The sequence below is a fragment of the Uloborus diversus genome, unplaced genomic scaffold (assembly GCF_026930045.1).
Source record: "Uloborus diversus isolate 005 unplaced genomic scaffold, Udiv.v.3.1 scaffold_675, whole genome shotgun sequence".
Classification (NCBI taxonomy): Eukaryota; Metazoa; Arthropoda; class Arachnida; order Araneae; family Uloboridae; genus Uloborus; species Uloborus diversus.
The window spans coordinates 46,013-109,016 of record NW_026558874.1 but is presented as its reverse complement, the minus strand read 5'-3'; the positions used below and the strand labels follow the sequence as shown (position 1 = coordinate 109,016).

Genomic DNA, 63,004 nt, shown 5'->3' with positions numbered 1-63,004 from the left:
GATTATCGCAAAGTACAGGACTGTCCGTGCATAATGTCCCGCTTTAATGTGGGGTTCATGAAATTGTAACAATTTTTGATGAGGAGGAGGAAAGAAGTGACGAGGGATATACAATATGGGGAAAATTATGACATATGGCTTTTTATAGTACGAATGTTTATGGAAAAACAGCGTGAGGGTAAAGGCGGATGGTTAAGTATAAAACTTGGTGACAAAGAGAGGAGGGGATCAAAAATGCTTTTGAAAAGTGACATAATTTATGCGCAGACCTTGACCGTAAACAAAGACAATTTTTTTAAAAATTGTCTTATTATTGCAATGTTCAGTATTTTCAAGTGGGCAAATTTTTATTGCAGCAAGTAGAGTTCATTCATTTAACTGTTTTAAACTTTATATTTCAGGGTTGCCACGCCACATGGAAACCTGAAGAAACAGGAAAAACAAACACAGGAAATTCAAAAATCCACAAAAAAACAGGAAAAATCCATGGAATTTTGAAATTTTCCTAAAAAACTTTTTTTAGGGATTTTTTTTCCTTCTTAAATTGAAGTTATAAAAATCAATTCCCAAATACATAAACTACCAAAAAATAAATAAATAGTAATAATGATAATATTAAAAAGTAAAATAAAAAATGGTAATTTTGTTTAAAAGTTTTTTTTAAAGTAAATATTAAAATATTTATCATAAAAATAGAAGCTTAAATTTCATGATAATTTCGAGTGTATGAAATTATTCATCAATAATCATTGTTCTGGGTCACTTATACACTTTTAGGTCCATGGTTATGAGAAGTTTTTTTTTTTTAATAAAAAGTTGAATATATTCAACCACTATGCTATTATTTCAGTTATTATGAATTCTTATTTATTTTCCCTTATTTATTTAGAAATTTGTGTTTTTTTTTTTTACCCTGTGGTGAAATTATCAAGATATTAATGTTCTTTTCCAAATAATCAGTGCTCGCTCGTTTGTAATGTTTCATTTTCATACAGGGAAAACACAGGGAATTTTTTTTCCAAAATTTAGTGGCAACCCTGTATTTCTAATGGCAAAGTTCAAGGTAACTTACTCAAAAATAGAAGTTTTACGTATGAACTGAGTTTTGATGCATTATTTCATGCAAGAAAATTTTGATAATTGGGAAACTGGCAATCTTATTCCATTGCTGCAAATTTTTGGCACCAATGCCAGTGCAAGAAATGTTTTTCCTTTGCATACATGAATAAAGAGTGGGGGAATACCCATTTGCATAGTTATCACAAAGCAACCTGGTAACCAAAAGCCAAAACATTCCTCCGAATAATTTGTCGATCATGCCTATTTCTCAATTAATGAAATATCCTTATTCGTTTATTTATTTTGAGAATAATATACAAAAAGCAAATTTGGAATTGTTTTGTTTTGTTTTGTTAGTGCATATAAAAATTGTTTGTTCCCAGATGTTCTAAGTTTTCAAAAATTTTCAGTTATGAGTATGGTTAAATTTCGACCATGTGGCGAACATTAGTTTACTAGTGAAAAAAAAAACAGTCCTGATTTGATTCCCATTGCATTGCATGAAATCCATTACAACAAAAATCTCATTACAGTGAGCAAAATTTTCAGTCCCTTGAAATTCGTTGCAACGGGATTTCACTCTATGTACATAGGGAAAAAAGAACTTCAACAGTCTCTTGACAGCCCCTTTTTAGCAGGGTTGGCTTTCTGCCGGCAGAAACTAGTTTTTGCCGTGCCAGTGGCAGAAACTGGTTATAACCGGTAAAAACCGGCAGAAACTGGCAAGAACTTAAAAGTGTCTTTAATAACTCAAGTAATAAGTAAATGATATTTGTTTAAGCAAACTAAAAAATTAAACATCATTTCATCATTTTGAAAAACAAAATCCAATGCTAGTGCCCTTGATTTAGTTTAGAAAGAGAACTTTTCAATTGCAGAAGCTCGTAGTATGGATTGATTTAACAAAGGATAAAAAATCATATGGGGATGCTTAGGAAAGTGGAGTGACATACAGAATTAAACGGGCATTACTGATTGTAATTTGCTCACTTCTATGCTTCCCCTAAATTAATTGTGATTGAAATTATCGTGTTACGTGCTTAAAGAAGAAAGGCCCAGAATTTTACTTGCCTAGAATTTTGTACCTAATGTCACAGCTTTGCAAAACAAATTGGCCCCATTTCTCAAAACTTATTTTTCTTGTCAAATTTTTACCACAACCCCAGTTACTACATGGGGGACCAGTTATATAATAGATGAAAATTTCACGATTATTGCTTGCTCCTTGATGCATTGTCTGCTAGCTCTTCTATTTCAAGAATATTCTAAAGTTTCTCATTTGTGCATATTAAATTGAGAACCTGTTTAGATTTTTGAAACCACCTTTTCGAAGAGGCAGTTGCAGAGTCCCAACAATATAATATTTGATTTTGAATTGTGATAATTTTGTAATAAAATTACAGTGCTTTGATTAACAATTAATTATTTTTTCCATGTATTTTCTGTTGTGTATTAGGAATCAATTTTTCATTTTCTGAGTTTTTGCCAGTTTCTGCCGCAAATGTGGCAGAAAGTGGTTTTTGCCATGCCGGTTTTAACCGGTTTCTACCAGTGGTTTTAACCACCGTGGCAGAAACTTGCCAACCCTGCTTTTTAGTAACCCACCTTTATCTGAATATTTTTATTTACCCAAACTGGTCTGGTCCCAGTCACTGTAGTTTATCAAGGTTCTACTGTACTTTAATTTGTTCTTTCCAATGATTTGACATTTCTTTATCTTGTTATTAGTTTTAACAAAATTATTATAATTATGTTAATATATTATTATAATTTATGTTATTTTTTCAGGTTTTGAACAGATGATGGAAATAAGGTTAGTTTTCTTTTGCTTCTATTTCATACAGTCCTTAAGTAGATTCCATTGAAATGGGCGTTACATTCAGACAAATCAATAGGGAAGTTTACGATTTTTCAATTTTATTTTTATATGATAGAGTAACATGTATGAACATCATAGGTGAAAAAAATTTTGCGATACGATAAGTAGTTTCTTTTTGTTAGGCATAAATGCCTGTTAATAACATCAGTAAATAATCCTATCTCATCACCTCACAACACCAATAGTAAAAGAATGTTTTTCCTTACTTATAATGTATTACCAATCATTCTGCATGACTGGGGTAAAAGATTTTTATCAGCACTCATTCACATTGGTCGAATCGACCGAATGTTTGTTTCACCTTCGTTCACCCTTGGCGGGAACTCCGTTGTGGATGACGTCATAGAAAGCTTCTAGAAGGAATCTGAAGGCACGTGTACTTAACGATAGCAGTGATGTGTCCGTTCACGTGACTCAGATATGCTAATGACCCGGGGGGATATTTAAACTGCTCGCGGCTTTAGTTCGCTGGCTCTTTGATCATCTCTTGTCGTGGTAGGCGGTCGCTCGTTCGGCATTCGAACTTGCTTGTTCGTGCCGTTTGCACTTTATTAGAAATGATTAGCTGGACTTAGCTTATTTTCCAATGGGTCTATTTCATCGAAGTTTTTAGTCAATAGTCATGCAGTTTGCGTTGCACTGTTAGTTATCTCATGCAGAAGTAGCATGTAGAGAGATTATGTTGTTAGTATTTATTTTTATCATTTACAGCGTGTTTTTATCTATTTACATTATCGTTTAAATAAACTTCATGAAAGTTAGAAATAGTTTGTCAAGTTCTTATTTCCGAACTCACTCTGTTAGTATCAAAGAAACATTGGGGAGATGTTATTAGATTAGAAATTCTCCCCAACACGGGTTATGGGCCCAGTCCCTTTCCTGTGCAGACCTAGTGAAAATATTTTTGGATAAGACTAGGAAATGATAAAGAGTGTACATACATCTGTAAAAAGGCGGGGTTGTACTGCTGCCAAAAGTACATGTACCGTTGGATGGTGTACATTTCGATATTTTTCAGAAATTTTGAAATTTTTTTTTGGAAGCTGCAAATTCGATGACCCATCTGAAGATGAAGTTATTGGAATGTTGAGATGGGGGGGCGACCAAGATAGAAGAGACTTAAAAGATTTTACCAAAATTCAAGAATACTAAAGTTTGAAAAAAAAAAGAAAAATGGCAAATTTCGCGATTCAGATTGAAAAGCTGAACAACAAGAATTACCTCGAATGGTCGACGAATATGAAGTTCCTTCTCATGGAACGGAATGTATGGGACATTACTAACGGAAAAGAGAAAGAACCAGTCATTAATGAGAAGACGAATGTAACAGAAAAAGACGTGAAAGAATTTATTGTGAGGAAGCGAACTGCAGTCTCTCTAATCTTCTTGAATATTGAACAAAATCTAAGAAAAATAGTTGAAACTATAGAAGATCCATGCGAATCTTGGAAGAAATTAAAATTACATTTTTTTCCGGAGAATAGATGTATAAGTATGCAACTCTTCATTGAGCTGAATCAATGCAAGAAAGAGAATGGAGAAAAGCTGAATTTATTTGCGGCGCGTCTGCAGAGAATTTTCGACAAAATCAAAGTTGCTTATCCAAATTTCCCGGAGGACTGTATTTCTTTTAAATTACTGCAAAGTTTACCAGAAACGTATGATCATCTAATTCAACAGATTTTGATGAGGAAAGATGAAGATTTTACATTCGAGAAAATCCTGGTTGATCTAATTATTGAAGAAAACCGTCAAGAAATGAAAGAAGAGAAGACAAATGAGATGCAGGTTTTCCAAGTTAAATCTAAAATTCGATGTTACAAGTGTCATGAAGATGGGCATATAAGGAGCAGATGCCCTTATGTCAAAAATGAAGACCGTCAAAGATTGACTTCACGAGAAAGAAATAAAAGGGGAAACCAACACCAATCCCGGAAAGAATGGAGGGATGAAGGTACGAGCCCAAGGAGTAGAAATCGCCGATGGAGTTCTAGAAGGAAGTTCCAGGAGCGTCGCCGATCACCTTCAAATAACAGATGTGAGTATCCTTTGTATTTCTTGTCAGAGGCAAATCTTAGTCAGACCCAAGATAAAGGGAATACATTTATTTTTGACACTGCCGCATCAAATCACTGTTGCTCAAATAAGAACTGGTTTAGGACATTTGAACCCCTAAATGATGTAAACATGGCTGTTGCCGTGAAAAAGCAAACTTTCCCGATTGAGGGAAAAGGGGAAATCAAAGTTAAGTTCGGTAAAAGAACTGTAATTCTCAAAGATGTAATGTATTCTCCCCGTTTGAGACGAAATATTTTGTCTGGCACCAAGTTTGACAAGGGTGGTGCAAAATTTAAAGGTGGGGGAGGTTTCGTGGAGGTATCCGACAAACAGGGATTAATTTTTAAAGCTGAACTCAATAATGGAGTTTATAATGTTAATTGTAAAAAGTTTAAAAATTCTCCTAGTTCTAGTCATGTAAATAAAGAACCTTCTATAGAATGCTGTCAAAGTGACATTGAAACTTGGCATAAACGCTGTGGACACGTCAACACTGAAAGTATTCGTAAAACTGGTAATCTTTCAGCTGTTCGTGGCCTACCTAAGTTTAAACATGTTAAATTAAACTGTGATGTTTGTAAATTAGGAAAATTTAAGCGTGTTAGTTTCAAGTCAATTGATAGAGTAAGAAGTACCCAGTCATTGCAATTATTGCATATGGATGTTTGGGGAAAATGTGAAGTAAAGGGTAGAAACGGAGAAAATTATTTTCTTTCTATTATTGATGACTATTCTAAAAGGTGTTCATTGTATCCTATTAAGTCAAAAAGTCAGGTTCCAGGAATTGTAAAACAACATATTCTGAGAGCCGAAAGATTTATCGGCAAAAAGGTTGTTAGTATCAGATCTGATAACGGGACGGAATTTGTAAATCAGGAACTAGACGGGTTTTGTCAGAATATGGGTATACATCATGAACTCACAAATGTGTACACACCAGAGCAAAATGGATTAATTGAAAATTTTAACCGTACAGTAACAAATAGTGCACGCGTTTTGTTAAAAGAAAGTGGTTTGCCAAACAGTTTTTGGCCCGACGCGATGTTATATTTTGTATACACATGGAATAGGATTTGTCATTCAAGTCAAGAAAAGACTCCTTTTGAACTTTACGGGGGAAGGAAACCGTCTGTAAGACATTTAAAAGCATTCGGAACTACTTGTTTTGCCGGTATCCCACGACAATTAAGAAAGAAACTAGACCTAAAAGCCGAAAAAGGCGTTTTAATCGGATACGCGTTCAATCGTAAAGGATTTCGCGTTTATCTTCCAGACAAAGATAAAGTCATTGAAACAATCAACGTATCTTTCAAAGAGAATTCCTTTTTCAAGGACGAATTTACTTCCGAGCAGGAATCACGCGGAAAAGAAAATACCCTTTTCTGGCCTCTTTCGCCTCAGGCAGAAGATAAGAATTCTTCGGAAGAAAGCGAAGATTCGAATCGCTTCAGAGAATTAGATGTTGAAAGTAGCTCTGAAGGGGGGGGGGGGCGGAAAGTTCAGACAGTGAGGGGGATGATTCTAGTCGCAAACCAATGCGGGAAGCTAGGTGGATTCGGAAATTTGTCCCTAGACCTGATGGTTCAAGAAACGACGTATATTATTTTGAAAAGGGGAATAGCAAAAGATTAAGATCGTTGAATGATGTTCAAAAATATTGTCTTCGTGAAAACATAGCGTATGATCCGGAATTATTTAATTTTAAAGGCAATGATGATTTTCAGGGTGAAGTTTCAAATCAATCTAAAATTTTAACTCATGTTTCCTGACTAGACACAGAAATTCCAATCCCTAGAACATATAAACAGTCATTAAAATCTAATGAAAGGGGGGAATGGCAAAAATCGATGGAAATTGAAATAGGCACTATGCATAAAAGAAATGTTTGGAATTTAGTCAAATTACCGGAAAATGTTAATCCTATCGGATGCAGATGGGTTTATAATTTAAAGAAAGGGGAAAATGGTGAAGTTTATAAAAGTAGACTAGTCGCTCAGGGGACTAATCAAGTGAGGGGACTAGATTTTGATCTAACCTTCTGCCCAGTAGTCTGCTTTAGTACCATTCGCTTTTTCTTTTCTTTGTTGGTATCAAGAGAAAATTGGCTACATATCCAATGTGACGTTAAAAGTGCGTACCTATATGCTCCTATTGATGAAATAATATATATGAAGCAACCCCCAGGTTTTATTGAGAAGGGAAAAGAAAATTATGTGTGCAAATTGAATAAAGCTATATACGGCTTGCACCAAAGCGGTCGTCTGTGGTTTTATGAAATTGAAAATATATTGCTTAAAATTGGTTTTCATAAATTTTTATCATGTAATTGTGTTTATTATACTGATAATGTGATTTTACTCTTATATGTGGATGATATTGTGTTATTCAGCAAGAACGACAGGGATATTAGAGATGCTTTGAATTTACTTCAAAAACATGTTGAAATTAAAATTTTAGGTAAAACTAAAAAGCTACTAGGTGTAGAATTTGAAAATGAAGGAAATGACTTAAATTTACATCAAACTGAATACATTCGTGTAGTTTATGAAAGATTTAGTAAATTTAAAATTCCTATTTCTTCTTTACCTATTAGTAAAGGATGTGTTTATTCAAAGTTAAATTGTCCTACTTCTCAAGCTGAGATTGACGAAATGTCAAAATATCCATACAAGAGTTTATTAGGGTGTTTATCATTTATTTCTAGTAGAACGCGTCCTGATATATCATATGCTGTTAACATTTTCAGCCAATTTCAAAGCAACCCAGGAATGGTACACTGGGATGGATTGTTGAAATTACTAGGATATGTTTACCATACTAAAGATTTAAAATTAAACTTAAAATGTGAAAATGTTCAACTTATAACTTTTTCGGATGCTGATTTCGCCACAAATAAAGATGATAGAACCTCATTAGGCGGTCAACTTGTATTACTTGATAAAGCTCCAATTGAATGGCGCACGTTCAAAGAACGAAGCGTTAGCCTTTCAACGATGGAAGCTGAATTTATTGCCATGACCGAATGTGCAAAAGAGCTCATGTGGTTTGATCGTATAATTGACGAATGCATCAAAATAAAAATTGTTAAAAGTTGTAAAATTAAATCTATTTTGTATGTGGATAATCAGGCTACGTTAGATTTTGTTAAATCGCCTATCGAAAATCATCGTAGTAAACACATTGATATCAAATTGTTTTTCATTCGGGATTTAGTTCATAAAAATATTTTTAACGTAAGATATGTCAAAAGCAAAGATAACATGTCGGACATATGCACGAAACCTCTCACCCGATTAGAAATTCAAAGATTTATTGAAAATTTTTTTTGTACAAATATAATATAATTTAGAAACATTTTTTAGAAATTTTTGAAAATTGTTTAATGTACTTTAAATTTTTCTTCTTTGCATCATGTTTTGTGAAATGTTTTTGCAAGTTCTAACAATTTAATTGCCCACCTGAATGTTTCGGTGGCTTTTTCTTCCTATCAACCGGGTTGCGAACAGCTTTTTGTTACGTCTCGTTAAAAGTGAAAATGTAATTGTCAGAGTCTTCCCGGGTGTTAGGATAGAGAGAGTTTATTGTTGCATGAAGGTCTATCGCGGGTGTATTTGTTTTTCATTTTGTGAGACCCTATTTTTGAATATTGGAAACACCACTAGTTCCCGTTAGAATTTGTAATTTTCCTTCATTGAACATATTATGGTGCAAAAATGTTATTAAAAAAAAAAAAAAAAATTCGAATTGGTAAAAAAATGAAATTTTAATCAGTTAAAATTATCAGACAGTCTTTAAGTATAGAAGGGGGCATTTTTTTGATGAAGATTTTTAGTGATCTTTTTGTAAATGAAATGATTTAGTGAGAAATGGATAGTTAGTAAAAGAGCTTATTTACATTTCGTTATAAACATTTCTCAATATATGCTTATACTATATTTTCTAGACTGTGATATTTTATATGCTGATTCGAACAGTTACTGTGGGTTTTTATTTTATATTTCAGATTAACCTACTGTCATTGTTATAAATAAAACCGGAAAAATGATTGAAAAAAATTATAAAGGATTGAGATTCTTTGATCAAGAATTTGTTTTTGAACTTTTGATGAAATTTCGTGGAAAACGTACTATGAGTTACGACGTACGAGAGAGTACGAAAGAAAAAAAAAAAGGACATTTCAAGATGATTGTTCTTTGAACTTTTGAATTTTTTTTTTCAGCAATAGTGTTGCATGTTGTGTTTTTCTCAATTTTTCATATCTAGATCTATATTGGAAGTTCGTAATATAGAGTCAAGTTTATATTTTAAAAATTGTTCATTGTTTTTTCTCATATAGTTGTTAATATGTGGAAATCGTGTTAAATGTCTAAAGGAAGTTAAATTTTTTTGAATGTTTTCATTGTGAGATGATGAGAGGGGGGGCCTTGTTAGGCATAAATGCCTGTTAATAACAACAGTAAATAATCCTATCTCATCACCTCACAACACCAATAGTAAAAGAATGTTTTTCCTTACTTATAATGTATTACCAATCATTCTGCATGACTGGGGTAAAAGATTTTTATCAGCACTCATTCACATTGGTCGAATCGACCGAATGTTTGTTTCACCTTCGTTCACCCTTGGCGGGAACTCCGTTGTGGATGACGTCATAGAAAGCTTCTAGAAGGAATCTGAAGGCACGTGTACTTAACGATAGCAGTGATGTGTCCGTTCACGTGACTCAGATATGCTAATGACCCGGGGGGATATTTAAACTGCTCGCGGCTTTAGTTCGCTGGCTCTTTGATCATCTCTTGTCGTGGTAGGCGGTCGCTCGTTCGGCATTCGAACTTGCTTGTTCATGCCGTTTGCACTTTATTAGAAATGATTAGCTGGACTTAGCTTATTTTCCAATGGGTCTATTTCATCGAAGTTTTTAGTCAATAGTCATGCAGTTTGCGTTGCACTGTTAGTTATCTCATGCAGAAGTAGCATGTAGAGAGATTATGTTGTTAGTATTTATTTTTATCATTTACAGCGTGTTTTTATCTATTTACATTATCGTTTAAATAAACTTTATGAAAGTTAGAAATAGTTTGTCAAGTTCTTATTTCCGAACTCACTCTGTTAGTATCAAAGAAACATTGGGGAGATGTTATTAGATTAGAAATTCTCCCCAACACTTTTTTAAATTAATTTTTAAAGTTCAAGCGCTTGTGACGTCAAATGGCATAGGAAGTGACGTCATGCGCTCTTCCAATAGGGGAGAAACCGAAGGACGTGCATTCGACTTCGAAGACGAAACGTAAAAGGCTTATGTCCTCGCATTTAACTCCTCGCGTTTCTGGAACATTAAGCCTCTCATCCTCTCGGAAATATTCGAATACCATCATTGATGTTACTTGAGGAAGATTATTTAGATTGTGCTTTAACGAATCCGGCCTCCATATAGTGTGTTCGAAAGGATTATTGAATTTCTGAAAAATAAAAATATCAGCGCGCTCAAAATGTCCGTAGCGAAAACAAGGGATCTTCGGCGGAAGGCTGCCCATTAGTGCCCAGTGACGTGAGCTCATGACGTTTCAGAAGAGCGCACTTTTGCGCGTGGATTTTTAAAAATTCATTAAAAATCAATCACGGTGTTTTAAAATTCGGCGATGGTGAGTTTTTTAGTTTTGAGGGTCAATTAGCAATATCCAATAGCCAAAATATGAACATTTAATGCATAAATGCTTCAAAATAGAAGCAAGGTATTTTTGTATTGAAACTGCAAAAAATAAATTATCTTCAACTGTAACGGATGTTATATAAAGTGGAACTCATTTTAAATTAGCACAAATAAAACCATTCATAAAGTTGCCATTTTTTTCGACTGTGACTAAACAAAATTTTGTTTTTGTTTTGAGGTAAAAATTTCCCCTTTTATTATTTGGGGGGGGGGGGGGGGCTGGGCGATTTATCTTCTTTCTTTTTTTTTCTTTCTGCACTACTAACAGAAGAAAACCTGTTAGGATGCATTTCATTTATTCGGGAATTTTTGATTGGCCGTTTGCTTTCTTGAATGATTATTTTGTAGAGTTTTACAGTATTTAAAATCTCTAAAGTTGAAGTTATAAAAGAAAAAAAAATTATAGAGAGACACTGGTAGTTATTAAAAATAATCATATCCGACAAATGATCATTAATCGGCCTAGTATTAGCAGCTGATTTATTGGTAATCAACCAAATTTGCTTATCGGTGCATCCCTAGTTTAAAATTTTATTTTTCTGGGAAACATGCTTGAAAACTGAAGCATGTTTATATATTCTATAAAACTTGTGTACTTGATAGATTAGTTAATATTTTAGAGTTCCTTAATTTTAGAAAGTTCCTTAAATGTCATTTTCTTTTGTTTAGAGAAATTAATGCCTCATCAAATCAAGATATTAGCGACATAATCACGGAGAAATGTTGTGCATTAACTTCCATGAGTCGCATTGGTAAGTAACATTCATGTGAACATTTTTTTTTAAATATTTCTAATCTCAGGCCTACCATTTTACTTTAAAACAATCAACAATACATATTGAGTATAAACTTGAAGACCAGATTTTTTTTTTTTTTTTGAGAACACATGAAAATGAAAATAAAGGGATTTTAATATTATTGTATTTTTTATTATTAATGTTCAATTGCTTATAGGTAAGAAACAGTGCAACAGACAGGATTTATAAAGTACATAATTATCAGAAAAAAAGGTATATTCAAAGTTAATAATTCGGTATGAGTAAAAACTTTAAAACCGGAATCAAGCCCGGATTACCCAATAGGCCAACCTAGGCCCTGGCCTAGTCGCGCAAGCCGAAAAGGGCGCACATCATAGTGAAAAAAAAGTTAATGAATAGCTTGTTGAAAAAAAAAAGTGGCGTGTTAGTATGTATAAGGCAGTGAGAAGCAAAGGGATGTAAGTGTCAAAATTAAAAATTTGGAAGATAACCTGTACAAATAGTAGGGGTTCCTCTCCTCTGTCTTAGGGCAAGAGATAGTACTAGTAGCCCTGGTGGGTGCTGCTGTACCGCATGATTTAGAAAACAAATTCAATTAAAGCCTACCTACGATGTTATCTTTAAACGCATTTTATTCAGAACTTGAAACTGGGCACTTACATCCCTTTGCCATAAATTGTGAACGGATCAGAATTGAGTTTTCACACCGAAAGTTTTGCATTTCTGACAAAAAACAAAATTTGAAGGTCATATATGTCTATAATTTTTTATGGGGAAATGTCGTAAAACACATGCACCAATTCAAACATGCATAGCATTTTTTAAAACTGAAAAATAACAGCTATTGACTTAATATGTGAGGGAAAATATTTTTTAAAAAACTTTCCAAAAAATTGAAAAAATATTTAGTTTACTTGCTTATGTGTTCACAGCTGCATATTATATAGAACTCAGAAATTTCAGTTTTTGGTGTCAAAACAAATGTTAGACATTTTTTATTGCTTATTTTAGGTTATGCATCGAAACAAAATTACTTCTAGAGCCTACAGTTTTTTTCAGAACTGAAAAAAAATTTCATATTTGGCCGAGTAATAAGGAAAACAAAAAGTACTAGGCGACCATCTTTGATCCGCCATTTTGGATAGAAGCTCACCTGGGGACTTTTTAGGATTTGTTCCACGCATGTTCAGGAACTAATCCTGAAAAATTCAGCTAATTATAAATTTGTGGTGCATCGACCCTATTTTCGGCCTAAATTTACTGGGCCAACAGCCTGAATCGTGTAGAAAATTCAAGCTATGTAAAATAAACAACTTAAAAGACTACGGAACGGTCTCTGTTGGTGAATCCTGCTGTAAATTGAATTTCAATGCATTGACGTTGAGAGAGAAGAAAAGAAAAACAGGTAATTTGCAGGCGCGTATAATTCACATTAATTTGAAACTTTTTGACAGATAATATGCAGGAAAATACGGTATTTATTTTTGCAGAAATACACTTAATTTTAAACGAATAAGTAATTTTTGTTGATTTGTTTACAAAATCAAACATCTTCATAAAATTTTCAAGTAAAAAGAAGGTAGCTCATGTTTTATCAGATCTACATGAACTTTTTCACAATAAAATGAAAATAATAATAATGATCCTGTGATTGATATTGGGCAAAAAATAATGGTTAAGGCAGTTTTCTTCAGTTGGTGAAAAGTAAGTGTAAACTAGATGTTATTGCAAAAAGAAAAATTAAATGAATTTAAAGCTTTTTTTTTTTTTGCCTTTTATATAAATTAAGGGTAAATTAGAATAAATAATTACAGTCGAACCTCCATATATCGAACTTCCACATATCGAAATTTTCTATGTATCGAAATCCCAACAAATTTCTATGTTCATTACGTAGAAAAATTGTTTCTATGTATCGAAAAAATCTCTACATATCGAATTTTTTTTCGAGACATTCGTAGATTTTTTTTCCCCTTTAGACTGTTTGTCGCATGAAAAATAAAGGTTAGGGGAGAAAATTATGTTCACTAAAGTTTGCTACGAAACTCATGAGGAATCTGGGGTTGAGGGGTGTGTGGATAGGTCGTTGTTTCGTTCTGGAGTTCTTAAATTCCCTCAAGTTTATTTCAAATATCTTAGTTGTAACCCCAAACATTGTAAAATCAGTTTCAAGTTAGCCCTTTTGTTTGTTGATTATCATTCCTAGTCTTTAGCTGCAGTAAAAATCATTCGAGTTAAGCAGATTGATTTTTTACTTTTCTCGCGATTACATCGTCAAAACGAAAATCCCCTATTGTTGCGGATCAAGTTGAATTGCCGAAGAATGAAGATGTATGAAAACGCAAAAATGTAATTTCTGTTATTTTTTTATTATTAACTTTCATTTAATCCGATGCTCGTATAAATTAGAAATTAGGTTTCATACACGAAAATTGTGATATGGATGAGCTTTAATTTTTATGTTTCAGGAGATTTTTAGGATAAAATAAGATTGTTTCTATGCATCGAAGTTTCTATATATTGAATTTTTTTCCAGCAATTTTCTACTTCGATACATGGAGATCCGACTGTATTTGCAGAATATTTTCCAGTTAGGATTTGTGCTCGCAGAAAGCTTTTCATTTTATCTAGGTCTGCACGGTTGTTACAAATAACTCCTAATACTAACAAGTTAGTGGATTTTTGACATATCGTATTAACCAGGTTCAACTGTATAATATTTACATCATGCCCAATTTTTATGAACACTTGATATATCTAGTCAATTGTTAACACTACAAAATACATTAATTTTATCACATAGAGATAATTAGAGGAATGAGGTTGACAACAGAAATTACTGCACCAGGCGTTACCTATGCTAGGTGCCCAACTGATATACATATCAATATGCCTTAAATTTTAAATGTTCACTTGATTAAATACCGTATTTTCCTGCATGTTATTTGCGGCGGGGTATAATCTACTTATTAAGATGTAATTTTTAGTTCCTTGTTAAAAATATGTGAAATATTTCTTAGCCGGCATGTCAATGGCTTAATTTTACCTTTTACACTCTCAAACCTGTCATTAAGTTTTTTAATAATCAAAAGGGTTCTATAGTGGATCCTGTGCATAGTTATGTGTAACACGTGAAAAATTGTTTTAAGTAATTGGTGCTATAAGATTCAGTATTTTAATGCATTCAGAACTTTTACTGCTATTTATGTTATGTAGCTAAGCAAATTGATGAAGTATCATATTCAATAGCTTTAATATTATTTTAGCTCTAGGGCGTGTGGACGATAGCAGAAGATTCTGGATTGTCAAACAACCTATATACGAAGGGCAATCAGTTATGCATCCCGTTACATTTACATTAGTAGGTGACAGAGAAGTTGTACAGTAAGTTGTTTTTTAAGCACTTTTATTATATTTGGCATGTTTGTCACAGAAATTCTGAGGCCTGGGTTTGCTAGTATCTCAGCAACTAGAACACTGAGAGACTTCGGGGTTTCCCTAAATGATTGGTTTAATCCTGAGGTACAACTTAACGCCAGAAAATTAAATTTTAAACTAAAATAATTATTTCAGTTAGGATGGAAAACTAAATTTGGGTATCACCAAGACGATGGTAGACCAAATCGGTCACCAAGACCAATTCGAGATATCAAGTTTTAGGGATAATAATATTCTAAAAATTAGTCATGATAGTTAATAAGTGGAAACATGTAATGAAAGTTGAAAAAAAAAAAAAGCCTTAATACAATAACTAAAATTTTAATTTTTAACATTAGTCAAAAAGAGAAAAAAGAATGCTCTAGTTAAGTAGCAAAATGTAGTCGTTTACCTCGACTAAACTTATCAAAGGTTTTGGATTACCGAGTTGCAGAATGGTTTCAAACGAGTTTCGGGAGCCCCGGTACAAAAAAATGTTGGGCAAAGGATTACACCATTCCTTGTCTTAAATACTCAGTTTTAAGTCAAAATGGTATAAATATTTTTTTATTTAAGAAGTTTTAAGTATTTGTAAAAATGTTTTTCTCATGGGTGTTACTTCGCACCCCCCCCCCTCCCATTTCACATAAATTTGGAGTTTTTAAATTGAAGTTCACAAAACGCAATGATAGGCCATTTTGGTAAAGTTCACGGAGAGGAGGGGTTTAGAGATTCTCTTACAACAATCTTTTCAAACTGATAGTCCCAAAATCACAATATTGGGCGATTTTAAAAAATAATATAGAAAATAGGTAGGGGGCGATGGCTCTCCCCGAAATTGAAACTTTGAAGATTTTGAAATTGATGCTTTAAAAACCAAAATATACTCCATCTGCCATAACATTTGCACACTTTTTGAATGCATTATCGAAGGGATGAAGTTCAAGAACTCGCCTTCAGCAATATTTCGAAATTGAAGTTCCAAAAACGCAATTTTAGACTATGTTGGATGATGTTAGGGGTAAAAGCGTTCAGGGCTCCAAACCATTAGTTTTTTGCCGATCGTAAACTTTTTTTATTGCAGCAATAAAATCGCTTTTGACCTAAGATTTTTACTTTTGCAACATATATTAGTTCTGATCGGAAAGTCTACCCAAGATAGAGCGAACAAACCAGGAAAGAAAGAAAAGTGGGGGAAGGATATGGGTGATTACTAAACTGGCATCATTCACCCCCTCCCCCCCAGTCTTAATTTGTAAAAGAATTCTTTTATAAGAGAGCACTTGGTAAAATTAGGAATAAAAACAAACAGCTTCAGTGAAGTAGATATATTTTTTAAACAAGGAGGGCTATCCAATATTTATTAATTAAAAAAAGCAATAGGGGAACTGAATCCTCACCCAAAGGAGGGCCCCCGAATCATGTCTCTCAAAAGGCACTCAAATGCAGCCTAAAGTAGCTCTTTATATATTTCAGCATCGAAAAATTTTTGCAAGAGAACTCCCGAACCCACTCCTTTGAGTTCACCACAAATGTCCGTAATTTGAGTTTTTAAGGCTTCAATTTCTAATTTTTTTTTTTCAATTACCGGTATCCCCTTTACCCATAAACATGAATTATGACCACCTAGAAGTTTTAATACTTTATGAAAATTTTTGACAGAAGCTTCCGACTCCCTTCCCACTTTAGTCATCCAAAGATAGTCCAAAACTGAGTTCTTAAAACTTCAGAAACTAAAATTTTTCGGGCTCGGCGGTGGAATACCTCCCTCTCTTGTGTGAAACAGGCACACTAAAGGCAGTGTAAGTTTGTGTTTAAGATTTGGTTTTCTATTGAAAGAGCAACTCCCCCCCCCCCTCCCCGCCCAACATCGCCAAACACAACCCTAAGTTTTAAGACTTTAATTTTGAAAATGTTTCGAGAAAGCCCCCCAAATTCTCTAACTTTTATCTCACTCAAAAATAGCCAAAATAGCATTTCAATACTTTAGCATAGAGAAATTTTCGGGGAGAGAGACTTCCCCCCCCCCCCTCCCCCATGAACTCCTTCCCCTAAAGTTCATTAAATTTGACTTAAATTTGTGGTTCCCCCTTTCCATCACCGAAGTTTTTAGAATTTAATTTCTAAAATCTATCGAGAGGAAGTCTTCGAATTCCTTCTTCTTAAGTCGCCCAAGGATTACCTAAAGCACAGTTCTGAATACTTCAGCTTTGAAGGGGGAGGAGGATCCCGAACCCCACCCTCTATGTTCATTAAAGATGGTCAAAAGTTGCGCTTTTAAGACTCCAGTTTCGAAATTTCGCCTAAAGAGAGCCTCCCCCCCCCTCTTGACATTGCCAAAAACAGCCTAAAAGTTAAAACTTCAATTCATAAGCGCACATATGCAAAATGCTAAGGGGGGGGGGAGCTCAGAAATTTCCCCAATGGTTTTGCTGAACATTTTCCCCCATAGAAAACGATTTCAGTTCAAATTAGAGATATTAAAATTTGACATTTTTAGTAACTTATTCATTGATGGATGGAAAAGATTTTTTTTAAACATTTTTGCAAAGAAAAAAGCACTAAATTTTGCCCGATCATGATAAAATTTTGTTTGAATTTCTTTTTCATAAGAAGGTTCCAAATTAGGGGGTGAGAGGATGATATTTTCATACTTGGAAAATAAGAGACACTCAACCTGCAGTCAGAGTTGGTTTTGCCGTGGACTACGTAGTCCTGGTTTATTCTCTTTTTGTGTTTCATTTGATTTGTCATGATTTTTGTTTTGTCATATTAGGTCAGTAAAGCAGCATATGATATCATTGATTGGGAGGGCACAAGGCCAGATGATTATTATTCCTACACCGTTTCCTGGCGATGAAAGATGTTTCCAACTCATGATTCCTGTACAAAAGGTCCACCTTTTGTTTGGGGAAGGAGGACTAAAAATAAGAAAAATACAGGTTTATTTCTCTCTTTTACTTGTTTCATTGTGTTTTCATGTAGTCACATTGAAAAGTGTATGTCGTTTTTATTGAACAATTTTTTTTAAAAAAAAACATAAAAGTTTCTATGAAAACCTTTAATTTCATTAAATAATTATAGAACTCAGGGTTACTACTGGCTACTAAAAAAGCGACTATTTTGAAGAGTTGTCACTATGACGGCTATTTAAGCTTAAATTAAGACAAAAATTATTGTTTTGTAAAAAAAAGAAAACTGCTAATATGTCCACCTAAAAACAACTAAAATGGAAAAAATACAAGGGCTGTAAAAAGAAAAATCATCATCATTTGAAATTTCTAATTTTAAATTCACTCGGGTCTGCCACATTACAGAAAAGTTATAAAATGGGTTAGGCCCTATTTATAGCAGGGATCGAGCCAAACTGTGCCAATCACCAATCATGCGCAAAAGGCTGCTAAATGGACTTTTCTGCGCCAAAAATCGGACGAACTAGCGCCATAGGTGCGATTTTGCATGTAATGTTGCAGTTTCTTTAATATATTTGGCAGTTTTTGCAGATTATCATCAAGTTTGTGCATTTGAAGCTTGTTTTTTACGATTTTTTTGACTTAGTCCCGATTTTTTGCGCATTTCAAAATCCGATTGCATCCGCTTTTGAAAAACTCGATGGTTTTAATTTGTTATGTGATTCTGTTCCTTTGACTTGAATATTTTTTGTATCGATCATTATTTTCAACCATTCTCATCTTTTCTTTTTAGTAGAAGAGGACTTGTAAGTTCATCTTCTTGCCACACCCACTCGAAAATATCAATGCAGTTGCATTCAAATTGATGCAAGCGAATGCCTTCTGTAAGAAATAATATTGTTCACCAGTTTTTAATCTTAGGTTTCTTAAGATTTTAGGACTGAAAATGGATCGCTAATTTTGGTCGGAGACACTTAAGATAGCAAAAATCGGGGAATTCTAATGCTCTGGTAATGAATACGCAGATATTTCAAGTTTCTCAAATTCAGGCATTTTTTTTCCATATGCTTAGCCTGTCTTAAAACTTTTAGTTTTATTTATTCATTAATTTTTTCATATTTTTTTCACCACGTATTTTAAAATTACTTTTGTTATGACATTTTTTTTTTCATTGTAATTTCGTTATTAATTTTGTGATTGAATATCACACAGTTAAAAGGTTTTAATGCTGCCTTTGCTTGATCTTCAGATTTGTTGATCAAGTATTTCAGTATATAACATTCATATATGTCTATATATAAACAGTGAGACCTCTCTGAGCGGCCACCCCTCCGTTCTGCAAAATTTCGGCTGCTGTAAAGGGTTTTCTTTTCAGTTAGTTGCAATGTAACTCTACAATACACAAGATAAGCAAGTTTAATGCGCAGAATGAAGTTTGAGACCGTTCTAGAAGGAAAATAGTATATTATTTAACTATTGTTAATAGTCTTCGAAGAAAGGATACTATTTATGACTTAAGTTTTTTATGTCCTCCTACAATAGGGAAGTTTTCGATTTTTCAATTTTCTTTTTATATGATAGAGTAACATGTATGAACATCATAAGTGAAAAAAATTTTGCAATACGATAAGTAGTTTTTTTTAATTAATTTTTAAAGTTCATGCGCTTGTGACGTCAAATGGCACAGGAAGTGACGTCATGCGTTCTTCCGATAGGGGAGAAACCGGAGGACGTGCATTCGACTTCGAAGACGAAACGTAAAAGGCTTATCTCCTCGCATTTAACTCCTCGCTTTTCTGGAACATTAAACCTCTCATCCTTCTCGGAAATATTCGAATACCATCATTGAGGTTACTTGAGGAAAATTATTTAGATTGTGCTTTGACGAATCCGGCCTCCATAGTGTGTTCAAAAGGATTATTGAATTTCTAAAAAATAAAAATATCAGCACGCTCAAAATGTTCCTAGCGAAAACAAGGGATCTTCGGCGGAATTCTGCCCATTAGTGCCCAGTGACGTGAGCTCGTGACGTTTCAGAAGAGCGCACTTTTGCGCGTGGATTTTTAAAAATTCATTAAAAATCAACCACGGTGTCTTAAAATGCGGCGATGGTGAATTTTTTAGTTTTAAGGGTCAATTAACAATATCTAATAGCCAAAATATGAACATTTAATGGGTTGCAACTTCTCTATTGTTTTCAAAATCCAATTCAAGATGTTGCTTGTTGCAATTCAAAACGTTTTTCAATTCCAAATGATTAATAAATTGCTCCAAGCAATTTATTTATCATTGCATCTGAATTTCGGATGACTTTATTTATTATCCCCAAAATCACTTCAGTTGAAAGTTTAGTTTGCTGATGATCACAAAACGCAAATCGATTGTCAGAGGGCAAATTAGTGCCCGAGAGGCATAAAAATGTATCTGCTCAAAAGACGTTAATTACACAAAACGAACTGATTAGTTAATTTAAACCGATCCCAAACATATTAGATTCGATTGGAAAACGCTTAGTTTCGCAGACTCCTTACGGGAAGACATTTCTCCCAGTCGGCAGTGTAATTATCGAAGCTCTCCATTGCAGTTTCGGGCTGGAAAGAATTCTAAATCGTACTCTATTAATTCTCTCGCCAATTTTCCATATTCATATTTCTCAGAATTTCAATACGTTGTTCGAGATTCATAAAATGATCTCCGACAGTGTTGTTTGCAACCAGATTACACGTACACACTGACCAGTGGCGCACACAAGGGATTCGGTTCAAGGGGTTCGGACCCCTCCCATAGCTTTTGCTTTTTTTTTTTTCAATTAATTCTGATTCTATGTATTTTCTCCGTAAAATATTTCCAAACAAAAATAACAATAATTTCAGTTCTAGTAAGTGAAAAAAGAAACTTCTATTGTTAAAACAGTTTTGTTTAAATGTGCACTTATCCTATTAAACGAATTGCACAATCGAGAGATCTTTCTTGACTTAGAGAAGGCTAAAAACACACTTAAGGAGTACTGTGTATTATGAACGTTTAATGTGTTATTGCACTGAGATGAGTTCAAGCATTGTCACCATAACACACAGAGAAAGTCACAAGTAAAGTCGAAAAACGAACTGGAAAACTAGCTTTTATTCTACGATATTTTGTAAGCCTACAGAGACAGACTGGTGACTGTAAGTGAATACAGTGAAATAATCATAATTTTAGTTTTGTAATTACTTATTAAAATGAGATTTTTCTTGGTCTTCAGACTTGGTGCTTCTTTACTTGAATTTGCTTCGCTGTTTTCATTTTAAAATAATGAGAAAAATAGATGCATCAACTGTTTTGCTTTCTGGTAATTTAATTAAGTATTTTTTATTAATATTTCATTATTAACTAGCATTCCCGTACCCGGCATTGCTCAGGTAATGGAATTAGCAGGGGTTAACAGTGCTTGGTGCACCTAGTTTCGAAAATCTTCTATAATAATTACTTATTACCTATAACTTTTTCTAATTTGGGCCCCTGGACTCCTTACATATATGCCCTTGTCCATAACAAATCTTTAACTGTTATTAACTATCCTTTTCAAATATTGATTATCTTTGCAAACACAGGCCATCCACATTTTATTGATATACCTATGTTTAAGCAAAAACTTCTTTGTATACAACATTTTTAGTTTTTTTTTTCTGGTGCTAAAATTATTAAGCTGCTTGATGAACTGACTTTGGAGCAAGCTACATAACATTGGCCGCGTGAAAAAAAAGTCTTCTCTTAAATCGATCCCTGCTACTTTTGATGTCTGTCCTTGTGACTTATTAATGGTTATTGCAAAGCAAACTTTAACAGGAAACTGTACTCTTCTAAATTCAAAAGGATAGTCCGCCTGTGATGATGTTGTTAAAAACTTCGTTTCTAGTTTTGAAAAAATGAAAGCCTCTAAGAATCACGTGAGAGACAAAAACAATATCAAATTTATAGTTCGCTATCGACCAAAAGTTGAGATGAAGTATTGAATAATGATTTGAATGGAGGAAAGCCTTCGAAAATAAGGGATTTGAATTTCAATTGACAGGTTTTAATTTCGTAGAAATTAATGGGTTTTAATTAATTTCTCCCGAACTAATTGAGATTTCGAAAAATCCTTTCTTAGTGGATACCTTCTTAATCATGTGGACATGCCTGCCAAATTTCAAGTCTGAAGCTTCAGTGGTTTTGGCTGTGCGTTGATATATATATATATATATATATATATATATATATATATATATATATATATATATATATATATATATGTTATCTCAGGACATTGATTTTTATATATTAAGATTAGTACTAATTATTTATTTAATAATTTTTTTTACTGTCTTTTGTTCTCGAGAATCGATAAAAATCAAGTGAATATGTTTGACGGTTTATTCGGGTATTATATGTAAATGGGAGTTTTAACTCTGGACCCTCCCCTTCAAAAACTCATGTGTGTGCCACTGACACTGACCTTCTAATAAAGTAAACATGAGTGACATTTTTACTCGAAAATTACCGGAATTCGTTAAAGGCCAATAAGAATTCTCCTTTTTGAACCGAAAAGCTGCAGATTAGACACGGAAAGTGAATAGATTTTCGGGAAAAATGGAATGGACGCATCCACTCGCCGGTCGTTCGGAAGCGTTGGGTAGCCGTTGCTAGGGGTGTTTTTAACGTGGGCTAAAATATCCTTGCCACAAAAATTTGGCCGTTAAGAGGGGTGGCCGCTTAAGACAGGTGGCCGCTTGGATAGGTTTTACTGTGTGTATATATATGTATACAGTCAGTTCTCTGTTTAACCACTCTCCACTGTAACACTCCACTTAACACTGTAGTGCACCATCTGGGACAATGAAAAGCTGTCATTAAATAGAGAAAGTCGTTAAATACAGCATCGTTAATTAGAGAGCCAACTGTATATATATGTAAGGTAAAATGCAAGCAAATAACTTTCACATACCAAAAATAATAAAGAAAAAAAAGTTTTTAATTCAACTATTATTTTTGGCTTTCTTTTTTTTTAGCCTTTTTGAATATGTTTTTGAGTTTTATGAAGCAAACAAGTTTTGAAAATAGGTATCGAAGCACTACAGCTTAAATGTGCACTAAAGCAGTGATGTAGATTCAGAGAAAGGAACTGTGTGAACTAAATTTAAATCAGAAGAAGTGTAAGAAAAAAGTAGATCAGGACAAGACTATTCTTTTGAGAAAAATATTAGACAAAGGAAAGAAAAAAAAATAATAGCAATAATAAATGTAATCATGAGAGCTTCAATTGGTAGTTTTGTATCCTTAGTCTCCTTTTTTGTTATTTTATCATGTCACACACGTTTCTATGTGTAAAATATACATATTGATGTGAAATTTAATTTTAATGCTGCAAGTTGCTCCAAATTCACCATTTTACTGCTCCAAATTCACCATTTTACTGCTCCAAATTCACCATTTTACTGCTCCAAACTCACTATTTTACTGCTCCAATCTCACCATTTTCCTGCTCCCAAGATTGCTCCAAAAATGAGTTTTGGTCGGCACATCCCTAGAGCAGTATTTTAATTCATTGTGTGTGTATATATATATAACGTGTGTGTGTGTAGTAGTTCCTTCCTTCAAAACATACTTTTTTGCCCCTCCAATTAAACTATTTTCGTGTTCCAAGTTTCTACGAAACAAACTTTTTGGTCAACCAAACTGCTCCTAGTTCACTATTTTCCTCAGCCAAGCTGCCCCATAACCATTATTTTCAGAGCCAAGCTGCTCCAAAGTCACTATTTTCCTGTGCCTGAGATTCCTCCAAAAGTGGGTTTCAGCTGGCACGCCCTTGCTATAGCTATGGCATAAGTAAAACAGCCTTTTTTTTCCTCCTGGCACCATCGGGCACAAGCCCAGTAGCAGAAACTTTCTAGCCAGTCTGCGACACTATTTTGGGCAGTTGAAAATAATGTGCAACATTATTATTAGTTTTATTTTTAGTTTTCATAAAATACGCAAGTCCCGTGGAAGGTCAAGATTCAGAAGTTTTCCTACTGGCTACTAGACCCAAAAAACTTAGTGGCCACCATTGTCACCGAGTTTTAGAGTATAAAAAGGGTGTGTATGTGGGGTTTCACTACTTTTATAAAAATAAATAGAAAACTCTGCAGCTCTGGGTACCAGGGTACCCTGTTATTGAGAGTAAGGGAAAATTTTGGTCATTGACGCTAGGGTTAAGAGGATGATCCGAGTTTTCCCACTTCTGCTTATCAAAGAACTCAACATAGTCTGTCTCTCTGCATCGAAATTGATCTGGAATTGTAAATTTTCGTTATCCAATCGAATTCTTCAAACTTGCCGTCGTACTATGTTTTGATCATCAGCACTTGTTCTGCAAACTGGTTAAAACATTACACTGGGTATTGCGGATGACCATCATCAAAGAACTTGTTTCGAGACAGATTACGACAACTTGTTCGAAGAACTAAACTGAAAAATGAAAATTTATGATTTGACATTTCAATTTTGAAGCTGAGAGGACAGCGATAAGCAGAACTGGTACAACTCAGCTCCCTCTTTCGAAAAGGGGATTTCCGATATAACTTTGAAAGAAATGGTGCTTGATGGCGTACCTACTGAGTAGCATGGTTTTCAAAACCTCACATGTCATACTAAAGCAGTGAGACGATAGGTAAAATAAGAAAAAAAAGAAGTGTCAGGTGCAGTTACTTGCCTAACCAAAAGGGATGGATTTATTCGAGTCAGATTAGAATCCAGAAATTTTAAGCCACAATACCATCCCACCACAATTCAATCACGACTGAAAATTATGAGTAGTCAAATAGTTCAGCTCGCACGTCAAATTTATGTTTTATTGTAATCAATGTGGTTACAGTTTGAGGGCTCAATTTATTTAGCAACTGCTTTTGTTTCAAAGGGTGACTTAATTGGGCTGTTGCAAGCCACATTTATATTTAAAAATTTTTATACTTAACCTTTGTTCTCTATCATAGGTAAATTTGATATTTTGAGCCAAAGTTATGGGCTACGTGGAGAATTAACATTTTTTTTACTAGATAAGAAATGCTTTTATTTCTTTTTTTTCTGTATCTATGTAAGAATTAATTAATATGAAAACAAACTTTTACGAATCATAAATTCTAATACTTTTTCTCTAAGTACGGAGCAACACGATGTTATTCAATATATTGGTCAAATTCAACGCATGTGTGGAACTTTAAAATACAGTTTGTTATTAAAATGATCTTATGCGGTGTGTGACCTACACAAAAATCTTGCTCTTAAGTGATGTAACATCAAATTTATCAAATTTTGATACTTGATGAAATTATTGTAACTTTTTCCAGTTTTTATGCAATAATGGTCAACTTCAAGGCGTGAGCGACACCTCGAGATTTTTTGCAGTCGAAATCTCTTTGCATGACCAAATATCTCTACAAAAGGCAACTTTTCCGGGTTATTACTTAGGGTTTATCAGATTTCGATTTTTTCCCCTCCACCCTAATGAACAGGCCAGTACTTCAAAGTAAGTCCACCTCATATTAGAGCGAGATTAAATGAATTTGAATCCAGCTTTTGTTTTTAAAAACACTGCTTTTTTTGTGGCGATGAAGAGACTGGGAAGAAGAAAGGGCAGAAATATCGCAGAAAATATCATAAATTTTCTACACTTGCATTCAAAGAATTCCTTTCAAAATTAGCTAAAGATCGTTCTGAGATGTGTCAAAAGCTATGATTTAGCTTTATGAATTTTCTGTTATGATTCTGCACTTTCTTCTCAGCCTCCTCATCTGCTTCATCGCCGCAAAATAGGCAGTTTTTTAAAACATAAAGCTGGATTCAAATTCACTTAATCGCATTTTTCATAAATATTGATCAGCACAAACAAAAGTAGACGCTTGTAATAAATACGTTCATTCACTCAAACTGCACATTTAACTCTAAAAGAAGCAGGTCAGGGGTGCCCATTTAGTAGGGGTCATGGCCCTCACTGCGCCATCGAAATTTTTATTGGTTGTTTTGAGGGGTATTTTTCTCATTTTTGAAGGGGTGTGCGTCCTTGCCCTTAGGGGGGTGGGCACCCCGGGTACATTAGCGACGGCACACGGACTAGAATAGCCAAATGTTATTCAAGGTCATGCGAATAGAGGGGATTCTGCAAATGACCGGCTGTCTTTTGAGAGTACGCATTATCTGGGAAATGGTTTGGTCTTAGAGAAAAAAAATCATAAGGACTATTTTTTATAGAGAACTAGCTGTACCCGACGCGCGTTGATACGCCAACAAAAAAAAAAAAACATCATTATACTGATTTTCATGACAATCGGTTGAACGGGGCAGAAGTTGCTACTCTGCAGTGCCACCTGGTGGCGAGTGGTTTCAATGAGCATATTATGCACCTTCTCCGTGGAAAAATACATATATATAGCAATTTTCATAATAATCGGTCCAGGTTCCAGTGAAGCCGTGACTATACTCAAATTTTACTCACGCAGTTTGCAAGATCAATCCATCGCTAAAAATATCAAATAGAAAAAGTTTTAAATCCCCCCGTTGCATGAAAAGCCATAAAACAATAAAGAAATAATTTATTTGTTCAAACTCAAGAAAAATGGCAACGGCTAACTTCTTATCAATGAGATCTTTCACGCGAATTAATTTCTGCAGCCGATAATTTTATTCGTATTTATCCAATGGATTGTGATTTAAATTGGAATAAAAAAGGAACTGTCGATCGGGTTTTTTCGAACTGGTCTATAAACATTCCCAGTACCAAAAATAACAAACGGTGGAAGTTTCAGCCAAATCTGCCGGGTAGTTTTTGAGTTCATGGATGACATACAGACAAACATTCATTTATATATATATAGATTTTGAGTTCTACAACCTACCTTGGTCCGAAGTACTTTTTGATAAGCTTACCAATTTTGAGAAAAATCCAAAAAACTAACAATTTTTAACTTTTTTAGCTCACATGGGATCGATGGGGACTTTTGGCACTTTATTTGTAATGGCAAACCCTTGGTCTCTACAAAAATTTGGATTTGTCGGAATTTTTGTTATTTCCAGTGTCTAAATTGACCGGACTATTTAATTCTTTTCGTGTTTGTATGAAATTGAATTTGTATGAAATGAATTTAAATGAAGAAATTGTGTGAAATTTGTTATTAAATAAATAAATTTTCCACTTTTGAAATGAATTGCACTCAAGTTTGTCCATTAGTTCATTTTTCACTTTACGGAGCGTTATTGCAGAAAGTAAAATAAAATTCTGCGACAGGGTTGAGGATTAATGATGCTAATTGGAATTTAATGGACATAAGGACATTAGTCCTTATTCTAATGGCGACAATGGGAAACACTGTTCTTATTTTAAAGGGGTTTTTAATAAGTGATCAAATCAAATGAGAAATCAAAGCATATGCAAATAACTTATCAGATGATCATGAAGTCGATTAGCTTTATTTCTATAGCAAATGTAATGACTTTGCGGCACGGCTACATTGTGACGGTAAAATTATGGGTGTTTTCTATTCTTCCGGCCTAGTAGTTCGAGACATTAAAAATGGTATAGTATCCATCTAGCCAATGCCAAATGGGACATGTTTAAATCAACATTTTTTTTAAATGGTGCCTGTGTTTTGTCGCTAATGAAATCTGCTCAGCAAGATTGGCCAGGTTAAAAGGATGAGTACTGAATAATCAGTACTCCTAATAGGGAAGTCGCAACCTATTAAATGTTCATATTTTGACTATTGGATATTGTTAATTGATCCTCAAAACTAAAAAATGCACCATCGCCGAATTATAAAACACCGTGATTGGTTTTTAATGAATTTTTAAAAATCCACGCGCAAAAGTGCGCTCTTCTGAAACGTCACGAGCTTACTTCACAGGGCACTAATGGGCAGCCTTCCGCCGAAGGTCTCTTGTTTTCTCTACGGACATTTTGAGCGCGCTGATATTTTTATTTTTTAGAAATTCAATAATCCTTTTGAACACACTATGGAGGACGGATTCGTTAAAGCACAATCTAATAATCTTCCTCAAGTAACCTCAATGATGGTATTCGAATATTTCCGCGAGGATGAGAGGTTTAATGTTCCAGAAACGCGAGGAGTTAAATGCGAGGACATAAGCCTTTTACGTTTCGTCTTCGAAGCCAACTGCGCGTCCTTCGGCTTCTCCCGCGGCGGAAGAGTGCATGACGTCACTTCCTGTGCCATTTGACGTCATAAACGCTTGAACTTTAAAAATTAATTTTTAAAAAAACTTCTTATCGTATCGCAAAAATTTTTTCACCTATGATGTTCATACATGTTACTCTATCATATAAAAATAAAATTGAAAAATCGAAAACTTCCCTATTAAACATAGGACTGTATTTATGCACATTGGATCTATGCAGTATTCATTCATGAACAAAAAAAACGCTCACTCTTATCGCCAAAAGTGCGTAGATGCTATTATGTTGCGGTGCGATTGCCAAGTCATTGCATTAATATATAGAAATTAAATTCTCCAATATTAATATCGATGCTATATGATCAAGGTAACTTGTTAGGAAACAATTTTTGACAAGGTTGTTAAATAGGTGTTTCCCAAAATGCTTTATGACGAAGTCGTTAAATACATGGTTCTTAAAATACTAAATAGGGATTTCTAAAATACTAACAAAAACAACTGTCTTGGTTTTGCTTGATATCTCACTAATTTTTAGAGTGGAAGCAAGACGGCATATTTGTACATTTTGTGTTTTTGAGGGGACAACAAAGGCTGGTCCAATTTTCGATAAATAAATTGTACTCTTTGTTTGTAAAAGGTTCATCGCTAGTTTTGGATGTCTTTCCATACAATTTTTATCCTTCTTTTTTTCTTATCACAGACACTTTCTAAAGTAAAAATAATAATGATGGATGATATTCCTGAGACAGTGGAGGAGAAACCTGTCTGGATCTACGGTGAAGACTCTTGTGTGCTTGTAAGCAATATTTTTGTCCAAGTTGCATTTTTTTCTTTTCAGAAATGATTAAATGTAATTGCCATTTACTCTTTTGCAGGTTGCTAGATTGAGAATCAGTCTTTTGTTAAATCCACAAACATAAGTAAGTATCTCTTAATTAAAATTCGATTGGTTTCTAAAATTTAAAATTGTGAAAAGAGAAAAAAGATCAAAGCATGAAAAGTTTGAGATTGTGTGTTTTGAAGGTTTGAAACTGAAATTAACTAAAGAAAATGAAATTTAGATGTACTTTAATAGAAACTTAAACTGTTTCTAAAGGTTTCAATTTGAAACTGTGTGTTTCTAAAAATGTAGGTTTTGAAAAATGTGAGACTAAAATGTGTTTCTGAAAATTTAGGTTGAAAGATTGAAACTAAAAGTGTTTCTGGAAAACTTGGACAGAAATGTTTGAAACTAAAAGGGTTTCTGAGGATACAAAAGTTGTTTGGTTTTCAGCAAAATATAAGGTGGGGGGGGGGGGGGGGGGGAATACTGGAATAAAAAATGCGAGATGAACCAGATTGGAATTTTAACCGACCTCTGTTTGTGAAAATATAAAATGAAATATGAAATGTGTTTTGAGAACCTCATGTGTGAAAATAATTGTTTAAAAATGTAGAAATTCGTTTTTGTGTAATTTTTCCAATGATTTTATACAAATAGTTTGAATGGTGTATGTGTGCTGTTACGAATCGTCTCCAAGCGGGGGGAATTTGTTGGCAAAAGCCTTTATTTTCCACTAGCAAAGATACCCGGCGTTGCCTGGATCAGTAAGAATCGTGAGAAACAATCACTACTTTATTTGTTTCCTGTTTAAACTGAAAGAACTCAAAACACCCTGTTTTGGTGTGATTCAAAATCGAGCTTCTTCCGTACACATTAAACTAAAATACTGTTTGACCACGGATTGTATGTAATTTGGCAATCTGCCAAATAAAGATGATTCCATGTGAATGAATCTAGCAGGGGAGAAGGGAAAATAACGATGGGATTCGGATGCTCGCGTTTTATAATGTCACTAGTGCCTTATTCATTTATTGCGTTCTCAAAAATAAAATCAGGGGAAACAAAAATAGTTACCATGGAAACAAGAAAAAGAAAATAAAATGTTTTCATTTCGTTCAGGAACGTAAAAGCAAAATGGTAAGCTCAAAATTGTGTTGTGAATAAATAAATAAATTAGTTTTTGCCGTGAGCATATAAATCGAATATACTTTAAATTTAAAAAATGTTGCTGTGAGCAAATTTTAATTTTTACGAAACTAAGGCTAAATAATAGAGTAGCAAAAGTGCACATCTGAAACAAACCAACTAACATCCCTATAAACTAATAGATACGTCCATTTCCGCCTATAAAATGGATATTAACCTTTCCATGTAATCGATCGTCAGACAGAAGCAATAAGTACAAAAAACCCCAGTGGCAGAAAGTTTTGTAGCTGTCTGCGACAAGCTTTTAGAGTTTCAAAATCTGTCTGCAAAATTCGTACGTAGTTTCAATAAAAAAAATTAAACAACGTTTTTTTTTTTTTTTTTTTTTTGAATAATTTTATTTGAAACATGGTAGGAGGTGACCCTCCCTTCTCAAAGACGATGGTGCACCTCCTGAAGAACTCCCCTCTCAAGAACAACACCTCCACCCCAAACTGAGATGAAAAACTTTCTCAAATTACCCCTCCCTCCACCTAAAGGTTTCAAAGGTGAAATCTGATGGACCCCCCACCTTTGTTGGGCACCTGATATTTGCAATCATGTTCTGACTACTGAAGATGGTTCTGTCCATGATTTTTCACTGGGTCCGTTTTTTTTTTTTTTTTTTTTGGGGGGGGGGGGTTATTTATTTATTTATTTATTTTTTTGAATAATTTTATTTGAAACATGGCAGGAGGTGACCCTCAGTTCTCAAAGACGATGGTGCACCTCCCGAAGAACTCCCCTCTCAAGAACAACACCTCCACCCCAAACTGAGATGAAAAACTTTCTCAAATTACCTCCCCCTCCACCTAAAAGTTTCAAAGGTGAAATCTGACGGACCCCCCACCTTTGTTGGGCACCTGATATTTGCAAACATGCTCTGACTACTGAAGAGGGGTCTTCTGTCCATGATTTTCCACTGGGTCCGTTTTTTTTTTTTTTTTTTGTGAAAAATTGAATAATTTTAATTAAATACTTAGAGGGGGAGGGCAATTGTAAAACTAAAATTTCAAACTATACATGTACCATACTTGCCAACTCTACTGTTTTTAACAGGGGACTCCCGTTTTTTGCTTCCATCTCCCGATTTCCCGTTTTTTAAGATTTTCTTCCGTTTTTTCTGTCAATAATCGAAAAGTTTTCCTTTCTTCTCAATAGATGGCGCCCCTTTCTAGTTTACCAATGTCAGGGAATAAGAATTCTTCCAATTAATAACTCCGTTAGTAAATATTAATTTTTTGGAAGCTTTCCACATTGCATGTGCAACGAAGCACGTGCTCTGCCGAAAATTGCAGCAGATTTCAATCTTTTTGCATCTTGAAAATATTTCAACTATTTTGAAAGTTTGAAGTTATTTTAGCATGTGCTACCCTATACCTACTTATTATATATATTATTTTCATCATACATTGATTTTTTTTTTTTCGGATTTTAGGAATTAAATTTTGGTAGCTACTTTTCTGGAAGAGACTGGGGAATGTACGGAACTTTAAGCAAGTTCACTACCTATTATTAGGTTTTTCCTTTGCAGTATGTTTTTCCTGCTGCTACCAATTAGCTTACATCAGCAAAAAATCCCCATTTCACTTTAAATTTAGTATTCATGTTATTTAAAAGCACAATTAATAATTACGTTGTGAAGATATGTCGCTGGTGAATCACCTATATACCTCTAGTGGAATCTCCTGTTTTTTTTTTCTTCGAAGGTTGGCAAGTATGATGTACTAATGTATTCGGGATGAAGCAAACTGCACCGTTGAAACTTTTAGGTGGTTGATTTTGTGGTATGTTTTCTCTTTTCCGTTGATTATATCATTCTTGGAGATTTTCCTAGTATGGGGGGGGGGGGGGATATTTAAGCTTTGATCACTGAAAAGCGCAATTGTGCAGTCTTACCGAAAACTTACATTTCGAAGGGTTTTTTTTCTTTGCTTCCAATAATAGATTTAAAGTATGAATTACTTTTTCACATTAAAGGTGCTGAAATGCTGACCCCCAAACGTATGCCCCCGGGGCGGACCGCCCCCTTCGCCCCACTCTAACTACGCCACTAGATATAGAAATGACAGAAGGCTCATTCTAAAATGATATAAGTGAGCTTAGAAACCAATTTAGTTGTGACTTGAGTTATTTAACTTTAAAGAGCTCGTTGAAATGATATCAAAAACTGAAACCCTGCGAAGCCCCAAAAAAAGTTCCAACTCTGACTGAAATTTCCTTTGTCCTTCTTAATTAATTTGCTTCAACTTTTGGATTGGACAAATTTGGATCTACTAGTTTTAACACGGAATTCCCACATTACAATCTAAATCATAGCATCGTCTTATCATACCAGTATAGTATGGTGATGGAAGAAAAAGTTAGAAAGACACTTACATATCTATATACATAAAAATGGACTTTGGTAAATTTGTTCCCTAAGATCTCAGAAACTACCCGGCAGATTGTTCTTTTTGATACTGGGGAGGTTTGTAGATTAGTTCGATAAAAATCCGATTGATACTTCCTTTTTTTATTCTAATTGTTAGATTTTTAATTTAAACTTTCACAAAAAGTGAAAGAATCACTTAATTTGAAAAAAAAAAAAAAATCATTAAAAATACGTTTTTGCATCATGCAGAATCAATCCTTTTTCGATGTAAACATTGCATCACGTTGTGACGTCATGTGTGCGATCGGTTGCAATAACTCAGTCAAATGAATGAACTTTTGGGTGAATCGAGTCACGAGTTCATTGTATCTTATAACCGCGAAGTTTTTTTTAGATTGAGTTACTTTTTGATTGGCAACATATCTTTTAACTTTCTTTTATTGGCAACACATCTTGTATTTTGCATATTCTTAATTTGAAAGCCATGAGAAGACTTTACTTCGAGCGATTTTTTTTCGCTCTCTCTCTCACCTCACATAGCCGCAATGTGTTGCACGTCATCGTGATTCATCATGATGAATCACGATGACATGTCATGTGATTCATCGTGATTTCGTGATGTCTGCCAGTGCTCTTTACTCCTGGCAGGGCGTTATACAACGTGATGTCAATTTTAAAGTTATAAAACGTCTTTAGGCCTATTTTTGTGTATTACGGTAATGCCTTGGAATCAGCATGTTCGTAAACTTAATGTTTCGTTGCATTACAGCGGCTAATATTTGTTTATTTTTCTAAATGTTTTTTTAAATATCAATGAAGATGTTGTTCGTCAACTTCAGAAATCTTTTGAAGATAATAAATACAAATTTTCCTTGAGGAAAAATGCTTCACGTGTTTTTCTTTTTCTCCAACTTCAGGCTGTGGACATTTTTTTTTTTTGCAAGTTCACTTCTACTAGCGGTGTAGTATGTCTAATTTCACTACATATAATGCTCACACTAATTTGTCCAAATTTTCGCATAAATGCCCCAATATCACGGTAAAAAAATACGTGCTCATATTAAAATTATGTGTCCATCGAAAGCGCTTATTTTTCTGCTGAAAGTGGAATCTGTTAGAAAGTTCTAAGTTGTATGAAAAACGAGTTATGAGCTTTTTTTGTTCCATGTACGAAGGCTTTCCTCAATTCAATTCATTAGTTAGCGTATCATCTCAACTCCCAGTTCATAGTTAGAATTGTTGAATGATTTTGTGTTTCGTCTGACTGTTTGAGGCTTTTCTCAAGTCAAATCTTAATGTAACGTTTTTTCCCCCATAATAACTAGATTTGGTTGATATTTTCATTTAAACGGAATTTTAGTACAATTGATGGTTCTTTTTTTATTATTTGTGCTGATTGGATTTTTTAATCATTATCCAATCTAACAGCAGAAACCTCGCCAAAATTTATGCAGAAAGATTTATGTAGCGGATGCATTGGCAGTTTTTTCAACTGTCGCGGTTTTTGAAGTCAAAGACTACGTAGTAATGTTTGTCAGCTTTCACCATGTAAACAAAATATCGTCAGTCAAAAGAATCTTTAAAAACTTTTTTTACTGTAAAATAATCCAGCAACCAAATTAGGCAAATCCATAAACAGCACAAAAACTTCCATTAATGTGACTTTGCGCACAAATTCAAACCATCGCCAAATTTTACTATTTATTTTGGAAACATTTCAGATGAAATTGTTTAGCGCCATTTTATGGTGACCAAAAGTATCTTAGCATATGGCGACAATATCTCTTTAACAAAAATTAGTAATATACCGTTTTACAAAGTAAGGAGGGGGAGCATTATCCAAGGTATCCCAAAACGATTCAGGCAAATTCGGTAACATTTTAAATCGCACCAAGAACCCACAATAATTGAAATTTTCCAAAATAACTAAAGCAAGTTTAAGGGGATCACGGGCGCGCAGCTACATTTTTTTAAACAGTTCGTTCTTTAATAGACATACAGAGAAGGTAAGGCTCCATGTAAAAAAAAAGTATTAACTGATAAATCTTTTTTAAACATGTGAAGTTTAATTTCACATTTCGGAAATTCTTCAAATTTGTATACGCTTAAATTTTGTTTTTTCGTTTCTAAATGAATACTATTTTGCTCTTTTACTTACTGCTACTTTAGTTTTACGAGTAAGGAAGAAGCTAGATTTTAAATCACGTCAAAAAGGTGTGTTTTAAGTTCTTTCACTTAAAACAGAAAACAAATGCAAGTAACGATTGTTTTTCATAATTATTGCTAACCCAGGCAACGCCGGGTATTTTTGCTAGTACGAATATAAAAAGGATTGTAGTTTAGTAAAAGGGGGAAAGGGCGAGCTTGGGTAAAACTTAAAAAGTAGGTAACATAGTCCATCCTCGACTAGACCACTATCTGAAACTAATTTAAATCAAAATTTATGGAATTTATTTGATTGAAATACAGTATACTACCGATTATCCGTGCTAGTCACCGGGCGGCGTAGCACGGATAATCGAAAAACACGGATAATATGAAAAATCATTTAAGGAATATGCAGGGTAACTATTTGAGGAGAAATTAGAAAAAACTTAATATTCACACAAACCAGGAACTTTTCTTCGAAATGTATTGCTTTAAAAAAATCGGTGATACATTTTTGTTTTCTTTGTTTGTTTAAATTGTTGCGTATGTCCGTACGAGTTTTTCTTACTGCAATTATTTCTTCGTAATCGTAACTTCTTTCACTCATGCAATCCAATAGATGTTCCACAGATTTTAGAGCAGTAGAATGTGAAATTGTATAATCTTCATGTTCTTCATCTTCGTTTTCGGTATCATCACTTGCGTTTGATTCAGTAACAAGTTCAATGATATTTTCGTCAGTTAGATATTGAAATCCTGATTCACATTTGTCGCTTTTAAACCACTCTTCGACATTTTCAGCGTCAACTGATTCGAAACATTCGATTTCTTTAACTTCCTCAATGATGTTATCGACATTATCGATAACATCATCAAAGTTTTAGAAAAGTGTGATTCCGAAATGATGCACAGATAATCCACAAGCCAGATAATCCGCTCACGGATAATCGGCAGTATACTGTAGTAGCAATTGCAAGTAATATCTTAAATTCCATATCATTGGTTTCAGAAAATAACGGTCATGGACGCAATGAAGGTCATTTCGCCCCCACCACCCCCTAGTAAATGCCCCACTGAAGCCTTATGCTAATAGTTAGTTGAAATATATAAGTAAAACATTCTCTTAAGCAAAACAATTTCCTGGTATTTTTATCTTGAATAAAATTTCTAATTGGTTTCATTAATTGTAATCTACTATATATTAAAATCTGTTCGCGTCCGTCTGTCTGAAGATGGATCTTCTTGAGAACCGCTGTGAATCGAGAGTCAAACGAGATACCGGTCAATTCGAAATTTTTCAAAGAAAACAATAGGACCAATCTCGTATTTGTGCGACTTTAATTAGTGGAGATATTAATTAAAACGCTAATTAACATTACGTTATTCAGGAATTTTTATTTCTTTCCTGTTGCCATTTTGCATATGCGTGTGCAAGTAAAAGTCTAATAATTGTTTTAAAAGAAATTTTTTTGGCTGCTGTCAAAATCTTAAAACTACGTTTCCATCTAGAATTTCATTTTAAATTAGTTTAAAATTCGTTGCCCTATTCGGACATAGCCTTTATTTATTTTATCGTCTGTTTTTTTTTTTTTTTGTTTTTTTTTACATTCAACGTTCTTAACTCTTTTCAGCATATGAAAGTTGTTTCTTTAGCTACAGTGGCTCCCAAAAGTGTTCGTACACCTTGAAATTTTGTACAGGGTTCATATGGGTCATGGAAATCCTGGAAAGTCATGGGGGAAAAATAACGAATTTCAGACCTGGAAAAGTCATGGAAAATTGAGATTTTCACTGAAAGTCATGGAAATTAATTTCAAGTCATGGAAAAATGTCCTGGACAAAGAGAAAGTAACAGTAATTGAAGGAGCATTCGAAATCTTGAGTGATTTAACAGTATAGCACATAAAAGCTATTAAAAGTGGAAAATTGAACGATCCGAAAGTCAAATCTGAATTTTGAAATCTCATTGCATCCACTTCTGTCGCAGCCGCTTGCCTTTTTTTGCGATGTGATTTTACTGCTTGGACATCACTTATTTTGAATTTACTTTTATTTTCAACACTTCTTATGTTTCATATTCTGTAGTAGCGAAATTTACGTTCTTAGTTTTGTCCCGCCCTCTCAAAAAAAGCAATTCAATTGCTTCCGAGTTCGATTCCATCACTCGTAGGAACTTTATTATTAAATTTATCATAGTTTATCTTAATTTGTTGAAGGTTTTAGAAAATAAAGATCTTTAGTCAGGCGATAGAATACAGAAAAAGAGGAATTCTAATACTCTAAAACAGTAGTGCGCAACATACGACCTGGAAAACTAATCCATGCGACCCACTGTTACGTTCAGTGTCGGGAATTAAATGTGTTCTGGAATTTCTGAACCTATTAATTTATATGCATATGAAAATGTACAAATAAGTGAGCAAAACAAGTATACTTTTGAATCAGAAGATTGATTCATAACTAAATGGTTTTTTTTCGAAAACAGCTCTGGTTTAGAAACAGAAAACTAAACTATGTGGCTTTACTTTAAAGAACCAAAATACTGTCAAGTTACGTGGATGATAATGCACTGTTGACACTAAAAGGCAACTTTTGAAGCAAATTTATTGAAACTTAGTGATGACTCATTCAACCTTTGCTCCATTCAATATCATTCTGCCTGTTTATAAAAAAAGAAAAAAAATTAAGCATCATCATATTCGTTTCACTGCATTTTTACTTTACTTAAATTTATGGTGAAGACAAATAAGAATAGTTTAGTTTTTTAAGTGTTCACTTATATTTTTTCCATTATGAGTAAGTGTTTCAATGAGGCTATAGCATTCCATGTAAACGTTTTGCTAATGCTCATTTCCAAAAATTAGCAAGTTTGAGAGAAAATAGTGCTATTCCCTTCCTGTAATGAGGTCATGAAATTTTTCATTGAGGTCATGAAAAAGTCATGGAATTTTTTTTTATCCAAATAGAGTATGAACCCTGTTTGTAGTAAAACCAAAATAACGCAAAATGAATTCGAATATGAAGTCTAATTTTTTTGCACACCATTCCTATTCCATTCTTAATAAAACCCAGTAGTTTTTTCCAAAATATTGCCAGATTGTATTTTTGAAATTTGTCAAAGAACGAAGAGGCAGAGAAAAAATACGACACCAAAGTCATCGTACACTGAAATATTTTCGAATAAATTCATAATTAAAATTAGATGTGGTTTATTTAATTATTTTTGCATTGTAATGACACAGTAAAGTCATTTGCCTTTAATCTTTTGTTTATTTATTCCCCAATATTCTGCTTATTATTTTTAAATGGCAGGTATGCATAGAAAACAACAAACACGATTCGAAATTTGATTTTTTCTCTCACAGTAGCCGTAAATTGGTTTGAAATGTCTCTAAATTAGTTAAGTTATATCATTCTATAGTGAAGTGCTTGATAAAATGCTATAAAGACATTAAAGACAAGAATCCAATCAAAAATAAGGTAAGAAAAGGTCAACGGGCAAAGTTAAGATCAGAGGTTTACAGTAAAAAAAATATGAAAAATACACATTTCAAAACTGAAAAAGTTTCTGCAGAATTGAATGAAACATTTTACGTTTAATTATCACCTACAATTCTTCGCCAAGTTCTCTGATAGCTGGATTAATTTGGGAACTCTTCCTGCAGAAATTTTCTTGTAACAATAAACTTACGCTTTCCGTCGTAAAATCAATGATAAATAAGCTCAAAACGTTTTGGAACAACGTCTTACTTATAGATGAAAATAAATTTAACAATTTGGGTTAAATTGTTGTATAATTGTAAATGGAAGAAAAAAAATGAGGAATTTAATCTTAAGAACTTAGTTGGATCAGTTAATCAGGACGGCGAAGGTGTTCTTGTGTGAGGGTATATATCAGCATCAGGACTTGGAAATTTGGAATTTTTTGATGAAATAATGAATCATGCTGTTCATTTAAATATTTAAAAAAACAATTTTAAACTATTAGCTCAAAATTTGGTAATTGGGAACAACTTTGTTTTTTATCAAGATAACGATAAGAAGCACACGTTTGCCTCAAAAATTGTCCTTAAGCTTAGAAATGTCTCCTCAATCGCCAGATTTAAACTTAATGGATTATATTTGAAGATTTCTGGTGGCTAGATTACGAAAATACATCATTGAAGCGAACTAGAAACAGTACGGATCGAAGTGCAGCTGAACGCTTACTCAGAAATTGCACAAAAAAAGAAAGAAAAAACAATGAAATCTATTCCCAGACGTTTAAAAGCTGTTGTTGCTACTGCATGATATTCTACTAAATAATAACTTAGTAAAAAGTTAGATTATTTACTAATTTTTTTACATTTTCTTCAAAGTGTATGAAGACTTATGTGAGATAAAATTTCTGGCATTTTTTGGTTTTTAATTTAAAAAAAAAATAAGTTTTAATGTTTTACTAAAAATTTTCTTGTGGTTTTGTTAAAAATAGATCATAGATCTTATAATAAAATACCTATTTCGAAATATTAATTCTAACCAATAGATAAGGGCCTATTTCATTGAAAGTCGTAGGTGTACGATTACGTTTGGGAGCCACTGTATGTTTATTGACTGTAGTGTAAGTTTATCATTCACCGGCCTCATATTTTGGTACACTTAGGATGTGCGACTAATTATGTTTATTTTGTTGGACTTTTTCCCGTCACATGGATGAGTTTTCGAATTGTAATAACTCTCTTTTTCCTTCCTGTTTCTATTTTAAAAATACAGTTTGTATCGTTAAAAGAGCATGTTAAATTAAGATTGTTTGGATTTCTTTGTGAAACAGAGTTGAACAAAAAAGATAGTTTTTAAGGATTGTAACTAAAGTTAAATTGGAATCTGATGACTTGGTATTAAATCAATGCGTATTGGTAGTTATTTAGTCTTAGTGCTTTAGTTTCTCGTAATCAACCAAAAAGTATGTGTCATTCTATGTAAAAAGCTGATTGTAATTGTACATAAATAGTTCATATATAGTCTATCAGATGTAATTCATTTTAACGTGAGCAAAGATTATAGTTGATAATGCATATATTTTCATCTTTTGTGCTAATTGAAAATACTCATAACTTGTATCATTGATAACTATAATTAACGTTAAAGAGATTTTTGACGAAAATATGCTCTACTGGTGTTTGCAAACCTTGCATTACGCGTATTTGTTTACTCCGTAGCGTTTTAGAAACTGATGTCAGAGTAATACAAAAACATCAATTGAACATCTCTTTCATTTTTTAAGTAGCCCGTGCAACGCCTGGCACGCAGCTAGTATGTTAAATAAACATTGAACAGCTTTGTAGCTTTTTTTTTCATAGTTAAATTTGTAATTGTGATATTTTATATGTATATATAGTTGCAATTTTCTTCCTTTTTTTCCTATTTTTTAAAGCATAATTTTCCTATTTTTTCCTATTTATGAAATTTTTGCTCCTATTTTTCCTACTATTTTTTTTCTAAAAACTGTCTGCAGAACCTGCATTATGCAAAACTTATTTGAAAAAACATTTAAAAAATTGCTTTTTTTTTTCACCTCAGTATTGCACATTTAATAACATTCTTTTGAGTTATAAATGGAACTAAAATTAGTTTTCTTGGTAATGTTGTGAATTTCCTTTCATAACTCTACCAACTGTTCCGTAAACAAGTTTTTATATAATAGTTACTGGCAATTTTTTTAAGTAAAATATTTTTAAATGAACATTTTGTAAAAAAATATTATCAAATACTCATTGATTAAACCTCATTAATATCTATATTTATGCATTACGATACTGCAGTAAAAACTAATTGATTACATTACACTCCTTTAACTTTAGCGTAGCTTTAGACAGTTTGATAGAAATGTAAAATGAAATAATAGATATAAATAATGAGAGAAACCTTAATTTTAAGTCTACATATTGTAATTATAATATAAGAAAACAAAAAGTGATGTGAGGATGCATTTACTATTCTGAAGACTTCAGTTTGTGCTAATTGAAAATATCTGATGTATATCAAAATATCCAATATATATCAAAATATCGAACATTTTCGAAAATATGATATTTTCGAACCCTGAGCAAGTTTGTGCCCAAGTACCTTGCCATAATGCGCTGAGAATCGGAGTTCCTGGCTAAACACCAGGTGAAAACGCTGTCCCAGCAACCTAAAGTCCTGACGTCGCTACCGACAGACTTCTTTTTGTTCTCTCGGATTGATCCAATCAGCAGTGACGAAGACCTTAGTGGAGGTCCCCAAAAACACCTTTCAGGGCACTTACCAGTCATGGCAGAGACGATGGAAGAATGTGCAGAAGCGCAAGGACATTGCTTTGAAAAATTTTAAGTGTTTGTGCAAATCTGTTCAATAAATTACTTTAAAAAATAATTGCATTACTTTTGGAATAGACCCTGTATATAAACATAGTGGAATACAAACAGAAAAGTATTTTAGTTGAATATAAATTTTTAAAATAAATACCCGGGTAAATACCCATTTTGAGTATTTACCCGGGTATATACCCTGGGAATTTGCCCCTAAAAATAAACACCCGGGTATTTTACATCACTATGTATAACTAACTTTTCATAAAGAAATTGAAAATTTCCATTTATTTATAGGTGAATCTCAGACTGGCACGTGAATCCAATTATTGTCAAGGCTATGTATCGTAATATTTATGCTCATGTAAACTTTTTTCTATGTAATAAAATTCAATGTATGTTGTTTTTTTTTGCTTTGGAAATCTGTAAGCATAATTTTTATTACATCTTTTTGGGAGATGAAAATTCTCAGTTTACCGAACAAAACATTTTACTGTATGAACATAGGGTATTTTTGAAACTAAAAATTATTCATTTTTTCAGATGATTTTAAGACCTTAATTAATATGTGTTAGCATAAGCCTTTATTTTTCAATGTTCTTGGAGCAATTTCACAAAAAAAAAAAAAAAAAAAAAAAAAACTAGAAAGTTTTTTAAAATAAGTAATTGATTTGATTCAAACTGAAAATTCCTTCTTTTTAGTTCTATGCGAGTAACTTAAAATACTTTGATCGACGAGTTAACTTCGTCACAAGGACGAAGGTAAAAGGGCAGTAGTAATTTCGTTTATTTATTTATTTTTTTTCATAAAGATTGGATTTACAAATTGATCATAGAAGTCGTAAAAGTTGAATATGAAGATATTAGATGACTAAGACATTTCATAAGTGAAGTAAAACATGCTTAAATGGTGCTTGGCTATTTTTTCAAGTTTTATGACAATTGTGTCTTCATCCACCACGCTCTCAGCAACAAAAGTATGGTTGTCTAATCATTTTTTAAATATTCAAAAATACATAAGTAGATGTATTATAGTAAGTGTTTGTGTTTAAAAAAGCAATTGTTTTTGTAAATTGCAGTTATAATATTGTAAAAAGGTCATCATCATGTGACAAAAGGGGACAAGGGTCAAACATGTTGAAAAAAAATGCGACATCATTTTTTGACAGCCTATTAGACTCCTTCAAAATCTCATTTTGCTCCTTCAAAACTCCTTTATTTTATTTCTGAAATTGAGTACGAACCCTAGTCAAATTTTAAAACCACTATCAAGTGGAAAGTTATTCCAGAGAAATGACAACTTTAAAACAACAATTCAACTCAAGTTTTGTCTTATTGGTTACCGAAGAAACCCAACAAAAAATCAAGGGCGTTAGGAGGTGACAGTTGACACTCCTGGTATTTAAAGAAAAGTATTTACATGTACTTACAAAAGTGTAGTAAGGTAGGGGAAGGGGACACGGTGGAAAGCCATCACCCAAAACTTTTGGCTTTTTAATTGTACAAACAATGCAAATATAGTGTAAATAGATTTAAAACCAACTTTTTTCTCTCTATCTCTCTCTTTTGGTAAGTCCCCTAAACCCTAAGGTAAGTTCCTTTCACCAAACATTTTTTCAACTATAGCAATTAGTGCAGGAGCTAAAGGGAGTTGAGTATGCAAAATGTGAGGACCGGCAACTATGTTCAAATTCTTTTACCTCAGACACTAAACAAAAAAAAAAAACACACACACACAAGTTGCCTGATGCTATGTTGGTCCCTTTCTCCTATGCCTGCCGCATATAAGCTACCTTTACTCCTGTTCTGGCATAGGAATATTTCTAGCCCACTGATTGGTTGTTCTGGATGTCAATCAAAGTTTCGACGCCATTGTACAGTCATTGTATTCAGTCTCAAACACTATATTTCTAGCTTAAACTATCCACTGAATAGAACTTGTGTCTAAGAATAAGATCTGTAAATGAAAATTCAATGTAGATAACGAAAAAATATCTTTGTTATTCCCAAGAAATTCAATCTCTTATAACACAAATTATAATGTACAATTTAACAACTTTTAATAGCAAAATAAGTGGTGGCGCCCTTTCTTAGAGAATACGAAAAACATCACATTTAAGGATGTTATTTGAATTTTAATGAGAATATATTTTTAAACATGTCTCAGTGTAAATTGCGTGGTAACTTACTCTATAAATTGTTCAATTTTTTTTCACATGGTTCAAAATCTACTTGTTTTTTTTTTTTTTTTTTTTTTTTTTGTAATTGAAAACAAGTAATTTTTAGATATTTCCAGGTAATAAAATCACTGCCAATAAAGAAAATCAATATTTTATAATTACTGACTAGCCCTCACTTGGTGATTGCTCACATAGTTAGAAGAGGTTATTTAAAAATTTTCATTTTCATTCCTGCAATCTTTAAAATCACATAAATGAGTCTCAAATCACTGGTTATTATTATTAATTGGAGAGAAAACCTTGCAGGTAACAAAAAAATTTTTAGTTAAAAAAATTCATGAAAAGACTACAACTTTTTTAATTTCTGCACTTTGTAAGTCAGCATATTTTGGGTCATCAATGCACATTTTGGTGAAATCAAAATTTTTAATTTCACAAATATATTTAAATTATATGCGGTTGGATTTTGACTAATCTATAACTTGTGGTCAGAATAATGAACTTATCCGACATAATTCGAGCAAAAAAAAAAGCATGAAACTCTGGTTCTGAAAACCATGTAGATTTTTTTATTTCATTCATATGTCCATGTAAAAATTATTTGTGTAGTTTAAATCGTTTAATCGCTTTAAATAGTTTATTTAAACTTTTTCTTCAAAGCTGAGAACAAACGAAATTAGAAAATTTTTGACGATCAAGAGTTTTTTTTCATCTTTGGTACACCAACCTCCTGATTCCAAAGCCCATTTCCAACAATCTTCGAAATTACGATCATCACTACTGTGTAATAGTATTTCTCATGACTTATAACTTTATTTATAAATAAAAATGAAAACTTTTATTTTTTATTTCAGACATGGTAACTGTTTTTGCATTGTTTAAGAAAGAGACCACCATCCAGTATTTTTTTTCATAAAATAACATGCCAATTTTCAACTTGGTCTTAGAAGGAATGCAATTCTTTAAAATCAGACGAAATATTTTCGTCTAAAATAAACTCAATAAAATCTTCAAATGTCCGGAAAGTTGTAAAATTTTGTTTTTGCAAAATATTTGTTAATGAACCAAAATTTGTGAATGAAATAAATAAGTACAGAAGTTTAAAAATGTGTTGACTACTTCTTTTTTACATTTAAACACTTTTTTTCAACCAGCGGAGATTCCTTTCAAATTATCTTAAGTAATAATTTGAAATTAATGTGCATTAATATTACATTTTTGTGTATGAATTTCAATGAAAACACTTTGAATTACTTAGTTCATGCTACGTAAGCAATCGCTAAGTTAGCTAAAGGATTAAGTCAGTAGTTATGAAATATTCCAAGTTTGAATACTTCACAAAAAGACCTATAGCTATCACTAGTTGCCTATGTAAAGTCATGGAACGGATGGTAAACGCCAGACTGATGCACATTCTGGAGTCGAACCATCTAATAACAAAGTGGATTTAGGCGTGGCAGATGCACAATAGACAATCTAATGCTTCTCGAAACATAAGTAAGGTAAGCATTTCTTAAACGAAAACATCTTGTGAGCGTATTTTTCGATATTGAAAAAGCATACGACCGTACCTGCAGGTATAGGATCCTCAAAACCCTGCATGAGTATGGGTTGCGAGGTAATTTACCCATCTTTCTATCCAATTTTCTGAAACATCGTTCTTTTCGTGTACGCGTCAAGTCTGTTCTGTCGGATGCCTTCATTCAAGAAGAAAAACCCCAGTGAAGTGTACTAAGCGTAACTCTATTCACAATAGCCAATCAATAACTTAATTGACCAATTGCCTCCCGCTGTAAAAGGTACCATGTTCGTAGATGGGTTTCAAATTTCTTTCTCATCAACGAGCATGAGTATCGTTGAAAGACAACTTCAAATTGCAATCAATAAAGTAACCCAATGGGCGGAAGAAAATAGCTTCACTTTCTCTGCTCAAAAAACATTCTGTATTCATTTCTGCCGTAGAAGAGGCCTTCATCCTGATCCAAATCTTCTCCTCAATAATCAACCAATTGCTGTAAAAGATCAAGGAAAATTCCTTGGTCTCACACTTGATAATAAACTTAAATTTATACCGCATATACAAGAGTTAAAAAAAGAAATGTTCATTAAAATTGACTACCCTTAAGGTCCGAGCGAACACTTCTTGGGGTGCTGATACAGCGTCTCTGTTAAGAATATACAGAGCTCTGATACGCTCAAAACTTAATTGTGGATACCAAATTTATGGCTCCGCCACAAAAAACTATCGGAAAAGTCTGGATGGGCCGTGGTAGCCCGATCGGTAGAGTGTCGGATTCGGGGCCGGAGGCTCTTGTATTCGATCCTCGATGGTTGAAGACAGTGGCGGCGCTAGGCGTCGGCAACTGCCGACGGCCTCGCGCAGATAGGGCCTCGCAAAATTCTCAGAAGTTTTAAGATATTTCCATGTTTTTGATTGAAGCTCTCTTTTTAAATACAACAGACGCAAAAGTAATCAAAATAGTGTGTGCAGGGGAGTCTGCACAGAGCCCAGCCTTAGCAAATGTTTCGCACAATTCTGTCGGGGCCTGAGTTAAAAATATTCAATGGCAACAGCTACAGCTTATTAATCAGCTAACTCTCCCCCCCCCCACACACCTTCTTTCTTCTTTTTGCTCTTCTTTTCAGTTCTTTTCTTTTATCTTTTTTTCGCGATATTTCCAGATTAAAGCCCCCACATACTAACAACATCGAAAATCGTTCAAAATTGCGTTTTTTTTAGCTTGATTTTCAAAAATTACCGCGCCTAATATTACAAAAAATGGCCCTACAACCGTATTTTTAAGGCTTGATTTTCAGAAAATATTCGGGCAAGGATCCCCATACCGTCTTTCTTTTATATCATAAGCTATTAGGCTTTTTAAACTACATTAACAAAAAGTTTAAGTGGAATGGTTCCTGAATATAAAATATTGCCAAAGTTTTTAGTATCATAATTTTCAAAATTTTTCGAGGGACTTCCTTCCCGTAAAATCTTCAAAGTTTGTCTCAAGTTCCGTTTCTGAAACCTCAATTTCGAGAATTTGCAGGAGATTGATTCTGACCTTTTTTTTTTTTTTTAAGAAGCGATCTGGGACAGTCTCTGACCCTAAAGTCAACAAATACAGCCTATAATTGCGTTTTTAAATCTTCAATTTCTAGAAATTTCCACCGAGACCCCCTGTACCTTTTTTCCCTTAACATCAGCAAAGAAAGCCTAAAATGGCGTTTTTAAACTATAAATTTCAAAATTTTCCCGGGGGAGAACCCCCGGACCCCCCTTTCTATCAGGTAATTTTTTCCCCCGTCAATGTGCCTCCTCCTCCCCCCACTACCAAAAAAACTTCTTTTTGACTGCGCTATTAATCACGAAATATTTTTGTCCTAGCAATTCAGTGATTTGGGAACACTAAGTGCCAATAGTTAGTACAGAAATTAATTCCATGAATTCAGTTATTTGTCTGAGAATATTTTATGATTTAAAGAGCCTCGCAAAATTGCATCGCCGACGTCTACTTTTGCTGTCGCGCCGCCACTGGTTGAAGATCCACCGTCGTCATTAAAGGGGACTGAGCGACGTTAAATAGGCTCGTGGTCTCAATGTCCTCCAAGTGAAACGATACCTCTGGGGGTGCTAACACCAGGTAGCTATTAGCTCCTGGTCTAGTTCTAAATTCTCATACTGTTCGATCGGTGATGGTGCTGCCATCTATCGGTATAAAAAAAATTAAGGAGGCAAGGCACTTAGTATGCAGTCCTCGACGTAAATACAGTTGTAACTCGGAATCGATATCGAAAAGTCTGGATCCATTACATAATCAGGCACTGCGCATCTGCACAGGAGCATTTCGAACTTCGCCTATCAGCAGTCTTCATATCCTTGCACACGTACAATCTCTAAACAATAGACGCCTCAAACTTTCTTTAAATTTTTACTTCAAAACAAAACCTTACACCAATCACCCACTACATCTCCATATTTTTAATCCATCTAATGTTGCTTTATTTCTGCACCGGCCTACGATGATCCCAACATTTGGGATCCGAATGCGTCGGGTACTCTCAGACCTGCAGCTATCAAATTTCAAAACCGTCAACACAATAAAACTAATTGAACCATGGTGCGAAGTCATACTATAGTGCCTAGAAGGCACTATAGGCATATCATTCTAGGCACTATAGTTACGTACCCCTTCTTTGTGTGATGCCAATTGAAGAGGAGAAACAGCTCGACAGCATGTCAAGGGTCGAATAAAACTGAAGTAAAATAATACATAAAGCGCTTATCACACGATGCAACTTTTCACCCTATTCCATCCAATACCGGACTAGTCCAATATACCTCAGATGCTTCGGCCAAGTGAGACGTCATCATTTCTATTGTCCGCCTTTAGTCCAAGATTATAGCTTCCGAGCAATAAAGTTGGGTAGAGTTGGTCTTTCGACCAATAGGAAAGCATCTGAGTGCACGGGCAAATCCAACATGGCTGACTGCTTGAATCCGAAGTAGATGACTAAGAAATTTATTAAATAATGGACTTTATTAGCGAGAAAAAATGTCTATGGGATGTTAAAAGTCCCTTGTACTGCATGAAGATTTATAGGACATGGTTAATGAGGGAGTATTTTCAAGGAATTGATTAATCAGCGATTGCCGAAAGCATGCATACTCCTTACATACGGTAAAGATATCCTTTTCGATGTTTATTTATTTGCTTGATATAGTGCGTGAAAGAAAAATCTTAAATGCTGTGATACCTTTAGTTTTATTGTTGTTCGTGCTGAAATTTCGCCTGTAAATTTGGCTAATTCTTACATTAATTCGTAGTTTTGGTTAAAGGTACATTGGCGACAGTACCGGTACATATCGACGCCAAATGATTGTTTACATTTTACTGAATCCTTGTCAAATTACTGGAGAAAATAACAATAATCTTAATTTGATTATTTGCCGTATTATTTCTCATAGTGCGTATGTGCGAAATGTAAAACTGTTTACATAAAACAGTATCATATAAAAAGTAGGCTGATGCTTGATACATAATTTTTATATTAAATGTTTGTAAAATAGTTTTTGAGGTGTTCTAGAATAGTGAGAAATTCTTAATTTCATAAGATTCAAAAACAACTTTTCATTTTGCAGTGCTAATAAATCAGTATTAATCCTGCTTGCAAATAATTATCATTTTGTCTTGCTTTTAGTGTTAAAAAAAATTAAAATTAATCTATGTTATTGCTTTATCATGATTTAAAAGTGAGTTTCTGAATCATTTTGTAAGAGAGCTGTACATAATTTTTGCTTCTCAGTTACAAGGATCCCTTTCAGCCATTCATCTGTGCAAATGAATGAAGAAGGATATGAGAAAGACCTTTTAGTGAAATTTTACCACTAAACACTAGCTGGTTTGTCGATATTGGCAGGTTAAATAAATTAAATTATCTGTCATATTGGTTAACTTGCTGGTTAATCTTTCCATCCTTTGAGTTCCGGTGCCAAAGCAATTGAAGAAAACCACAAGTCATTGAGGCATTTACAATTGTAATAGCTCAGTTGGTGATGGCTATGTTTTAATTCAAGAAAAAAAAAAAAACAAGTTTTCCCATTTGAAGAGAATTCATTGCATTTAGCCAAGAAGAAATGAAGATTTGAACCCAAGCATCATTACTTTGAAAAACCTAGAACTGTATTCCCTCTACCAATTTTTATTATGATTTCATTGTATTTTTTTATTCTGTTGTCTTATTATAGTTTATACTATTTTTTTAATGGATAGTTCTTTACCCGAGTAAAGCATGATTGGAACATTTTCTATGGTTTTTATATTTAAAATAAACTTTGTTATTCAATTTGGTGTACTTGCTGTTCATGTCATTACTTTGCGAATATGTTAACAATGTTGCACCAATTATTTGGGAACTATTTGGTTTCCGGCTATTTTTTTTAACAATCCGGTATCTGATCCAGCCAGCCCACACCGTACGGGATATCTGACAGATTTTTGCAGGCTATCCAGTAGTTAATCTGATATTGATATGGGGGTTATCCGGTATATATGTGGGGATTATCCGGTATGAAGTGGGGTTTGATGGAAAATTTTCAATTAAATGGGATGATGTAATTAACCTTTCATGTTTCCTTCATCAAGTTTTGCCTTTAGTAGTTAAGATAATAATTTGCATTTTTTAAGACTCTACTTGAATTTTTTGAACACAGTAAGATTTCTTAAAGTTGATTTTTTAATTATGAGTTTATTAATTTCTTTTTTAAAAAATAAACATTTTTAGCACAACTCTTAATGATGTATTTTAGATGTTAATTTGCATTTTTTATGACTATGTAGGGGAAAAAGGGGCACATTTGAACATGGGTCACATGTGTACATGGCATGTTTTACTAAGATAACCTCAAGCAAAAAATATTTCAAATTCTCAAAATATGACAGTACCAGTCCTACCTCTTGGTGACATAATCTTTGTTTTAGCGGGTAACCATTATATGAACATTCAAGTGAATTTATGACATAACTTTTTAAATTGAATCAACTTCTTTTGAAAGTCAGCTGTAAGGTAGATAAGATGGGGTTACTTGTGAATATAACATCTTCCTGCATATGTGAACACTTTCCATACCTCTTCCATAATACCTGTACCTCAGAGCCAGACTGATGTAAGTTCTAAAATTGTGATTTTCAATTCGTTCATTATTATATTGTACGTAGAATCCTATTCATTCCGCATCGAGCCATGTAAATGCAATTCTAAAAAAAAATATATTAATTTGAATTTTCGGCATCTTGAATTCAAATTATGTTTTTTGCAATCACGAGCGTGTGTGTGTGTATGAATGCGCATGTGTGTTTGTGTAGGCGCATGTATGTGGGTGCGTGTATATGTGTATGTATGCATGTGTGTGCGTGTTGTGTATGCAGTGCTGTGTGTGTAGGAGTTCGTGTGTGTGTATGTAGGCATTTGTGTCTGTGTTGAGCGCATGTTCAATCTTTTGCATGCGGCAGACGAAAGTTTTTCCTCTCGCCTCTAAAGTTACAATTATATGACTTACGTTGTTCTGACCTGAGGTACAGATATTAATATTAGGGTAGTATTAGGGTTGAAAACACTACGTACTGGTGTCGGAGTACAATTAGTTTTGGGATACAGGAGTCAGAGGACCAAAAATGTTTTCAAAAAATTCTGTGTACAAGCATGGAGAAAGAAAATCATTGAATTAGTAATTTAAACTTTTTCATTTTGAAAAATTTTTGACCTGAATAGGGAAAAATAATCTTTTACTAATAATAAAGATGAAAGTCTGTGTCTGTCTCTGGATCTCTGTATGTCTGTTACGTGCATAGCGCCTAGACCGCTCGGCTGATTTTTATGAAATTTGGCGCAGAATTAGTTTGTAGCATAGGGGTGAGCACCTCGAAGAAATTTTTCGAAAATTCCATTTTGTTCTTTTACTATTCCAATGTTAAGAATATTTTACCAAGGAAATTATCATAACCTGGACAACTACATTTCCAATTTATCATAACATGGAACCGTAACATTTGAGAGCAAATCAACACAGCAAATTGGCAAGAAATTCATCATCCATTATTTGTAAATATACAGGCAAACCAAACCACCTTTTATTTTTCTACTACTGGCAAAGCCGTGCCAGTACCGGTACTCAATAAAGTAAGACAAAAGGGATGAAAATAAGGAATTTCTGCCGAAGCTGCAGAGTGGAAGTACGACTAATTTTGGGGGTGCAGGAGTCGGAGTTGGAGGCCCTAAAATTTTCTCTAGCATTTCTTTGTACATGCATGAAGAAAGAAAATCATAGAACTAAATTATTCAAACAATTTTTCATAATGTACATTTTTAATCTGAATAGGGAAAATATAATAAATTAACTTATGAAGTAAAACAAAAAAAAAAAAAAATGGAAGTAACGAATTTCTGCCACAGCTGGGGAGTCGGATTACGACTAATTGTGTGGTACAGGAGTCAGAATTGGTAGCTAGGCATTTCCCTTCAATTCCGCAGCATTAGTAAAACCATTTGCATTTCTTATTCCTTTCATTTTGGCTCAGTCATGTTTATCTCTTGTGTCAATATTCAGGTCTACGAGATATGGCATTTCAATTTTAGTGATAGCTTTTTTATCTATTCCTTGATACCAAAAATTGAGAATGTATTCAAAATCTGCACAAATCCCCCCCCCCTTAATTTTTTTTAGGTGATAAAAAATAATGTTTTCTGTCATTCTGAATGTTAAAAAATTTTCAATTGTTCAAAAAATACTTTTAAAATAGTTAAATTGACAAATACCTTTTCTATATACATGTTCATCACCAAGAACTTTTTCCAACTGTTTGTTTGAAGCAAATTCACCTTTACGTTAGGGATTTATCTTTGCCTTAAATTTTCCCTTAGAGGCTAATGTTACATTCCTTTGATGCGTAAAAAATGGAACAAAATATATTTCAAATCAAAAAGTAAAATCTGGAAATGAGGTGTGTTTGCTGAAATTTTTCAAACAGAAAGTTTGTTCAAATCTGACTATTCACTCTAAAGTTATGTGTGTATGGGGGAGGGGGGCAGCAGATTTCTAAATGTATTCTGTGGGAAAAAAAGCCTTTTTGTTATTAGAAAATTGATATAAAATTAATTTACTTCAGCTGTTAGTCTTTAGTTAATTAAACCTACATTAATAGCACTTTTTTAGGAAAATTTTAAATTCAATAAATTTCTTCTGCATTTCTGCGCACAAACGAGGTGAAAAAAAAATCATGGAACTAAATTATAAAAGCCATTTTTCATAAGGCATTATTTTGAATCTGCATAGGGAAAAATTAATAACCAAACAAATGAAGACAAAAAAGACAATTTTTATGCAGTTAAAATTTAGCACCTTTTTTACTTGAAAGTGAACAATGACAAGATTTTTATTGAAAAAAGGAAGGAAGTAAAAAAATAGCATGCGGAACAAAAAAAAATGTATCAAAATAAAGTCCTTTTTTTCAAACATTATTTACTAAAACTATCGGCGATGAAACAAGTAAAAAAAAGCCCGCATGAAGAGATAAAAACTTATTTTAGCAAACCAAGTATTTGTTTTGAGAGCAGACGATCCGAACTTTTACGGCAACCCACAATAGTAACGATGACGTCATGGTTTAGAAACAAGTCTGAGCTCTGCCAGTGTTGGCTGGTATAGAGGATAGCTCGAACTTCAGCGTTGCTTGGACTTGTCTCATGTTGGATCGTGTGATAAGCGCTTTATACTGAAAATAAACAGGACCGGATTACCTAGTCAACTAGGCCTGAGGGGGCGTCAGTGGCCGAGCGGTCTGAGTGACTGCTTGACATTGGCACATTTGAGGAGGTGGGTTCGACTCCCACCCTCGCTCCGGTTGTACTTTCCCTTCTTTGTGATGTAAATTCTTTCAGATTGTAGTCCTCATCAAAATAAACCTGTGCAATTAAGCACCGAAAGAAAGAAGAAAAAGAACTAGGCCTGAGCTCCAAATCTTAAAGGGGCGTTTTTTTTTTTTTTTAACTTCATGCGTAGCATTAAAATATCATGCTTTTTTTTTTTTTTTTTGAAAATAATAAAAATTCCTATTTTAAAGTAATGTTTAAAATTATTTTGTGTTCACAAAAAGTGACAGAATAGAGACGGTGGCCTCCAAAGCAATGCGAGTCTTGGGCCTCACTTTTGGTTAGTCTGGCGATGCACGACTTTAGTGGTCAACTTAAACAGGTGGTCATCTTATAGAGGTTGAATTACATGACATAGATCTCTCTGTGCCTGAACATAGCGGTCAACTTACAAGGGTGGTCAACTTAACAGGGTCTGTATCTGGTGAGCATGATCAACTTTTGGGGTAGAAGAGCCTAGTTGTACAGCAAAAGCTCTATGCATGATAGATTTCACACCATTTGCTGCCAAAGTAGGTTAAAAATTGCATTTTTACAAATTCCTACCTAACATAATCGGCTTGTATCTACTAAGAGAATGGTTTTCTGGAGTTAATTTTTTCCCTCGTTTGTAGCCTGTTGTTTTGTTCGAAAGGCAGGGAAGTGGCATCTTGATAGCTAGAGTAGTTGCTTCTAAAATTTGTGATTTAAAAGCTAACTTCAAGAATTTTACAGGGAGTGTCTCTCCGCCCCCCCCCCCCCCCTTCTTGCCAACATCATTAAAGATTGCATGAAATACACCGCCAGCCCAGTCAATGTAGTCGAGGACTGCAGTTTCGTGCTTATTAACACTCAACGCTATAACTTACTAAATATACCATGCCAGCCTTTAATTTTCGAGTTGACCGAACCATTGCTTCGGTCACTCGCCTGGTCAGTGCTAATTCTATATTAGCTACCAGTTTGTTTGGCACTCTTGGCTTTCTTAAGAGGTTTTCCACCTCCAGTTCAGTCACTTCCTACGCAGAACTGATGAGTGCTAATAAGCACGAAATTGCCGTCCTCGGCTGGAATTGACTGGGCTGGCGGTGTATTTCATGCATTTCTGCCTTAGCCCTGGCTATACGGCAGTAACTTACTGAATATATCATTAAAGATTATCTTGAATTCAGTTTTAAGGGCTTGCATTTCGAAAAGTTACCCTTATATCATTGAAAGTCAACCAAAATTACGCTTTTTGAGCTTCAATTGGGAAAGATTGCTGGTACGCTTAACGTTAGCAAATATGGTCTGCAATCGTGTTTTAAAGATTTCAATTTCAAAAAATTTCGGGGGATAAACTCTGAATCTGTCTTCTCCCTAACATTTCTAAAGATCGTCTAAAACTGCATTTGCAACTTTAATTTTGAAAATTTTCGGGGGAGTGCACCCGAACCCCCGTTTTCATAGCATAACAGTTAATAATCAACCATTGAATTTTATGAGATTCAATTTCATAAAAAGACCAGGGGGATGCCCCTGAACGCTCCTCTCCCTTTACATTATCAAAAATGGCCTAAAATTCATTTTTAAAACTACAAATTAAGAAAATTTCTGCGGTTGAGCCTTTGAATTTCATCCTCGCATCACCAAAACTCTTCTGAAACTGCACTTTTAGATTTACTATAAAAAAAATCGTTAGCGAGCTTCCGAATCGTCCTTTTATTAACATAATTAGATGATATAAAAATTGCAGCTTTAAAATTGCAATTTTTAAAAATGGGCGGGGGAGCACCCTTAAACCTCTTCTTCCCCAACATTACGAAAGATCGTCAAGAATGCTTTTTAAAACCACAAATCATTAAACGTTCTGGGGGAGGAGCGTATTTAAAACGCATGTGATGGGGGAAAAAATCTAAGCCTTTGATTTGATACATCTCCTTACTTTTTTGACCTCGGAACAGCCATGTGGGATAAAAACACCGCTGATTCAAAAGAAAGTTTTAACCCCTTTGACAAGACCAAAAAGAGCCCAAAATTGCGTTTTCGGACCCTTAATTTTGGAAAACTTTCGAGTCAAGAGTCCTCGATCCCTCCTATTAATGGAGACGGTCGAGTGGGGATCTTGTCAGAATTTAGGACACTTGGACATGGAATGACCCAAAAGTGTATTCACACTTGAACTGTGATATAATGTCTTTTTGCGAAACTGCCAAGAATATAGTTTTTCGTTTGTACGTGTGTCGTCAAATGCGAGGGTCGAGTTTTGGACTGTTCAAAACTGGTTTAGGACAGGACAGGTGGTTTTTACCGTCCAAAAGAATGCTAAAGCTAAAGGGGTGTAATCTGACCGATCTGTAGGTACTTGCTGCGATTTTCGTAATACATCAACATAAATATTAATGAGTATTCGATTATATTTTTCTCCACAATGTTCATTTAAAAAATATTTTACTTAAAAAAATTGCCAATAAGTCTATTACATAAAAACTTCCTCATGTAACAGTTGGTAGAGTTATGAAAGGAAATTCGCAAAACTACCAAGACAACTAATTTCAGTTCTATTTATAACCTAAGGAATGTTATTAAATGTGCAGTATTTAGGTGCAAAAAAAAAAGCTTAGTTTTTAATGTTCTTTGCAACTAAGTTTTACATAGTGCCTTGACGAAAACTATTTTTAAAAAAATAGATTAAAGAACAACAAATTGATGATTCAATATATGCACTTATGTTTTTAAACTTGAGCAGTTTCTTTTTTAGTTTATATTTTTAACATAACTGTAACAACAAAAAATTGTAATTTATTGAATTAAAGTCAATTATTGCACTATATTTTGAGCACTTTCTTTTGCACACATGCATAAATGTTAAAAGAGTTGGTTGTTGTTATGGGAAAAAAAGAGCTGATGTGCGCATCACATGACTTCCTTTTGCACCAATTTAATGTTCTATCCCCATTATTAACAATTTATATGTGATTTAATAGTTAACTGTCTATCTATCACCAACAGTGGCCAAATTAAAACCAGATTTTTTTTAAAAAGAAGAAAAAAAAATCCACCAAATTTGTCGCCAAGATGGCGACAAAACTTGGTAACCAAAAGACTGGCGATATATCGCCGAATATCCGCCATTTTAATTTAATAGAAAAATTGCATAAAATTTACAGTTTTTTGCCCATAACTTTTTTTCTAAAGAACAATATGGTCAAACAAAGTAATGGGACCTAAGTTGAGCCATCCCCTATCCATTAAAAGAAGAATCATCAAAATCGGTTCACTAGGTGAGACGCTGTGAGTGGACAAAAAAAAAAAAAAAAAAGAACATACATACAGTATGAACTGATCACCGCCTCCTTTTTGAAGTTAGTTAAAAACCCCTCATGCCTATAAATTGAAACTTTTAATGAGGAATTGAACTTCTAAGTAACTGGATTAAAAGCGGTTGTGTAAATAAGTTACATATAAATTAAAACTTGAATGTTCACATTGAATAAATATTCAAGAAAAGAAAATATAATTTTAATCGTTCTGTTTTTATATTTTCTTACAAAATATAGTTATTCAAAAAATGTAGTTTCGGACAGTTTTGGACACAAAGGGTTACAAACAGGACGGTAAAAATCTTGTCAACCGTGATTTCATTTGTACAAAAGCATTAAATATAGGGAAATTCGGTTACAATTATCTAAAACAAGCAACAGACAAAAATTAAATAAATAAATAAAACAAAAAAATAAACGCATGCATACAAATTGAAAATTTTAATCAAGAATTTAACTTCAATGTAACTCGATTAAAATCAGCTGCATAAATAGGTTGAATGCTCAACACGGAATAAATCTTCAATACAAAACATTATTTTGATACATTTTATTCTGTTTTTGATATTTTCTCATAAAATACAATTTCTATTAAAAATATAGTTTTAAACACTTTTGGACACATGGGTTTTGGACCAGAGTTATTACCCTGGTGTCCAAAACTTTGCCAACCTGTTTAAATGCGTCACTAAATGAGAATCATGAACAAAAGTCTTCTGACACCACAGGAGTATGAATGCTTTTGTGTACCGCGCGCTCTTGAATGCCAATTCCAATTTAAACAATCAGAATGTGTAACTTTACAACGCGCACAAGAATATGGTTTTGCGTTACGGCTCATGCACATTTGCATAAAGCTCTCAAATGCAATTTCTGCATAAATTTAATCTAGTGCGATTTTACAGGTTCTGCAATACAATTTTGGGTTCACAGAGTTTCATTAGTAGGGGAATGTGGGGCAAAGTGAAATAGTTAAAATGACTAAGCTCTTTCAAAATGAACAAATTGGAAATTTGTTTTGAAAATTATTGTACACAAAGAGAGAACATTCTAATTTATAATTAAACTTGCATTGAAACAGTATTTTTTGATTTTTGTACCTTCAATGAAAATTGGAAATTTTTCGCCTCTTTTTTCACGGGGCAAAGTGCAAAAAAAAAAAAAGTACTTTTGATTAAATGAATTAGTAAATAAAAGATTGAACGAATAAATGAAAAGATAAGGAAACAATTAATATTTAGCAGTAAGTTATCGCCTCTAAGCAAAGAATAAGGCAGAACTAGATGCAAAATAAATACATTAATTAATAAATGAAGAAAAATACATAAGTGAGTAAAAGAGTGAATGGACAAGAAAATCAGTGAATGAATGAGTAGAATAAAGAAATGAAGGAATGTAAATGAATCAATTAATAAATGAAAACATAAGTGATTCAGTAAAGGATTGAGTGGGTAAACAAAATAAACTATTTCACTCTGCCGCAACCGCATGTACTTGACTAATTGTGCAAAATGTTTGAAATACAAGCAAATTTAATATTAACTAAATTAAGAAAGCATCATACATTAGACGGTCCCAATTTATGTTTCAAATGTTGAAAATAAGAACTTCCTCATTTTATACTAATAAAAATATTTTCTGACTTACAACAAACAATTGAAATACGAGAATAAACATTTTAAAATTGCCCGTACTTTCATGAGCTTTAATCTTCGGCGATATTTTTTTCCTGATTGGAATAGACAACATAAGCAACTACCAGGGTTGGTATAAAGGCTACCAGTTTTTTTTTTCAAAAAAACCCAAAAATCCCGTTTTTTTTTTTTTTTTTTGGTTCAAACCAAGTTTCTTTGGTTTAAATCGGGTTAACTTAGTTAAAACACTATTTATAAGAAAAACAATTTTATTTCAGGAAAACCATGAAGATTTTATGAATTAAATGTTAATGAATGTTTAACATTTATATGTGTAACTACAATTTCTTTGTAATTAATTAAATAACGAAGAGTAAAATCTTGTAATTTCATTTCCTCATACCTAGAGATTTCTTTAGGAGAATATTGTTTTAAATATTGGAAAAAATACAATAAGTAATTGGGTCTTGGTATAAATAATCAAATGAATAATTTACTGTGATGGTTCTCAGACATTATTAATAACAAATAACCAATAATAGATTCTTGCAAACTAATTTCCTCGTAATCATAACTATCTACTATAAATAAAAAAATAAAAATTGAGTTCATGCAATTCTTAAACATGGAAAGTATTTTTCAGAATCTACAAATGAATCAAAGGTCCGATGTACGTTACACAACTTTAAAAAAAGTTACAAATCATGTAATTTATTTACCTAATATATACGTCACAACAATTATAGAAACAGGACAAGTAGGATTTACGAAAACCATTATGTTTTAAATTGTAGACATTATTTCTCCTGGTTTAATGCATTTAGAAACACGATTTTTTTTATCAAAGAAAATAAAAACCATATCAATTAAAAGCCTCCGTAAACTTAAATGAAAACTCTTTTAAGATAATTTTCATAATGAAGAGTGTTATATAAATTAATGTTTGTTGATTCTTTCACCATTCTTACATGAGACTTCTTTTAGTATATTGAGATCATCAAATTTCTTTAAAAGGTGACAATTTGACATTAAGAGCAGAGTTACATGAATATTTTTGGCTCTCATAATTATGCACATTTCCATTTCTTGCACTCACTGAATTGTGTATTGGGGGAAATGCAAAAAGTGTGCAGGTTTAAAAGCAATTTTTTGCCTACTCAAGTGTTCTTGGACATCAGTTATTTTTTTTCCTCTTGCCATTTAAATAATCTAGTGTTAAAATTTATATACACTTTGCATCGCTTCAATGGTACATAACCTACCTCAATAAATTTTAAGTAATCAAGCAAATTAGGTACCACATAAAGTTTTGGTTCAAATGTGCTTTTCGGACTATTTTGAAATGCAAAAGACTGAAAAATAATGATAATTAAAAAAGTAAAAAAGAGCTACTTGGATTTTTTAAATGAGATTTTAGAAAAACTCAGTTAGCCTGCCTTGTATATTCATGTACCTAACAGGAAAGCTGCATGGATTAAAAATAACTAAATAAATAAGTAAAAAAATAATAAAAACTATTTAGCAAACTTGCATTACTTTCAAAAGTATAATAAATTTATAAAACCTGTAATTTATCTATAAAGCTTTGCTAGTTACTTTGCATTAATTAGATTTTACTCTTCACAGTAATATGTAAAATTTATGAAAATATTTGGGGGAAAACTGAAATTTTTCGGAAAAAAACATTTTTGGAAAAAACCTCATGGTTTTCTTACAAAACCACTTGGATTAAACCATGGTTTAAACCAACATGGTTTATACCAAACAACCCTGGAACTGCATAGTTAAAACATTACTATATAGGTGGCACTAAACACAGAGTAAATATTTCACTCTTTCCCTTTGCCCCGTATTTTCCAACTTCAATGCGTTAATGTAATTTTCAGAGAAATGTCATTTCAAAAAAATTGCGGGTTGGGTGTTATGCCTTCACGATGTATTCTTAAACACCAATTGAAAGACGATTTCCAAGAAAAAAATTTTTTCCTTTACAAAACTCACAAGGTTACAAAAGGACTCAAAGTGTACTTTAAAAGATGAAGGAGCAAGAGTCGCAAGATTACGGTTAAAGTTTGGTATGCGTTTTCAGATGTATATCCAAACTATGACTGTGAGAAAATGTCTTGTTACAGAACTCACAAGAATACGGTTTTTCATCAGTGTGTGTCCTCAAATGTGTTTTTAAATTTGTACTTTGAGAAAATGTCTTTTTACAATACTCACAAGAATACGGTTTTTCATTAGTATGAATCCTCAAATGAGTTTTCAAAGTAGAACTATTTAAAAATGCCTTTTTACAATACTCACAAGAATATGGTTTCTCATTAGTGTGTGTCCTCAAATGAGTTTTCAAATTCGAACTATCTGAAAATGCCTTTTTACAATACTCACAAGAATATGGTTTTTCATTAGTGTGAATCCTCATATGTGATTTCAAATTTGTACTTTGAGAAAATGTCTTTTTACAATACTCACAAGAATATGGTTTTTCATTAGTGTGAATCCTCAAATGTGTTTTGAAGTGAGTACTTTGATAAAATGTCTTTTTACAATACTCGCAAGAATATGGTTTTTCATTAGTGTGTATCCTCAAATGTATTTTCAAACTTGAACTACAAGAAAATGTCTTTTTACAAAACTCACAAGAATATGGTTTTTCATTAGTGTGAATCCTCAAATGTCTTTTGAAATTTGCATTATGAGAAAACGTCTTTTTACAATAGTCACAAGAATATGGTTTCTCATTAGTGTGCATCCTCAAATGAGTTTTCAAACATGAACTTTGGGAAAATGTCTTGCTACAATACTCACAAGAATATGGTTTTTCATTAGTGTGAATCCTCAAATGTGTTTTGAAATTTGTACTTTGAGAAAATGTCTTTTTACAATACTCGCAAGAATATGGTTTTTCATTAGTGTGAATCCTCAAATGAGTTTTCAAACTAGAACTATTTAAAAATGCCTTTTTACAACATTCACAAGAATATGGTTTCTCATTGGTGTGTGTCCTCAAATGTGCTATCAAATTTGAACTTTGAGAAAATGTCTTTTTACAATACTCGCAAGCATATGGTTTTTCATTAGTGTGTGTCCTTAAATGTGTTTTTAAATTTGAACTGTTAGAAAACTTCTTTTTACAATACTCGCAACAAGCATATCGTTTCTTTTCAGCGCACAATGTTTCATTCGTATTCGAGTTATTTACAGGAACTGACATGGCAAAATAATTTGAAGATTATTTTCCAGGTGAAGTAGTAGCTTAAATGCAGATTTAGGCAAGTTAAATTATATGATATTTCATTACATAAACTTAACACAGTAAAACTACCAACAAGTCAACCACCTGGTGTAATCATCAAGTACAGAAATACTTCTTTATCATATACATCAACTTCTATAAGTCGACCACCTCTCTAAGTTAAGCACAAAACTTCAATGCTTCTTCTTTTGCTCAGTTCAGCATGTATATCGTCAAATTTTACATTTACCAGAGCAGTTTTATAATTTACTAAATGTATTCAGGATAAGGTCATTAAATTTCTTTGCTAAGCAGTGTCTTAAGAGAATACTTACAAGATTATGGATTTTTCTTAACAATATTATGAAAAAGCATTGATTGTCAAAGGTATGTGTCTTTCAATGCCTCTTTTTACATTCTTAGAGGCAAGTTTTCATAAAAGTATACAAATAAGACTTTTGTAGCCTGCATTTGTAAGTACCCGGTGTGAAAGGTGTTTATAAATGGGCTGTGCTTAACATGAACTCTTTGAATCCAAATTTCTAAAAGTTCTCGAGTGCTATTACAAAGTATTATTTTACAAGTTTGAAAATCACTTGCATCAAAACGGAATCTCCCGATGTCTGCGATGCGACGTCTAGTTTCAAAGAGCTGGAATTAGGGTATATCAGTACCTACACACAAAAAAGAAATCAGCTGAAATTATTAAATAGTAATTAGCAAAATGTTTTATTATAATAAAGTTCATAATAAAACATTATTATAATAGCTATTTAATAGTTATTACTATTAAATAGTAATTAACAAATAGTAATTATTAAATAGTAATTAACAAAAGAAAGACAAATTCTTATAAAATTGTCAAATACCATTCATAATCAAGACACACTCATTATTTTGCCGAGTAACAGGGCTGGTTTAGTAGGGTAAGTCATTAAATGAGTCACAAGAGACAATAAAATGTAAAATGATGAATTTTGAGATCTTGCATTCTCAAATTATATTTTTTTCCCCAATCACGAATTCCAATGGGACCCTACTCGTTAGCCTTATTGTTTCTACTAATCGCTTTTAACGCAACCATCATTTGAATTCACGTCAAAATTCAAATGAGTGCCAGGGGTTGGATGTTATGTACTGGATACGATCTTCACGCAAAAAAGGAGTGCGTAAAGTCGAGAAGGTCGTCTATAAATAATCCAATTCTGAGACACATGGACACAACCCCCCAGGGGAAGGGACATGCATTGTGGAGGCCCGTGGATCATAGGAGCAGCTTAATATGCTTTATAATTTTGAGGGTACAATGCTATTCAATGCTAAAAAAATGTTTAAAACTTTACATGCCCCACCCGGCATGTTTGTCTAAAACTTACATGTCTGAATAAAATTTTTATGTGCACCGAAATTTTTTACATACAGAATAAAATTTTTATGTATCACTAATCAGACAGCTTTATATCTGAACTAAGAACTGTTTATAAACCATAAAAAAATAGTTTAAAGAAATACTTTAAAAACTAAGCAGTCCTTAAAATTAAAAAAATATATATAATTGTATAAAGGGCAAGATCATTTCCATACAAACCAGAAACAGCAAACTCTCTTTTTCTACTCAACTTAAGGCAATCCCTGTTGCGGTAAACAAAGACATTATCTTTACACTTTACAAAGGCAGATCGCTCAGTGGCTTTGCCGATTATTCTGAATAATTTTTTGTTTGTAAAAATAGGATTTCAGCAGTACCACTTGAGAGCAACCTCTGACAAGTGGCCAGTAAATCGTGCAAGCTCTCCCCCCATTGGTATATGAACAGTTTTCTACTTCTGAACACAGTTTTCCCCTATTGAAACTTAATTTTTGTAACATAATGCACAAGTAAAAATTTAAAAACAGTCCTAATGTTGTTTCCAAACTACAATGAAATTAGAACATAAAATAATCAGCAGACTAAAGCGTTATCATACAGTTTCAAAAAACCAAAAGAATTCTTTCATCGTTGGCAAAGTAGGTTTCATACCTATTGAACTAAAATAATCCAGATCGTTTCTTCGTTCAGGGATGGAACTACGCAGGTGATTGTTTGGTGTCTGGTGTTGCACTTTCTGGTACTCTTCAAAGCATGACGAACAGTTGATTTAAAAATCGTGAGAAGGTGTTCTGAAAGAGTGGTCTCTCAGATCTATTAAGAAGAAAACAAGTAAAGAAAACCAACACGCAAAAAAACAAAGGATGCCGCCACAACGGAGGATCCCGCGTAAACAACTGTTCACGGTTACAGTTAATTTTCCTAGAATAACTTGCAAACCACTTGACCACGGTCGTGTTCGAATAGAAGTACCAAAACATTCCAGTTTATCTGACGTCAACGCGGATAATGAACGGATTTGTGGGTACTGTTGCAGTTA

General features: G+C 33.3%; 1 protein-coding gene across 1 annotated transcript; it reads left to right on the top strand.

The window, feature by feature from the left end:
* The first annotated feature begins 11,413 nt into the window (after positions 1 to 11,413).
* LOC129233738 (uncharacterized) lies at positions 11,414 to 41,229 on the top strand. The gene is made up of 6 exons (XM_054867715.1): positions 11,414 to 11,458; positions 14,731 to 14,848; positions 17,658 to 17,823; positions 28,679 to 28,774; positions 28,854 to 28,898; positions 41,135 to 41,229. The coding sequence occupies exons 1-5, from the start codon at positions 11,446 to 11,448 to the stop codon at positions 28,896 to 28,898; spliced, it is 438 nt and encodes a 145-aa protein (XP_054723690.1). The 5' UTR covers positions 11,414 to 11,445; the 3' UTR covers positions 41,135 to 41,229.
* Positions 41,230 to 63,004: the final 21,775 nt, after the last annotated feature.

Bases quoted from the DNA above. Each gene is read 5' to 3' on its own strand.
- LOC129233738 (XM_054867715.1), top strand. The intron at 14,849-17,657 runs GTAAGTTGTTTT...TTGTCATATTAG, and splicing joins GGTGACAGAGAAGTTGTACA to GTCAGTAAAGCAGCATATGA. The intron at 17,824-28,678 runs GTTTATTTCTCT...TTCTTATCACAG, and splicing joins TAAAAATAAGAAAAATACAG to ACACTTTCTAAAGTAAAAAT.